Source organism: Ipomoea nil, unplaced genomic scaffold, assembly GCF_001879475.1.
Source record: "Ipomoea nil cultivar Tokyo-kokei standard unplaced genomic scaffold, Asagao_1.1 scaffold2735, whole genome shotgun sequence".
NCBI lineage: Eukaryota > Viridiplantae > Streptophyta > Magnoliopsida > Solanales > Convolvulaceae > Ipomoea > Ipomoea nil.
In genome coordinates this window covers 336476-408564 of record NW_017619163.1, presented here as the reverse complement: position 1 = coordinate 408564, position 72089 = coordinate 336476, and the positions used below count along the sequence as shown (strand labels likewise).

Here is a 72089-nt window from a genome sequence, read left to right as displayed (position 1 = left end):
TTGTCTTATATTAAAAAAAAACGCACATAGACAACGGTTTTTAAAAACCGTTGTCGTTGTAGTGTTGTCTTTTCACAAAATGCACAAAGACAACACACTTATAACAACGGTTAAGTAAAAACCGTTGTCTTTGACAAAAGTGTTGCATCAAAGACAACGGTTTTGGACCAAACTGTTGTCTTTTATACAAAAGACAACACTTTTCTTAAAAACTGTTGTCTTTCTAGTGTTGTCTATGTGCATTTTTCTTGTAGTGTAGGTGTACTTTATCAATGTCTAATGCATTATTTTAATTAATTGACCAAAATTCACGCTTAATTTTATATTGTAATTTTTTTAAAACAATTATCAAAGTGAATTATTATTACGAAATCAAATCATGAATACAATAAGGCATATTTACTACGTTCCACACCTCCCGACCAATATACGAGCAATAAACTGCAAGAAGCTACAAGAAGCTATGGCCAGAGAATCAGTAATTACATTGACTGTTATATTATACTACAGAGTATTTTTTTAATAATTATAACATATTTATAATATATATGTTTAACAATTATGTCAATTTTGATTGAGATGGTATGTCTGAATATGTCAAGTTTTTACCTCAAAAGCATCAGCAAAATCTCAAATTTCCGCGAAATATCGCGAAAAGATCGCCACCATGTTATTGCCCACGCGCAATTTTCGACCATGCAAAGTATTATGAACAGTCCAATAGTAGTGGGGGCAACGGCATGACTTTGTGACAAAGGTTTTGAAGGAAAATCCCTCCCAAGTAGAAATCAAATATAAAGTTAGGGATAAATTACTAAGAGTAAAGGGGGAGGAGAGAAGAAGGATGACCTTTTAGCAAAAGGCCAATATTTTTGTTAGTAAAGTGAGTCCCACCAAAAAAAGAGAGTTGCTAGCGTGAGGTTAAACTCTCGCGCCCGTCAGGCATGTGCATTGTGTCGAACGCGTAAATATTTATTTATTTATTTGTTTTTTCAAATTTTAATTTCATTTATTTTTCTTCTCACCTTTTTTTTTTTTTTTTCCTTTCCTAGTCACAGCAAAAACTTTTTAAAAACTACAACCAAAATTTATTGACGAGGATGCTCTTACTTTGAAGGAAAAAAATGACTTGTAGAAACTAGAAAAAAAAAAGTTTGATACTAGGAGGTTAAATTTGAAGGCGTTTTTGAAGAAAAGTCAGGAGGAAGACGGTTATCAAGGGAAGCATGAGGAGGTGTATTTGAAGGACATTTTTAGGGATCGGAGCATAAGGGGAATGGAAGTTGTACGTTCCAGAACAGATTTTCAGGTCTAACTTATCGGAAGAAGAGGAAGAATGTGGAGGAGTTACCCACAATGGAGTTCGATCCGAGGATTTTCAGAAGTACTTAAAGACTGATAAGGTTAAACTGTAAACATTCAAGGAGGATAATACTGCGAATTATGGATTTGTTATTATCTACCGTATATGCAATACTACAGTATCCTTAGCACTCATCCAAACACCTACCTTGTTAGACATTTTGAAAGTGTGTCGTCAATCTTGAATACAAGACGTTACTAAAATTCTACTTGATTTTATTTTAAGCACCAATCATATCCATTAATTAGGTTATTTATAAATAATAAATAACAAAAAGTAAATGCAGAAAATAAACCAAGAACACAATAATTGTTTACGCAGTTCGGAGCGCTTCTCCTATGTCTGCGGGGCAACCCACGTCGGCCCAATCCACTATAGATGTTCACCAAGGAATTTTGTAACACCCCGTAATTTTATCCTTCAGACCCGAATTAATTATACAATTAATTCTTAAGTTGCCCCATCATTATTTTAATGATGTACGTAGTTAAGTATGGGTAAAAGGATTTAATCTGGGCCAAAATTTCTTAATTTATTTGGTCCATGGTGGAGCGTGGACCCTTGTCCATATTAAAGCCTTTAAACCTGTTAAGATAAAGAAGTTGGACCCAATACTATTCAGATTCTCATTAGGAATCCTAAATCTATTTAAAGGGAATTAGAAAGCATTTAGAACCCTTTTTCCACCCATCTCTCTCTCACACTCGAAGATCTCCCCCAAAATCCAGCCAAAGAATTCCCCATCACCAAGCTTAGGAAGGATCGATTGGAAGGAGACCTTGAGGAAAGACCTTAGGAAGGTGTGAGAAGTTTAATTAAGCTAAAAGGTAACCCATGTCTTACAAAACCTATTTTCCTTGCTATGTTATGATTTATTGGAATCCTTGAATGGGAATGTGTTATCTTGTAATTATGCCTTGATAGAGCTTGTATTTAGGGTTTATATTGTGGATTCTTGATATTCTTGAACAATTATATGTGTACTCTTGTGTTTGGGCATGTCTAGAGCTTGTGTCTAGGGTTCGATAATGTTGTTTGTTGTGTTATTCTGTGTATTCGAGTCCATATAATTGTTGATGTGAGTTTGGGTGGGTTTGGAGTTGAAATTGGGCAGAATTGGTGAATTCCCGAAGGGGGAAAATGCCATGAAGGGTTGTTCCAGCGGGTAGTCGGTGGGGGGACGAACCCCCACCCAACCACCCGCCGGAACGGCGGTACTGTTCCAGCGGGCGGCTGGCGGGTTGACGACCACCCGCCGTACCGCCCGCTGGTACGGACGGTGTGGGTTTCCGTTGGTCTCCGTTTGGTCGATCCCCGTGCCCCGAAGTTTCTTCTTTGATGTTTGTGAGTCTAGAATAATGTTCTAAGCACCGTAATTAGGAGTGATTATGCATGTGGTCTAAACTTGTATTGTGTTGGTTCAAAGTAAAGTCTATATATGATGTTTCCCCGTGAGTCTTATGTCTGTCTTGATGTCACTTGTCGTTGAGAGTCGGTACGTATGATGTTCCCTTTCCCTGATTATCCCTTGATGAAGTCGTTGTTGAGTCTTGAATGTGGTGTGGATGTCCATGTATGATGAAAAGATATGAGATTGGCGGTAAAAAAAAAATAGATTGGTGTTATATTGCACTGCGTGTGCTTACGATATTGCGCTACGGCGCATTTATCTTATGTTATGGTGCTGTGTTACCTATGTTAATGGCACTGCTTGTGCTGAGAGATCGGTGGTTAAGTTGGCGGAAAAGCAAGCGGGGAGCATTGCTCCGGAGGGATAAGGCTGATGGAGTACAGGGTGGCCTGGAGGTACAGGTTGGAACTGATATAAGGTTGGAGCGGTGTAAAAGTTGAAATTTGGTATAAGGTTGGATCATGGACGTGTCGTATGGTCATGGTCTGTTATTGTTGTCTCTTGTCGTTATCTCGTCTTGTGGTCATGGTTTGCATGCTTGTGTTTGAGGTTGTCTTATCGTGTCAATGTTAACGGTTTGTCATGAGTCCTTATCTTGATTTGAAAGCTAGAGTTATTTAGGACTATATTTATGTATTCCCAAGTCTCAAAATGGTTTTCTTATATATATATATATATATATATATATATATATATATATATATATATATATATATATATATATATATATATATATATTGTACTCAACGCGTGGGAGTGGGTTACTTAGCATTATTTGCTAACGGTTGCTACACGGCATGTTTTTCAGGTACAAATTAGTTGGCTCGTGAGCGCGCTAGACGGAGCTGTGGTTCCTAGCTTAGTTTGACGGCCTGTGAGCCATTTTGTATTCGAATGATATTTATGGATTATGATTAGTTAGTTGGTAGCCTGTGCATCTAGCTTCTCTAGCTTAGATGTGGCATAGCACCCCTAAACTATTATGCTTAGCTTCCGCTTAATTGGGTATTAATGATAGACTTATTCTTATTTCTGATGCGTAGTATATTTGCAAACAAATAATACTCGGAGTACGAGTTATCGATCCACAGGGAAGTGGTTAGTTGTATCAAGCACTAGTTACTAATTTATTCATTAGAGCTAATCCTAACAATTGTTTAGATGATTAATTTGCATAAAATAAATAAAATAAAGCAGAGATTCGGGATTTTGAAAACAATTAGAGAGAAGATGAGATTCCTGAGATTCAAGTATTTAATCACCTAGTGCCAAATCTTAAGGACAATATTAAAATCTGGGTTTAACAAGTGTGAGGATGCAAGGTGGTATAGAGCTACTCTCGTAGTCACTAACACTAGTGAATTTCCACTCTCGTGGCTTAAACACCCAATAAAACAAGATCAAGCATCATAAATTCCTAACTACTACCATCTCTCGATGCGCAATAATCAAGAATTAAACTCCCTAACAAAATTACCCTTTCTCAAGGTGCAATAGTTAGGTGCAATTGTGTGTGCCCTAAATTATGCCAAACTCTCGTTGTGACACAAAGATAGCAAACGAAACAAGTAACTGTGGCCACTAATTACAAGCATCAAACAATATAATCACAATTGCAACACAAGCATTAAATCCAAATAATAATAATATATTAACGAATCTAAGAGCTCAGGCACATAGGTTCATAAACACTTTTACCCAAGAATCTCTAAAGAATTTAGCCAAGCATGGCTAAATTATACATAGCAAATATTAATAAAGAAAATACAAATTATCAAAAGAGTACAAGAATGAACCAGACGATTTTCTCAAATCTCCCTAGTCTTCTTCTTGCTACCCAAGCAACTTATGGCTCTTGATTTCTCCCTGTCTTGTCTCCAAAGATCTCTGAATTCTCTGAATTTTTATGTTTGGGGTTGAGGAAATGGGGATTTTATAGTGGGTACAAAGCTGGGGTCAACCCTGGAGAAATTAAGAATATTTCATATTTAATTTTCTTGGAAAATCATTGCCCTAATTTCACTTTCCATCTTGAAAATTATTTCTTTGATTTGGTATGGGAATCAGCACCAATTATAGCCTTGAAATCCGTGCTTTGACTTTAGGAAAGAAAAAATTATGAAATCCCGCGCCTGTGTTGAATTTTGCCCAGCCGCACCACTTTAGGCGTCTGTTTTTGTTGAAAAATAGACGCGTTTCGATGCGTTGAGAAATTTCTCGACGCGTCGAAACCTCCTGTGCGCGAAATTAATTGGTTCGGGAAAATTTCGACGCGTCGAGCCCCATGGCCCCGAACTCGTCCAAAATTGCTCCAAACTCATCCTTGAACTCCCCTTGCTCATACCTTTGACCTAAAATGGTTCAAAAACACTAACAAACACCGTAAAACATTCAAAATAACTGTGAACCATAAATAAATAATAAAATAAAGGATTATGCAATTAAATTACCAAAACTATGAACTTAAGCCTAACAAATGTAATTAAATCAATACTAAAAAATGTGCACAATTGGATGCACATCAATCACCCCACACTTAAGCATTTGTTTGTCATCAAACAAAACCAAGGAATAAATCACAAGTTAAAACATACAAATTACTCATGCTCTCTATTGCACAACCTTTCAAACCACCAACCAACTTGCTACAAGACAACAAGTTTCAAGAATCAAATTAGCTTGGCACATAAGACCCATTCTCAAGCCAATAACCAAGCACCAAGAATTTAAAGTATGTGAGGATCAAGTGTGCACAAGTACTCAGTTGAGATTATGCAAGACACGACTCATGAATGAGACCCCATAGGCTTGCCTTTCATACTCCCCTAGATCAAATCTAAGAATGCATGCTAAGATCAAATAGGACTTTATTAAGCTTGTAATGGGGTTAGGGGTGATGACTAACAAAGAAGTGGTATGGAAAAATTAATCAAAAAGAGAGAATGTCACAATTTATCTAAACTTTTCAAAATTTGGAAGAGATGAGATAATCATAATTTCAAGGAGCAAATTTCTTTTACGAACTTAGTAACTCTTTGGTAAAGTGGGAGTCTAAACTCACAAACTTTCAATCTTTTTTTTTTTTTTTTTTTTTTTTTTTTTTTTTTTTTCATTCTTTTCTTTTCTTTTCTCTTCTTTTCTTTGGATTTCTTTTCTTTGGACTTCTTTTGAATTCAGCAAGATAATTTTAATCCAAGCATTCATGATCCCCACACTTGAACATTTGTAATATTAGCTGCTTTTTGGCACAACTCCATAAAACTCTTCTTAAAAAAATAATAAAGATAAAAGTTTCATTCTCTCAAAGGGTGGAAGGGAAATATTTGGCCAAAGTCTAAGGGTTATAATAACGGGGGTAAATCAAAGAAAAACAATCACAATGAGGGGATAAGTGCTTAGCACTTATTTAAACCAACAAAAGGCACAATGGAGACACAAAGGATAAAAATATATATATGGACAGGTTTAAAGGCTATGGCTAAACAAAACATGATCTAAATCACTTCAAAACATGCAAAATCCTTAGACATCACTTAGGGAGTAATGAAGCAAGTTATAGCAAAACACTCATGACCGGAATCTCACATAAGCCTTCACTAGCAATGCATAACACACAAGATCAAGAATTAATCCAATTATAAGTGGTTAATAAAGCTATTGGCAAGGGAATAGATCAATTATGTGTTACACCTCAAATCATCAATCACAAATTGAGATGCAGCAAGCACCACTAAAACAAACCACAAACCAACAAGAGAGAGTAATTGCAATTGCATGCTAAGACAAGTAACTTATTCACCAAAAATAGCATATGAGTCATCCAAGCAAAATAAAAAAAAAAATTAAATTTTAAAAATTATCCCCAAATTAATGATTCCTCCCCCACACTTAAAAATTTGCATCATCCCTGATGCAACATAAAAGAAAAGGAGAACAAGAGAAAAGAGAAAAGAGAAAACTGAAAAGCAATAAAATAATCACGAACTAGAAAGCAATAAAACTAAATAAAACGAATCTAGAAAGCAATAAATAAATAGGGAAAGCAATAAAAGATGACATGGGGTGCCTCCCTTGAAGCGCTAAGTTTTACGTCGTTAGCTCGACGTTACCTCTCTAGCCATCAAGTGATTGGAGAAGAAAAATCCCCCTTTCTCTATCCACTTTGAATTCAAGATATTTCTCCAAGTGATAGCCATTGATAAATTCCTTCAAGCTCAAATCCTTCATGTCATTATGTAAGGAACCACATTCGCCCGAATCAAGAATTATGCCTCCATTCTCTTTTCCTTCTTTTTCAACATTCTCTTGCTCAATAAGTAATGCGAGTCTCGGATCATTCACATGAACCAGCAAGTATTGGGAGTCATTGGATATATAAATAGGCAAATGTGTGCCATCATTCTTAAGAACTCCAATGCATCCCAAATTCAAAACTTCTCTAAAGTTCTCTCCAAAGGAAGTGTTCTCCATTGGTGAGACATCTTCGTTCAAATCATGTACTCCATCAAAAACTTCCTCATCTATCGGGAAACTCTCCATGTGTTCCTTGCCACCATTCACCTCATCCTCTTCATTTTCCTCCCAACTTGGTATCTCCATCTTAATGCATTCATCCATAACCTCATCATCATCATTTTTAATTTTCTCACCATCCTTCTTATTCCTCTCAACCTCATGAACTTCATTTGGAAAAAGCAACTCTTCTAGAACCTCTCCATTAAATGAATCTTGAAGTGACTCTTGAATTTCAAATCTTGCCATTGAGCCATCTTGTGATCAATTTGAGCTCGTATCTCCAGAATTTGAGAGTACAATTGCATTAACTTGTTAGTCTGTATGGACTTCACCTCAATTGTTGGGTCAAGTGGTTGGTATTCTTGTTGAAACTCTTGGTATTGAGGCCCTTGAACTCGCCCTGGATATTTGTAATTGGGATCCATGATAAAGCAATTTTCTGCCTCATGAGGTCCACCACATATCATGCACCATAAGGGTTGTGGAGTAGGTGGTGTGCATCTTTGATAAGTGACTTGACTCATGTTGGCACAAAATCCTTGAGTATGGTTGGTGGGGTTGAGCATGTAAAAATTTTCCGCAAAGTGATTCCCACCACAAAATGAGCACCATTGAGGTTGTGATGTTTGATATGAACTTTCTTGAAAATATCTTTGTCTTGAGTTGGCAAAATTTGAGAAATTTAATCATTGTTCCATTCCTCCATATTCTTGATCCATATTCCAACTCATCTCATAACCCTGAGAAGGAGGGTAAAATGGTGGCATGGCTCCTTGAAATTCATATCCATCCATAAACTAAAAAAAATTGTTAATAAAAATAAAGACAAAAATAAAAATAAAACATAAAAAAAATGGATTAGACTCCTAGAATAAAACTTTCACTAATGTTAATACTAAACGCCACTTCCTCGGCAATGACGCCAATTTGGTGCGTAGTCTATTTGCAAACAAATAATACTCGAGTACGAGTTATCGATCCATAGGGAAGTGGTTATATCAAGCACTAGTAACTAATTTATTCATTAGAGCTAATCCTAACAATTGTTTAGATGATTAATTTGCATAAAATAAATAAAATAAAGCAAAGATTCGGGATTTTGAAAACAATTAGAGAGAAGATGAGATTCCTGAGATTCAAGTATTTAATCACCTAGTGCCAAATCTTAAGGACAATATTAAAATCTGAGTTTAACAAGTGTGAGGATGCAAGGTGGTATAGAGCTACTCTCGTAGTCACTAACACAAGTGAATTTCCACTCTCGTGGCTTAAACACCCAATAAAACAAGATCAAGCATCATAAATTCCTAACTACTACCATCCCTCGATGCGCAATAATCAAGAATTAAACTCCCTAACAAAATTACCCTTTCTCAAGGTGCAATAGTTAGGTGCAATTGTGTGTGCCCTAAATTATGCCAAACTCTCGTTGTGACACAAAGATAGCAAACGAAACAAGTAACTGTGGCCACTAATTACAAGCATCAAACAATATAATCACAATTGCAACACAAGCATTAAATCCAAATAATAATAATATATTAACGAATCTAAGAGCTCAGGCACATAGGTTCATAAACACTTTTACCCAAGAATCTCTAAAGAATTTAGCCAAGCATGACTAAATTATACAGAGCAAATATTAATAAAGAAAATACAAATTATCAAAAGAGTACAAGAATGAACCAGACGATTCTCTCAAATCTCCCTAGTCTTCTTCTTGCTTCCCAAGACCACTTGTGGCTCTTGATTTCTCCCTGTCTTGTCTCCAAAGATCTCTGAATTCTCTGAATTTTTATGTTTGGGGTTGAGGAAGGGGGGATTTTATAGTAGGTACAAAGCTGGGATCAACCCTGGAGAAATTAGGAATATTTCCTATTTAATTTGCTTGGAAAATCATTGCCCTAATTTTACTTTCCATCTTGAAAATTATTTCTTTGATTTGGTATGGCCTTGAAATACGTTCTTTGACTTTAAATACGTTGAAATACGTTCTTTGACTTTAAGAAAGAAAAAATTAAGAAATCCCGCGCCTGTGTTGAATTTTGCCCAGCAGCGCCACTTTAGGCGTCTGTTTTTATTGAAAAACAGACGCGTTTCGACACGTCGAAACCTCCTGTGCGCGAAATTAATTGTTTCGGTAAAATTTTGACGCGTCGAGCCCCCTGGCCCCGAACTCGTCTAAAATTGCTCCAAACTCATCCTTGAACTCCCCTTGCTCATACCTTTGACCTAAAATGGTTCAAAAACACTAACAAACATCATAAAACATTCAAAACAAGTGTGAACCATAATTCAATGATAAAATAAAGGATTATGTCAATAAATTACCAAAATCATGAACTCAAGCCTAACAAATATAATCAAATCAATTGTAAAAATGTGCACAATTGGATGCACATCAATTTCGTAATCTTTAATTGTTTTAAAATATGCTGAAAATCGGGGGTGTTACAAGTTTTACAAGAGGTACGTACATAAGGCTAACAACCGTTACTGGCACAACACCTTTCTAACATCTACTCAGGATTGACGTGCATGCCGTGACTATCTTCAAGAGATACTTCTGCTGACCCAGGTACATAATGTATAGCTCAGATGAAATCCCTCATAAAATAAGTGTAGTAAACTGATTATAAGTGCTACAATATATAGAAGTTCGTTCCTCTCAATTTAGCATATGAAAAACTGTAAGTTTCCATTATGAGCAGCCTCCCTTTTATAGCAACATTCCCTTCCCACCTTGATCCACGTTAATACCTCAAAAGAATCACAGCCACTTATAATTTTGAATTTCCCTTCTGATTAGCTCCAAGCAAATAAATCTTCTATTGACTTCTACTTCACAAATAGACTTTTAATTTGAGCCATTCAAAATAAGCGACTCATTAAGCACCGTCTCATCAAAGAGAGGAGTTACTGAGGAGCCTGACACTGAGGGGAGCCATTGCATTGATTGTGAGGCCATTAATCCGCACTATACTAGTTGTTACCGTTACTGTTGTACTATAAATGCTTAGCACATGTAACAAGTAGGGACACGTTCACTATACTGTACTGAAACACTTAGCAATACAACTATTGTTACTCATTACTCTCATATAATATTATCCGGTAGATATTTACCGTCAAAGGTGCTTTCATTGAGAGTCTGACATACATCAACTCTCAAGCAGACAACAACATACATCTTTCTATCTCGATCATCAACAAGCTTGCAGCAAGCTTCCATGGTTCTCGCACCCTGAATCGCAATAACAACAACAACTCTAGCACGAACGACATGGCCAACAACAAAAGTAGAGGAGGGCAGCAACGACTCGGGCACTGGTACCACATGTGGATCTCCGGGCGACTACCTAATCCATTCAGCAATGACAAGTGCCCCGGTGCCTATGCCGGAGGATGAAGTGATATCTCCACGACGAGAGAGGATCCAGTGTCACGGTGCTTACGCTCCAGGAAAAGGCAAGCAAGGGGCAGAGGAGCAGGCATTCAAGGGGACGACTCAGATATGAAGTGGCCACCATGGTCGAGGCCTATCCTCAACTGTTTCATCGAGGTATGTCCTCGACAAAAAAAAATAAAAAAAAAAATAAAAAAATCGAACTAGCCGAGGGCCGCCTCGACCAAACCTGGCTGAGGCGCCGCCTTAGCCAAAAGTCGGTCGAGGCTGCCTCGGCCACCTCAAAACAAAAAAAAAAAAAAGGGCTGAGGCAGCGCCTCGGCCAAACCTGGCTGAGGAGTCGGCCGAGGCTGCCTCGGCCGCCCCCCGAAAAAAAAAAAAAAAAAGAAACTGGCTGCACGGGATCCGATCCCAATAGCTACACAACAGAAGGGCGCTTTCTTAGCAAGCTCATAGTTTGGTTATGAAAATGCTATTTCTTAAGGGTTAGTACGAGGTCCGACCTCGCTGACTACCCTACACTTACTCCATTCCCTAAGGGCCAGCACGGGATCTGATCCTGCTAGCTACCCGATGGAAGGGCGCTTTCTTAGCAAGCTCATAGTTTGGTTATGAAAACGCTATTTCCTAAGGGTTAGTACGAGGTCTGACCTCGCTGACTACCCTACACGTACTACATTCCCTAAAGGCCAGCACGGGATCCGATCCCGCTAGCTACCCGACGGAAGGGCGCTTTCTTGGCCAAGCTCATAGTTTGGTTACGAAAACGTTATTCCCTAAGGGTTAGTACAGGGTCTGACCTCGCTGACTATCCTACGGAAGAGCTGACCTTTGGCCGAGCCTACGGCCGACTAAAGTAAGCTGTACATACAAAAAAAAATTAAAAAATATAATAATAATAATAATTATTATTATTATAAAATTATAAAAAAAAAGGAACAAAACAAAACAAGAAAAAAAAATCAAAAAAAAAAAAAGAACTGGCTGAGGCTCGCCGAGGCCACGGCAGCCGAGGCCGCCTCAGCCATGGCAGCTGAGGCGGTCCTCTGCCTCCACCATGGCCAAGGCTGTCCTCGGTCATGGTGGCCAAGGGCTCCTCAGCCATCAGCCGAGGCCACGTGTAATGACCCTTACAATTGAACAGAGAAAGAGAGAGAGGGAGAGAGGAAGAAACAGTAGATCATAAGGGAAAGGGAGATTGTAGAAGAAAATGGGAGATTTGCAAAGAAGAAAATGAGGGATTTGCAGAGAAGGAAACGGAAGAAAAGTTAGAGAGAGGGGAGAGGAACTAAAAATGACAATTCATATTCATTTCCAAGATGATATGCCATTCTACAATACTCATCCCTACATTCTAGCCATCCAACAAACTCCTAAATTAGTGGAAGGAATATCAGGGAAAGGAAACAGAAAAGATAACAATAAGAAAATTAACAAAAAGGAAACTAATATGACGTAATTATTAGCAGCAAATCCTTGGTTTGATGGCACCACGCCTCAGCTCTCCCATGGCCCCTTGGCCGTGACAGCCGAGACGATCCTCAGCTTCTCCCACCGCCAAGGCCACCTAGAAATTCATCAATTTTCCCTGAAACAATAATAATATCTTGGATTCATGAGGTTGTGATGATACTGTTCTCTTTCTCTCTGAGTGGATTCATTGGGCACGGGCTTTTTTCTATGAGTGTATTTTTGCTACCTGGCACTCTGTGTACTGCTATTGAAAGAACTATGAACCATTTCTGGTGGGATCATGGTGGTTCTAATGGAAGGGGTATTCATTGGATGGCTTGGGACCGACTTGCTAGACCCAAGACAATGGGTGGCTTAGGTTTTAAGGATCTCAGAGCTTTTAATTTAGCCATGTTGGGTAAGCAGGCTTGGTATTTTCTTACGAATCCGAGTCACTTGTAGCCAGGGTGTACAAGTCAAGGTATTTTCCCAAGTCCTCTTTTATTGATGCAACTGTAGGTAATAACCCAAGCTATTGTTGGAGGAGCATTATGGCAGCCGATAATATTATTTGTTCTGGCGTGAGAAAAAGAATTGGTAGGGGGTGGGGATGCTACGTTAATTGTGGGGTGGGGGGGGGGGGGGTCCGTGGCTATTGGATGGTTTTATTCCTATTATTCAGACGCCAATGCCCCAGTATTTGCGGGGCTCTAATGTGTCACGTTTGATTGACCAGAATACACAGACTTGGGACCTAGCTATCTTGAGAGACATCTTTTTGCCTGATGATGTGAACCAGTCTGAAAGTACCCGTTTGCCCATCTTATGAGGATTTGTGGTATTGGCATGGGGACCCAAGAGGATGTTACACTGTCAAGACTGGCTATAGACTCATTCTGGGGGAATATAATGGTGACCAAGGAGGCTTTGATAAATGGAATGCATTATGGAAATTGAAAGACCCCCCCCCCCCCCCCCCAGATGGAGGATTTTCTTGTGGAGAGCTATTAGGGGTATTCTTTCCACCACTTGTAATCTCCTTTTAAGGAGGGTGGAAGTGAGCCCGTCATGTCCTATGTGTGCAGCCTATCATGACGATGTTATGCATGCTTTAATTGGCTGTGATTTTGCGCAACGTGTATGGCAATCATTATTGCATGGACCATGGTCCACAAATTGTGTGGACCATAAATAAAAAGTACATTTTTAATATACTAAGGATACATTATTTTTGTACATAAAGTACATTTTTAATATACTAAGGGTATATTATTTTATATAATGTATATTGAATACAAAAATAATGTACCTTCAATACAAAAATAATGTACCCTTAGTATATTAAAAATGTACCTGATATTCATGGTCCATACAATTGTGTGGAGCATGGTCCATGCAATAATTTGCCCGTGTATGGCATGAGTCCCATCTCCCCATTTCTTGTGTGATAGGAGATTCTTTTGCTTCTTGGTTCCAGAATGCTTTAAGTGTGCTAACAGATGATGCTATTGTAAAGGTGGCAGCTGTTTTGTACCATCTTTGGAAGGCCCGTAATGGGGCGGTATGGGAGGCAAGTTTACGGCGTCCGATTGATGTATTGAGAGGGGCCCGTATTGCTGTCTCTGTGATGATCTCTTGCTTGTACATAATTTTCGTCAAAAAATATTTGTGGGATGACTCCCGGATTTTATCGTTCTCAAGGGATGACAAATCGGAGAAGCTTCGTGTTGTCAATAGTAGGAGGGAAATTTGCATATGATTGATGTTGAACTCACTAGAATCTCACAATGCTTTTTACAACGTGCGTTGTGAATGGCTCTGGAATTGCACAATGTTCACCACAACGTGCGTTGTGGCACACGTTGTGGCTTCCTCTTTTGCCTTTTCCTCATTTTTTGTTCTTCACTTCAATGTTTGCCTTTTTTGGTCCATTTTTAGCCATCATCAACTCTCAATCCCTACATGGTTAGTTTCCAAATTCCACACAAAGACAAAAACTATGGACATTTTTCACATTTGCATTCTTATTTCAACAAAATCAAAGTACAACAATAAAAACGAAAAGAAACCTTGGGTTGCCTCCCAAGAAGCACCACGTTTACCGTCATTGCCTAGACGACATTGTTTTCCATTCAAGACCCTTCAAAACCATGACTTTAGACACATAGGTACCCAAGATACCTTTTTGATCTCCCACCATGACTTGATTTTGGGCTTTGCCTTCACTTTGTTCTTTGCAACACAAACGCTCTCTTTTTGTACCTTTTTCATCTCACTCGGTTCTTCATCATTGATTCTCAAAGTTAACTTGCCCGTGCCCACATCAATGAGAGCACGGAAAGTTGCCAAGAAATGTGTTCAGAGGATCACAGGCACGTCTAAATCTCCTACATCAAGAATGACAAAGTCTACCGGCTTCACCAACCTTTACAAGTACGTCCTCTGCCACCCCTCGTGGGCACCTTACGGTCCCGTCGGCTAACTGAACCGTGAGCGGTGTGGGAGAAATATAGAGAAACTTGAGCCGATTGAACACATGAAAGGACTTGATGTTTATAGAGGCTCCGAGGTCGGCCAAAGCATTCCTAAAACCACAATCTTTGATAGCACAATTAGCACTAAAAGCTCTAGGATCCCCCATTTTCTTAGGGCATCCCTCGTGGATTAGGGTCGATGACTCTTCTCCTAAATAAACTTGAGGTACAACCTCCTCATCATCACTATCAAAATCTTCATTAACTAAGCAAGCACAATGAAGAGTGTTAAGAATAGAGGTTACCTCCTTCTCCTTTTCCAATGCCTCCTTGTTGATCCTTTTCGCTTTTGGAGCCGTTGCGGTTTTCTCCTTGGTGGTATGGATTCTTTCTCATTCTTCTTAAGGGCACAATAGGTGTCCTTTTTCCTTTCTTTTTTTTGGTGGATCACAATAGGTGATCTCTTTCTCGTTGACTTTCATGTTGCAAGAATTGTCTTCCTCGCAAATCCATACCATGGCATCTTTGCGCACTTCTTTCGGGCTTACAATCGTAACGGCATTGAGTCGCTCTTTGGGGTTGTTTTCGGTTGTGCTAGGCAAGTCTCCCCATGGTCGTTTCGACATCATTCGGAACATTTGAGCCACTTGAGTTTCAATGTTTTCACGGAAGTTGCATACTCTTACATAACCGTGGGAATCTTTTGTCTAATCTCTTTAGTGATTTCTTGCCTCAAGAGTCCTTGATCTCTTTTTAAATCATTGATTGCCTTTGTCAATCTTTCTTCCACGTCTTTCGCTTCACTTCTTTGCATTGGCATTTCACTTTGAGGATTCACCGGGGGGTCGGTAAAGAGAATTCGATGGTCCTTGGTTGTATTGAGGACCATAAGATAGTCTTCCTCTTTTCATTCCCGGGCCATATGTGGTCTTGCCTTGGGGTCTTCCTTGTTAATTCGTATTTTTCCATCCACTACCTTGTTTCTAATTCAAATTTCCCCAACCATTGTCTCTTGGAGGTTGTGGGTAATTCACCGCTTCTAATTCTTCAATATGGATGGAGGATTTGCAAATGTTTGTATCATGAGGACCGCCACAAATGTTGCAATACAAAGCCAATGCCATACAAGGTTGAGATTTGGCATCTAGCTTTTCAACAATGGCTTGCAACCTTTTGATCTCTTGCGCCATTGCTTCCACTTTAGCTTCTTGTGCCACACTTCCTTTCACTTCGTACATTCCCGATCTAGAATCTCGCTTGTTGTACCAAAATGAAGTGTTTGAAGAAATTCTTTCAATTAAAGCTTCGGCATCCGCTGGAGAAGATGATACGAAGGTTCCGCTAAATGATGAATCTAATAGCACCTTTCCCTCGTCCGTTAGGCTGCCATAGGACGAGCTTATGACGTCCCAAGAGTGAAGTAAATCCGGTGGGCATTGTCTTCTTAAAGACTAAAACCTTCGCCAAGCTTCTCCAAGGCTTTCCAATGAACCCTGTTTAAACTCTTGGACTTGCTTGCGAATTTTCATGCACTACAAGAAAAATGCACATAGACAACACTAGAAAGGCAACAGTTTTTAACAAAAGTGTTGTCTTTTGTATAAACGACAACAGTTTGGTCCAAAACCGTTGTCTTTGATGCAACACTTTTGTCAAAGACAATGGTTTTTACTTAACCGTTGTTATAAGTGTGTTGTCTTTGTGCAATTTGACAAAAGACAACACTTCAACGACAATGGTTTTTAAAAACCGTTGTCTATGTGCATTTTTTTTTAAAGAGTACGGTTTTATTGAACTGTTGTCTTTGATATGCTGTCTTTAACTGTACTTGAATAAACAACACTACAAAGACAACGTATTTTAAAACCGTTGTCTTTGCGCATTATTATTTTTTAGACAACAACGGTTTTATTTAACCGTTGTCTTTGATATGTTGTCTTTAAGTGTACTTGAATAAACAACACTACAAAGACAACGGTTTTTTAAAACCGTTGTCTTTGCGCATTATTATTTTTTAAACAACAACGGTTTTATTTAACCGTTGTCTTTGATATGTTGTTTTTAAGTGTACTTGAATAAACAACACTACAAAGACAACGGTTCTTTAAAATCATTGTCTCTGCGCATTATTGTTTTTTAAAAGACAACGGTTTTATTTAACCATTGTCATTTGTGTGTTGTCTTTAATAGCACTTGAATACACAACACTACAACGACAACGGTTTTATAAAACCGTTGTCGTTGTGTGTTCTTTATTTCTTTAAGACAACGGTTTTATTTAACTGTTGTCTTAGGTATGTTGTCTTTAAGTGTACTTGAATACATAACACTACAAAGACAACAATTATAAACAACCGTTGTCTTTGCGCAATATCATTTTATAAAAGAAAACGGTTTTATTTAACCGTTGTCATTTGTGTGTTGTCTTTAATAGCACTTGAATACACAACACTACAAGGACAATTGTTTAAACTCTTGGACTTGCTTGCGAATTTTCATGCGCTACAAGAAAAATGCACATAGATAACACTAGAAAGACAACATTTTTTAACAAAAGTGTTGTCTTTTGTATAAACGACAACAGTTTGGTCCAAAACCGTTGTCTTTGATGCAACACTTTTGTCAAAGACAACGGTTTTTACTTAACCGTTGTTATAAGTGTGTTGTCTTTGTGCAATTTGACAAAAGACAACACTTTAACGACAATGGTTTTTAAAAACCGTTGTCTATGTGCATATTTTTTAAAGACAACGGTTTTATTTAACCGTTGTCTTTGATATGTTGTATTTAACTGTACTTGCATAAACAACACTACAAAGACAACGGTTTTTTAAAACTGTTGTTTTTGCGCATTATTATTTTTTAAACAACAACGGTTTTATTTAACCGTTGTCTTTGATATGTTGTCTTTTAGTGTACTTGAATAAACAACACTACAAAGAAAACTGTTTTTTAAAACCGTTGTCTTTGCGCATTATTATTTTTTAAACGACCACGGTTTTATTTAACCGTTGTCTTTGATATGTTGTCTTTAAGTGTACTTGAATAAACAACACTACAAAGACAACGGTTTTTTAAAACTGTTGTCGTTGCGCATTATTATTTTTTAAAAGACAATGGTTTTATTTAACCGTTGTCATTTGTGTGTTGTCTTTAATAGCACTTGAATACACAACACTACAACGACAACGGTTTTATAAAACCGTTGTCGTTGCGCGTTCTTTATTTCTTTAAGACAACGGTTTTATTTAAGTGTTGTCTTTGGTATATTGTCTTTAAGCGTACTTGTATACACAACACTACAAAGACAACAGTTATAAAAAACCGTTGTCTTTGCGCAATATTATTTTATAAAAGACAACGGTTTTATTTAACCGTTGTCATTTGTGTGTTGTCTTTAATAGCACTTGAATACACAACACTACAAGGACAACGGTTTTATAAAACCGTTGTCGTTGCACAAACTATTTTTTATTTAAGACAACGGTTTTATTTAACCGTTGTCTTTGGTATGTTGTCTTTAAGCGTAATTGAATATACAACACTACAAAAAACCATTGTCAATGCGCATTATTATTTTATAAAAGATAAAAGTTGTATAAAATAAAAATAAGAATGTTACCAACAAGAGTCAAACCTATTCCCTCCAACATAGTAAACAAGGTTTAACCAACTAATTAACACCAATCCTTATGTTCTAAAGTGCAACATCTAGCATATAACCGAGTTGCTTCTGTGTTGTCTCTGAGAACAAAGATAACTATTTTATAAAATAGGTTAAAGATGCCACCAGGAAACGATTTTATAAAATAGGTTAAAGATACCACCAAGAAGGATAGAACTTAAAACCTTTAACATAACAAATAAGGCTAAACCCATCAAGCCACACCAACTTTTGTTTACTAAATTGTTACACCTTATTTGTTACTTATAATTTCGGGCTGGCAGCTTTGACCACCGTCATGACCGGCTGGCGACTGCCTGGCAGCGTGTCCAGCCGGCCACCTCAGTCCATGGCGTGGCCGGGCAGGGTGGTGCGCCCCCCAGGCACTTCAACCGCGCCTCTGGTCCTAAGGGGGTGCGACGCAGTGCGATGTGGTGTTTAGAATGGTGCGGTATGGTGTGGAGGGGTATGATAGGTGGTTGGTAATCGACCATTCCTGTTAGCGCATGACTAACAGGGTTAGCTATATGTTGGTAATCGACCCTTCCGGCATGCATGTGACACCTGGAGAATGGATATGAAAGAGTAGTTGATGTCGTACAGTTAGCTATAACCCATTTCTTTGGCCGCGATCTTTGTAATTGGGCCGCCAGCTGTCTGGGTAATAAAGAGAAATTGTGAATCTGCTGTCCAGATATTATGAATCTGCAGTGTAGAAATTATGAATCTACTGTATAGAAATTATGAATCTAATGTATTTAAATTATGAATCTACAGTTTAGAAATTATATGAATCTACAGTAAAGATTTTATGAATCTACAGTATAGAAATTATGAATCTATTGTATAGAAATTATGAATCTATAGTATAAAAATTATGAATCTATAGTATAGAAATTATGAACCTATAGTATAGAAATTCAGATTCTATAGTATGGAAATTATGAATATACTGTATTTAAATTATGAATTTATGATTTAGAAATTATATGAATCAACAATAAAGATTTTATGAATCTACAGTATAGAAATTATGAATCTATAGTATAGAAATTATGAATCTATAGTATAGAAATTATGAACCTATAGTATAGAAATTTAGAATCTATAGTACATAAATTATGAACTATTTTGGACCTAGCACCCCAGGTAGTAAAACTACTATTTTCTTACCTCCCGTTCTATACCTATATACCCGGAACACCCCGGGTAATAAAGCAACTATTTTCTTACCTCGTGTTCTGTACCTATATACCCGATACTATTTTGGGTCTAGCGCCCCGGGTAATAAAGCTAATATTTTCTTACCCCCGTTCTATATCTATATACCCGGTGTAACACCCCAGATTTTCAAGACATTTAAAACTTATAATAAGGGTAGAATCTTATTAAATCCCAAGATATAAATACAAGCGTTCGGGGTGCTATGCCACACCTGGGCAAGAGAACCCAAGTGCACAGGCTAACTAACTAATATCCTGAAAGCGTAAATACGTAAACGTGGCACGCAGGCCAAAAGGGAAACTATCTACTTCTAAGTTCTAGCGCACTCCAGTGACTTAATCTTCTGTGCCTGAAAGCCAAATATATCTGTTCAGCGAGAGATGCTGGTAACCCACTCCAACGCGTGGAAATACATTACATATAGAGATATATATAGATATACGAAAACCATTTTGAAGCATGAAGATAAATCCTACGAGACTCTAGCTTTTAAAACCGGGAATGACTCGACAGATAAGGCTAGACACAAGCAACAGTTATAATCAAGCGTATACAATCCACAACAGGCAAGACAGATAAAGCTGATCACGAATAATAATCATAACCCATCATACACAATCCCTAGCATAAACCTCATAGTCAAATCCCCCAATATACTCATAAACACGACTCATCCATATCTCATCAAATAGCACACTTTGTTGGCGCCACAGGACCAATCGCATGCCCATACATGAGGGTCAGCGCATATAGCTCTGACACGGCCCCGCAGCACCCTGCCCCGTCTCACATTACGGAGGAGCCGATCGCAACCGGCTGATGGACCTTTGTCCAACATAATATTTATATACCTGACCGGTCTTTACCAGCCTGGTTAACAGTTGAGATGGTTCTCAGCCCATTCAACTGCCCGTATAGTGGACCTTTGTCCTATATAATATTTATATACCTGACTGGTCTCTACCAGCCTGGTTAACAGCCGGTATGGTTCTCAGCCCATCCGACTGCCCGTATAGTGGAACTTAGTCCTATATAATATTTATATACCTGACCGGTCTCTACCAGCCTGGTTAACAGCCGGTATGGTTCTCAGCCCACCCGACTGCCCGTATAGCCCGATTGATCTTAACCAACTCGGGGTTACATGCACACATAACACATAGCAAGTACATGCATCCCACATTAACACATTGGGAAGGGGGAGAAAACGTATAACAAAACCTATGCGTGATCCATCACATACTAAGAATAGTCCTAAGGGGTTCATACTTCTTCCACCTAGGTCAACGGGATACCAATTCAACTAGCATGCAATGTAAATAGACTCATAAACCTACGAACGGTACCCGAAATATCAAACTAGACACAGGCACGATAAACGGAGTCCGTTGGGACACCACGGGGAATGGGGGAACATCAAACGGGGAAGCCGGAAACCCGAGATGGGGGAATTTCCAGCGGGTAGCCGGTGGGTGGGGGGCCACCCGCCGGCTGCCCGTCGGTAACACTGTTCCGGGCAGCGGGTCGCCGGCGGGTAGCTGCCCGCCCGCCGGCTGCCCGCTGCCGGAGATACACTTTCCGGCCGTGGGTAGGTGGCGGGTACCCTACCCCCCACTGACTCTTATCACACAAATTCACCCCGGGAACCATTGTGGAACCCGAAGCCATGCTTAGACACGCTACAACGCAATCAACGACAACACGTAGACAATTAACGGATCAATACGAGAACGAACGGCACATAACCTATCATGCTCTTCTAAACATAATCAACACCCAAACATGCGAATTCCCCACCCGATAATCCAAGAATAATATCATACAATACAACCTAGGGTTCTAATCACTTTTATATCAACAAGAATACGATTCGCCTTCTAATTGCAAGATTCGGTAAGAATAACACATAAGCATCACGGGCATCACACAATTATCAATAACAACACATAATCATCAAGAACTCCATATAATCATCAAGAACATCATAGTTATCAAGAATCTCCCAATATCAAGATTATCAAGATCCCCCATGGGATCACCACATCAATCATCAATAATAATCATCATAAGTCATTAATACACAACAATATGGGGAAACCCTAAGGGGGAATCATAACTATAAAAATAGGTTTTGTTGAGACATGGGTTACCTCTTAGCCTTAATTAATTCCTTGGCTATGAAGGATCTTTCTTTAAGCTTTCTTGATTTCTTGATTTCTCCTAAGGGGATTCTTGGAACTCTTTGGGTGGTGAGAGATTATTGTGGTGGGGATTCTAGGTGCCTCCTAAGTTCCCTATTTATATATTTAAGACTCCTAGTTAGGGCCTGAATGGTATGGGTTTACTAATTCTATTCCTTATAGGGCTAGGGCTTGTTTTAGGGATAAGGGTCCATGGTCCATAGTGGACCATATTAATTAAAGGGGATCCTAATCATAATCTGAATAGTAAAAGGCCTACTTCCTTTATTCCTAACAGGCTTAAGATTCTTATTCGGGCAAGGGTCCACGGTTCATGGTGGACCTTACTAATTAATTAAAGGTAAACCTAACATAATTAAATCATATTTAATTATTATTAACGGGATTTAATTAAATAATTAATCCGGGATTGAAGGCCGTAACACGGGGTGTTACACCCGGTTTATGGTGGACCCGGTCCCTAAAAAAACATGAATATACTTATTTAATTTGGAAAAAAATGAAGGCTTATTATAAAATTAAAAAAAAAAATTGTTATTTTCCTTATTACGGAGTATATTAGTACATAGTATATAGTATATAGTATATGTTATGTTATTTCCCTCTTTGCAAAATAAAATTAATTCCTTCAATTGTTTCCCTCTTTGCAAATTTTTACTTAGCGCCAATTTTCTAGAAAAACAGTTGGAAAGCAAGGCACGAGCTTTAGCAAACAGACTGATTGACAATCCAAGTAATGTAGCACTTTTGGTGCCATGTAATATAGGGTAAGAATGGTTACAAATATACTTTCAATTGCATATTATTTTGTGTTGATGTAATATAATTATGTTTTTGTGCATAGTTTCTGTAATCTTGCATTTCCTCAATTTAAGGATATTAATAGGGTTAAATGACTAATGGATTAGACTGACAGATTCAACGATGATGTCAGTCAGATAGATAGATCACTGATTTGTTTGCAGAAAGAGTAAACTAAGGCAGACAGCAAAAACAACACACAAGATGTTTACCCAGTTCGATACAGTGTGTATCTACATCTGTGGGACGATCACAGAGGCGTCCAATCCACTAATTCATAATCTAATGTACAAAGGTAGAGAAACAATAATCTCTCCCAAGTGCCCCACACAAGGTACGTACCCAGTCTACACATGTTTAGTGGATTGCTGAAGTTGGAGAGCCGTGCATACAGAAGTCCAATGAAGTCCCTTCACTTGGAGAGCTAACTCTGATGCAGTCCACTTCAGTGACGCAGTCCAATGTTGTTCTCACAACGGTGTGATCTTAGCGTCCTTTCGTTTAAGCAACGATATTTCTTCTCAAGTTCTTCATCATAATCACCAAGAACAAATTGTCTTGAGAAGAAACATGATAATCAAAGATGTGATCATCTGTATAGTTAGGAGTGTTTCTTTCTTCTAAAAAACGTAACCCCAATTCATGACCGAATGAATGTACTTATACTTCCATAGCAAGAACACTCTCCAAAAATATCTCTGATTGTAGATCGTAGGACGATATGTGAAGGATGTAATCTTAAAGATTCGGTCCATACCTTTCCAAGACAGATCCGCTGATATTCTTTCCAAAGCTGACTTCTTATACCGCGTTCAGTGAAAAGGAAACATCTTCCTAAAATAGATCTTCTGTGTTAGTATGCCTGTTGTTGTATCTGATCAATCAGTCTTCTGTAAAACAAACCGACGCCAAGCTAACCCTATCTTAGTTTGCCATAATAATATTTCCAATTATATGTTGGGGTTTTTTGGAGCAATTAAAACACTAACAAACTCCCCCTTTGGCTATTATTTGGCAAAACAACTCGACTAAGATAAAACACAACCTAGATAGGATGAAGATAACAATTGCATAAAAGTCAAGGATCGGAATTACAATTCATAACAAAAACACAGCACACAAATCATGCTGAACAAATGCGACAATCTTCATAAGGATGGTGTCATCACAATCAGACGCCGAGACAGGGCCAGAAGGTACGAAGTCCTACAAAAACATCAAAACACTCCCCCTGAGTTCCACACTCCTCCTTTCTGCCAATGATAGTCAAAGCACAGTCAAGTATTGGAGGGGCCCTCACTGTCGGATTTAGCAGCATCAGCAGTAGCAGATTCAGTCAAGCTCAAGCGGAGAAGAATGGTAGCCAATTCAGTACAGGCCGCAGTCAGCTGCTTTGCAATGATTCCATGAACAGTCTCTAGATCAGATACCCGGGCCTTTAAGCGAAGAGAGAGCTGAACATCCTTCGCATGTGGCGATTCATCAACCACATTGTCATCATCAGAAGAGCGAGGAGCATTCACCGGCGTAACATCTCGGATGTGATTTCCAGTCAGAAGGCGAGGATCAACAGTATACAGAAGAGTCGGATTGATAACCTCACTAGGCATTGGCACAAGGCCCTGCGATGTCAGAACCCCAAATATCATATTAGGAAAAGGTAACCTTACCTTCTGCTCTCGCGGATGAATCAATGTGAGGATATGATAAAAGATCCATGTCCCCAGATCAATAGACATTTTAGTTCCAATCCGAAACAGGAGAGCCGCCAATTGCTTGCCAACCGTATGAAAGTGAGCAGATGGTAGCCAGTTGTGAAGAGCAATACGGTGCAGAATGACATATTTGGAGGTGAGTCGCGAGATAGGCAGAGTATCACTTTCCCCCGTGGGCCATGCCGGAGTTTGTCCACCTGTGAGGGTCTTTGCCACCAAATCCCAGTCCGTGATTTCTTCTTCGTCAACAGCCTTCAAACCATAATATTCATTTATCGCATCTGGACCGAAGACATACCATTTTCCCCGGATGAAGATTTGCATGCACCGCGTCCCGGTCAAATTGTCAATCTCCTCATTAAGATTACAATAGAACTCGTAAGTCAGTAGCTTCGAATAAGAACATATGGAGGTGACAGTCTTCAATAGGCCTACATTACTCAGCAACGGCAAGATGTCGCAAACAGAGTTCAACTGGTGTTCATCAACGGACCTCTGAACTATAAGATCTCTCCGGATCATCGTGGACCATTTTCCTTGAGCAGAAGAGGAGACAAACTGAGGTTTATAGATGGTGGTGTCAGGATTTTCCGTAGCAGTTTGAACCTCAGGTGTGATACTTCGTCCTCTTGAGCGAGTAGTTGGTTTTCCCTTCCGGGTAGAGGTAGTAGGAACCACAGTAGGATCCTTTGTGACACCCCGAAATTCAAATTCAATTAAGGGATTAATTGAGTAATTAATCCTATTTCAATTTGTAATTTAATTCCTTAAATTCCTGAAATTTAATAGTTGGGGACTAGTAATTGACTAGTCAACCCCAAAGTCAAAGTTGTACATTGAGCTTTGTAAGGAGTTCCCTTGTTCCTTACACTTCCTTATGTTAGTAAGGGTATTCTTGACCTTTCACTTGTTGTTGGTATCGTAACCTAACCTAGTAGACCACCTTCATTCTCTCCTTACACTTTTCTAAAAATCTAGCTCCACCCTCTCTCTAAAAGGTGAGTAGCTTTTCTTCCAAGCCAAGTTGGAACCTTGCCAAAACTTCAAGAGTTGCTCCCAAGATCTAAGTTCATCTTGTGTTTTTGGTTTTATCTAAGGTGTCTTTTCTTAAAGATAGGATCTTTATGATCTTTTGGTATGTTCTTGAAGTGGGTTTGGAGGGTGAGCCTTGTGAGGAGCTTGTTGAGGTGTAAAGTGAAGTCTTTAGTCTACAAGACGTAACCCATGCTCTACAAAACCTATTTTGCTTACCTATATGTGAATATTTCTTGGATTGTACATGTGTTTTGCTATGAAATGTGAGTGTTGATGCATGATCTTGTGAAAATGCATATCTAGAGCTTGTGTTTAGGGTTCTTGTATGCCATTACTTGGCATTTCCTTTGATTCAAGTCATTTTGTTGTGTTTGGTGAGATTTGTTATGTTTTGGACTTAAATTTGAGTTTGGAGATGAAAATCCCCGAAGGGATTGTTTTGGTACAGGACGTGTACCCGCGGGCGGAACGGCGGGCGGGGCACCTCCCGTGGGGCCACCCACAGGAAACACTTTGGTGTTGGATCGGGACTTGTTCCCCGTGATTCTTTTGACTCGGTATTTGGTCTTTTGACTTCCCGTTGTTCTTTTGTGGAACTATTTGAATGTCTTCTTGATGTTTCGTATGTCTAGAACTATATGGTAGGATTCCATGTAGGCTTTGGTGTCGTGAATCGTGCTAAGTGTTCAACATTGTGTTTCGTTGAACCGTGATGAGTCTTGTGTGTTCTTCGGAACTATCTTTGGTTTACCCGTTTGATAAGCATGCTAGTTCGGTGTTTAAATGCTAGCGTGTGTGTTGTTTGTACCTTCTCATTGGTTGATGATAACTTGTGTTATTCATCGTTGTTGTTGTTGGGCCGTGACCCGTTCCTTGATTGAGTATGGTTTCATATCTTCCTTGTGATCCGTTGATTGATTCCTGTTGTGGTGTGATGTGTGTGTGGCTTTACCTGGATTGCACGATTAGTGGTATGGGACACTAGTCACCAAGGTATTGCAGCGGTCCTCGTGGTGGCCGTGACGTGATTATGGAGTTTGTGGCCTTTGTGTAAGGTTCACGTGTTTATTTCTGGGATAACATGTGTTATCCAGGGCATGTGTTGCCATGTGTGATCGGTACCTTGTGTACTATGAAATCGGTGGTTTTGTTGGAGGGACTATTGGAGGGGGAACGACGGTTCCCGGAGAAATAAGGTTGGACTTGGTGTACAGGGGTCCTGGAGGTAAAGGTTGGAACTAGATATAAGGTTGGGGGTAGCCATAAGGTTGGAACAGGGCATAAGGAAGGCCTATCAACTCGTGATGGGTGATGTCACGAGGGTTTGTGTAGCCGTTGTTGTGAGTTATCTTCTTGTGACGTGTGTAGTCACAAAGGCATGTGTTGCCATCAGTCTTGTCTTTATCTTTTTTGTTGTGGTTATCCTTTGTGGTGTTGGGATGTGTTCCCGTATCCTTGTTGAGAGTGTTGAGTCTTGTGTTGACTATTACTCTTGGTTTTGACTTATATATATGTATTCCGTTTCGAAAATGGCTTTACAAACTTATATCTTACCTATGTATGATATTTCACATGTATTGGTGGGTTACCAGCATTATTTGATGACCGGGCGTCGTCCTATGTTTTATTGTGTTCTTTCAGGTGATGTCTAGACGAGTGCGCGGTCTAGTGCTTGGTAGTGTAGCTTCTCCCTCTTGTTTTGTGGCCTGTGTGCCAGTTTAGTTATAGCCCTTTGAGACTATAGATTAGATGTAAACATTGCAGATGTTGCCGTAGCGTTCATCTTTTTGGTGAACGTGGCATAACACCCCGTTGTTTGGATTTATGTTTATCTAGTTACCTTTCAGTCTTCCGCTGTGTTTGTTGTTTAGCTCAGTTATCTGCATGTTTATGGCTTTTAAATAAATTGTTTTTAGGGGGTGTTATAGTTGGTATCAGAGCCTAGGTTTGAGCCTAGGAAGGAGTTAAGTCTAGACTTACTAAGTGGCTAAGTGTGGTTTGAGACCTTTAAGCGACCTTAAGAATCTAAGTGTTAGGCATAGGATTCTAGGTTGCGCGGTGAGCTGAGTGTTGCCTTCTGTTCTTTGCTTGTTTGCTATCTTATGGTAACCGTGTTGTTGTAGTAGAAGTTTGCGATGCCTCCTCGTCCTCGAGCCCGCACCCCGGAGACCCCAACAAACGAGCAACTCGCTCAGAATCTCCACCAGCTGACGCAGACGATGCAGATGCTCAGTGAAGCCTTGCTGAACAACAACCACGCTGTGCCGCCTCCTCAACCTGCTGGGCATCGCGATATGGGTCGCTTGGTGTCGGGACATAGGCCGCCAACCTTCGCGGGTGAGGAAGACCCGGTGGTTTTGGAAGAATGGATGAGGGTGTTCGACAAGATCTTCGCGGTTGTAGGTTGTCCCGATGAGAGAAGAGTAGAACTGGCAACGTTCTACTTCTGCCAAGAAGCTGATCTGTGGTGGGTCCATGAGGGTCCGACCTTCCTTGAAGAGCCTGAGTTTGGTTGGTCCGCGCTTAAGGATAGGATGCGCGAGAGGTTTTACCCAGCGCATGTGCGAGCCGCCATGTTTGATGAGTTCCTTCACCTGCAGCAAGGATCCCTGTCTGTGGTCGAGTACCACAAGAAAATTTTGGAGTTGGCGCGCTTTGCTCGGATGCTTGTGCCTACAGAGCTTGCTAAGGTTGAGAGATTCGTTGCCGGTCAGAATTATGAGGCACGAAAAGCGTTGACGGTGAGTAGGCCAAGTTCCCTTAAGGATGCGTATCTGAGCGCCGCGGATCTGTATCGCGCTCAGCAGCTTCAGAAAGGATCTTATGAGCTAGCTAGGAAGAGGGTTGAGAGCGGAGGTTCTTCCACCTTCAAGAAGCCCCGACCGGGTTTTCAAGCCAAGAACGTGTCATCCTCATCTCAAGGACCTAACCGGATGGAGCAAGGGAATCAAGTCAAGACACCTCCTTGTCATAGGTGTGGGAAGATGCATGTCAGTCAAAGTTGCAACGGCTTCGTGCTTTGGTGTTTCCGATGTGGAGATCGTGGTCACAAGGTCGCGGAGTGTCCCCAGCAAGCCGGTCAGAGAGCGTTGCCACCACCCCCGGGAGCCGGAGGAGCCCAGGGAGGTAGTTCGGGTCGTGGAGCAGTTGGAGCTAGGCTGCCAGGGAGAGTCTTCGTGATGGGGCGTTCGCAGGTGGAGTCTGAGGGTTTGGTGGAGGAGGAGCTGGCAGGTAATCCTATCCTAGCCTATCCTTGTTTTTCGCGAATGTCGTGTTCTTTGTTGTCTTGAAGTGTCATCTTGTGCTTCGTTGTTGTCTATATGAGTTACTTGGCAATCCTTGGTATGCTTTTCTTTGGTAGTGGTTCTTTTGGAGTTAAGTGTAAACTTTTCTTGTTAAGTGACTTATTTAGTTTGGCCTATAAGTTTCGTTGTGGAGCTAGCTATCCATCTTTGGAATGAGTTGTGCTTGGGTTAATTCTACAATCCCCATATTTGGTCATTCTTGCAACTATCCTTTTTGGAATCCTTTAAATTTTCCCAAGTATTCTTTGAAAGTTGAAATTAGTAAATCCCTACAAAAAAAAAAAAAAAAAAAAAATCCTTTCTTGTGTAGCTTAAAAGCCAAGCCAAAATGTTTAATTGTAACCTTTGAGTTTCAAACCTAGGCTTATTCTTTGCCAACCCAACTTCTAAACCACTTAAGTTAATTGTCTTCCTAAGAACTTACTCAATTTTAATTCCATTGAAACTGTAAATCCTCATCTTTACCTAAATCCCCAAATTAAATCATCTTTTCCCCCATTTTTCCCCAAAAATCCCTAAATTCCCAAATCTCTTTCTTTCCTTCTACCCTACCCGTGAGCAGCCAAGAACCCACCCTTCCCCGTCGCCTCATCTGCAACCCGCCACCACCACCTACCCGTCGACGCACCGCCGCCGCACCATCGCTATCCACCGGAGTCGCCATCGCCGGAGCTTCCCCCGCCGAGCTGTTCCGAACGCCGAAGCCGAGAGAGAGAGAGAGAGAGAGCAACGAGAGTGAGAGTGAGAGAGAGCGGACGAGAGAGAGAAGAAGATAAAGTTGTGGGCTTCTTTTGTTGAGCTTTGGGTCATCTCCTATCATGCCTAGAAGGTCAAGTTTAGCTAGAAAAGCGGAATGGGTGGATGCCCATTATCTCGTCCTTGAAGGTAAAGCTTTTGACCCGGAATCTTTTCCTAATTCCTTGTTGGATATGCATAGATTCCAAGGTTTGTTGGATGGGTTTCTCGCCATAAGGGCCAAGACTTACCCAAGTTTAGTAAAGGAATTTTATCGTCACATGGTCGTGACAAAGGAGGGTAATACGCTTGAGATCACTTCTAAAGTGAGAGGTGTGAAGGTTGTGCTTTCTGAGAAGAGGCTGGCTCAGCTTTTGAGTTTATCTGCTTCAGGAGTTGCTCAGTATAGTGGTCATTCATGGATTAGTACGGATACCATGGGGTACCGGGACTATTTAAGTTATCTGTTGGGCCGTACGAGTGGTTTCACTCAAGCTTCAAGGCCGGAGAAAAAGTGGTTGTCCGCGGAGCAACGGATTTTGGTTATGTTGGTGTCGGATTGTTTGTTGCCTAATAACAACAAAAGAAGTTTGTTGGGAAAGTTGGAGTGCACCTTTGCCTTTTGCCTCAAGAATATGGTTAAGTTCAACTTGCCAGCTTTGATGTTGCAACATATAGTTTTCTATCGGGATCATAACCGGAAAAGCCTACCGTATGGGATGGTGTTGAGCTGGATTTTGGTTAGGAAAGGTGTAAGCGTGGATGGTTGTCTCCCGAAGGCCGTGGGAAAGATGGTGTTGGATACCACCAATCTTCGGAGTTGTAATCTGTTTCAACTAGATGATGGTGATTACATCACATTGGAAGAAGTGGCAAGGAAAGCACCAGGAGAAAGGGCAGAGTTGGCAACGGAGCTTGGGATCCATGCCGGGAAGTTGAGCCTCGCAGTCCAGAGTTTGGGCGGTGATGAAGAAGTTGAGGAGGAAGCAGGCCAAGAAGAAGAAGTGGAAGCACCGGGAGCTGCCGAAGCCGAAGAAAGTGATTCGGATAGTGAGGAAAATCGGAGAAGGAAAGAAGCTCGCACCAAGAGGGAGCATGACGCCATGGCGCAAGAGGAGCGCGTTGTCACCTTGCTTCGCCAACTGAACAGTATGATCGCAGAAAGCTTCGCGTTTATGAAGGCGCAGTTTGTCACGGTGAATCAGAGGCTAGATCAGATTGAAGCCAGTTCAAGCCGCAGAGGAGAAGATGAAGAGGAGTCTAAGGAGGCCGAGGAGTCGGAGAGTGAGGAGTTCTAGCTTGTGTTGTGGTAATCCCGTTCGCCTTTTCCTTGTTGTTGTTTCCTTCTTAGCCGTTGTTAGTTTGGTAGTAGTTTGTTGCTTGCTTTGTGTGCTTGTTTGTTGCTTGTTGCTTTGTTGTTTAGTTAGCTTAGTAGTTGGTGTTGGTTGTCTAGTTCTTGGTTGTTGTCTAGAAGTCGGTGTTTGTTTTGAGGCTAGAGTTCTTGATGCTCAATCTATCCGTTTGTTAAACTCTTGCCAATCCTTGATTTGAAACGCCTTCTTTCTTGCTATGGAATACTTCATTGCCTTGAAATCTTGTGGTATCTTTTGGAGTCTTTGACCAAAAGAGTTTGTTCTTGAACCTCTTGTCACAATGTTGTTTCTTTTCACCGTTTGCCTTTAATTCGTCATATCCAAGCTTCGGGGACGAAGCTTCTTTGAAGGGGGAGAGGATGTGACACCCCGAAATCCAAATTCAATTAAGGGATTAATTGAGTAATTAATCCTATTTCAATTTGTAATTTAATTCCTTAAATTCCTGAAATTTAATAGTTGGGGACTAGTAATTGACTAGTCCACCCCAAAGTCAAAGTCGTACATTGAGCTTTGTAAGGAGTTCCCTTGTTCCTTACACTTCTTTATGTTAGTAAGGGTATTCTTGACCTTTCACTTGTTGTTGTTATTGTAACCTAACCTAGTAGACCACCTTCATTCTCTCCTTACACTTTTCTAAAAATCTAGCTCCACCCTCTCTCTAAAAGGTGAGTAGCTTTTCTTCCAAGCCAAATTGGAACCTTGCCAAAACTTCAAGAGTTGCTTCCAAGATTCAACCTTTCTTATATTTGGGCATCTAGGAGGGTAAGATCTAAGTTCATCTTGTGTTTTTGGTTTTATCTAAGGTGAGCCTTGTGAGGAGCTTGTTGAGGTGTAAAGTGAAGTCTTTAGTCTACAAGACGTAACTCATGCTCTACAAAACCTATTTTGCTTACCTATATGTGAATATTTCTTGGATTCTACATGTGTTTTGCTATGAAATGTGAGTGTTGATGCATGATCTTGTGAAAATGCATATCTAGAGCTTGTGTTTAGGGTTCTTGTGTGCTATTGCTTGGCATTTCCTTTGATTCAAGTCATTTTGTTGTGTTTAGTGAGATTTGGCATGTTTTGGACTTGAATTTGAGTTTTGAGATGAAAATCCCCGAAGGGATTGTTTTGGTACAGGACGTGTACCCGCCGGCGGAACGGCGGGCGGGGCACCACCCGTTGCCCCGCCCGCGGGTACAATGCTTGTGGGAGTGTGTTCCCGCGGGCGAAACCACGGGTGGGGCACTACCCGTGGGGCCACCCGCGGGGAACACTTTGGTGTTGGATCGGGACTTGTTCCTCGTGATTCTTTTGACTCGGTATTTGGTCTTTTGACTTCCCGTTGTTCTTTTGTGGAACTATTTGAGTGTCTTCTTGATGTTTCGTATGTCTAGAACTATATGGTAGGATTCCATGTAGGCTTTGGTGTTGTGAATTGTGCTAAGTGTTCAACATTGTGTTTCGTTGAACCGTGATGAGTCTTGTGTATTCTTCGGAACTATCTTTGGTTTACCCGTTTGATAAGCATGCTAGTTCGGTGTTTAAATGCTAGCGTGTGTGTTGTTTGTACCTTCTCATTGGTTGATGATAACTTGTGTTATTCATCGTTGTTGTTGTTGGGCCGTGACCCGTTCCTTGATTGAGTATGGTTTCATATCTTCGTTGTGATCCGTTGATTGATTCCTGTTGTGGTGTGATTTGTGTGTGGCTTTACCTAGATTGCACGATTAGTGGTATGGGACACTAGTCATCAAGGTATTGCAGCGGTCCTCGTGGTGGCCGTGACGTGATTATGGAGTTTGTGGCCTTTGTGTAAGGTTCACGTGTTCATTTCTGGGATAACATGTGTTATCCAGGGCATGTGTTGCCATGTGTGATCGGTACCTTGTGTACTATGAAATCGGTTGTTTTGTTAGAGGGACTGTTGGAGGGGGAACGACGGTTCCCGAAGGAATTAGGTTGGACTTGGGGTACAGGGGTCCTGGAGGTAAAGGTTGGAACTAGATATAAGGTTGGGGGTAGCCATAAGGTTGGAACAGGGCATAAGGAAGGCATATCAACTCGTGATGGGTGATGTCACGAGGGCTTGTGTAGCCGTTGTTGTGAGTTCTCTTCTTGTGGCGTGTGTAGTCACAAAGGCATGTGTTGCCTAGGCATGTGTTGCCATCGGTCTTGTCTTTATCTTTTTTGTTGTGGTTATCCTTTGTGGTGTTGGGATGTGTTCCCGTATCCTTGTTGAGAGTGTTGAGTCTTGTGTTGACTATTACTCTTGGTTTTGACTTATATATATGTATTCCTTTTCGAAAGTGGCTTTACAAACTTATATCTTACCTATGTATGATATTTCACATGTATTGGTGGGTTACCAGCATTATTCGCTGACCGGGCGTTGTCCCATGTTTTATTGTGTTCTTTCAGGTGATGTCTAGACGAGTGCGCGGTCTAGTGCTTGCTAGTGTAGCTTCTCCCTCTTGTTTTGTGGCCTGTGTGCCAGTTTAGTTGTAGCCCTTTGAGACTATGGATTAGATGTAAACATTGCAGATGTTGCCGTAGCGTTCATCCTTTTGGTGAACGTGGCATAACACCTTGTTGTTAGGATTTATGTTTATCTAGTTACCTTTCAGTCTTTCGCTGTGTTTGTTGTTTAGCTCAGTTATCTGCATGTTTAAGGCTTTTAAATAGCTTGTTTTTAGGGGGTGTTACATCCTTGTTCGACGGATGACCGCAGAGTTTTGAACACTTGTTGCACGGGAGGATCAGCTTCAATTTTCACTGATTCAACAGACTTTCTTCTTTTATCAGGTTGAGCCACATCAAGATTGTCATCACCTGATTCAACAACAACTCTTACAGGGACACTCTTGCGTTTGGATTTTCTCGTTTCCTTAGATGGAGAATGCTCAGAAGGGCTTGGTGATACTGAGTGGCTTGTGTCTGATACTGGGGCAGATGAGTTTCCCAGAAGATTGGTAATCTCTCGAATCTTGAAGGTGGTTGAATCTGGATGAGCTGTAGCTTCAACAGTAGGGGGTCTAGACAACTGGGCTTGTGAGCCATACACTTCAGCAAGAATCTTCTCCTCTTCACTAGAGGACTCAGTAGGATGAATAACTCGATACGGTTCTGGAATAGAGGCAGAAGGTAAACCTGCAAAATGCCGGACGTGTTCAAGGCTCTCGGCCAAAGATGAAGATGTATAGACAGGCACCCGATCTATTTGATCAAATGCATGAGGGCTTGAATTACTGGCAGCCTCAATCTCAGTGGGCAAATTGGAGGGATTAACAGATGGGCAGATCTCAATTGGGGACACAACAATTTCAGTAGAAGACAGAGCAGATTTCACAGTATCAGCAGAATACACAACCAAATTTAGATTGTTGACCAACTTAGATGTTTTATTTTTCTCATCGGACACATCATCAACAACATCTTTTGAAGGTTCAGACTTTTCAGAGAGGATACAAGGAGGATTATCAGTCACAGAAGTTTTCTCAGAAATTAACGCCTTCGCATTATCAGATTGAACAATAGGCATAGCAGACTTAATAGCATCAAAAATTAAATAATCAAGCTTGTCAAGGGAGATTTCAATAGGAGATTCAGAAGTATTGGACCTGTTACGAAGAAACTCAATCCGGTGTTTGGCTTCGTCCTGGGCAGCTTGTAGGTAGAGGGGTTGAGCTACTGCTCGACGACGTGAGACTTCTTCTGATTCAAGAGCCCTTTGAGCAAAATATTGAAGGAATGCCCCAGCACGATTACCATCTGCAGGCTCTGGAATAGATGCATGACTAACCTCATCACTCGCTTCTGAGGCCAGCATCAAAAGCTCACTGGTGTCATCCTCGGACCAGTCTGCATAGAACTCTGGATAATCTGAGAGCACAGTGACCATGATTTCATCGCGTAGAACAGAGTCAAGCTTCAACTTCTTCTTCATAGCTAACTGGAGCAGAGTTTTGACATGCTTAGTGGCTGTTTCTGGTGAATGGATCTTCCTCCCAAGCTTGATAATGATATTTGTTACGGCGTCCGCCATTGTTGTGCGATTTGGGTATGTGAGAGGGTAAACCCTAGGTAGAGGATCAGAGAGAAATTAATCAGAGAGCAAGGATATTTTGAACTCTTCTTCCTTTACACTTGACCCAAAAATCATATATAATCCCAACGGTGAATAACCCTATTCAATGCGGCTTGTCAGAATGCATGCATAGCTGATGTGATTGACGCAACGGTCTACCTCCTTTTTAGGGATGAAACGGAAGAGTTGAAGATTTGAATTTCGAAAAAGCGAATTAATTTATGGTAACTGAGGTTAAGATATTATCTTAACAAAAACAGAAGGTAGATTTAAAAGGAAGTCAAAGGCTGAAATTTGACCCGTAAATGTGACACCATTTATACTCTCCTTCTGTATATCTTACTGCCTTATTAGTCAATCCTGCAGATTCCCAGAGCAGATCTGAGAATCTCAAATCGATTTGCATCCAGGGGCTTAGTCAGAATGTCAGTCAGTTGCTTATCTGTTTGAATGTATTCCAACTCTATCTCCTTGGATACTACCAAGTCTCTGATGTAGTGATGTCTTATATCAATATGCTTCGTTCTGGAATGTTGAACTGGATTCTTTGAGATATTGATTGCACTGACATTGTCACAGTAGAGTGTCATAATTCTTTGAGTAAGACCATAGTCTAGAAGCATCTGTTTCATCCACACCAACTGAGTACAACAACCTCCAGCGGCTATATATTCTGCATCTACAGTACTTAAAGAAATCGAATTCTGTTTCTTGCTCAGCCATGATACCAAGTTCTTTCCAACAAAGAAGCATCCACCCGAAGTACTTTTTCTGTCATCAATCTTTCCTGCCCAATCAGCATCACAGTATGCAACCAGACTAAGTTCACTGTCCTTGGAGTACCATAGCCCATATTGAATTGTTCCTTTCATATATTTCAAAATCCGTTTAGCAGCTATCAGGTGTGACTCTTTTGGATCAGATTGATATCTTGCACATATTCCAACACTGAACATTATATCTGGTCGACTAGCGGTTAAGTAAAGCAGACTTCCTATCAGACTTCGATAAACTGTGTTATCAACTGATATACCAGTGTCATCTTTAGATACTTTTGTGGAGGTAGAAATAGGTGTCCTGGATGGTTTGCATGATTCCAGATCAAACTTCTTGACCAAATTCTTAGCATACTTTTCCTGTGAGATAAAGTACCCTTCAGGGCTTTGTTTAACTTGCAGCCCTAGAAAGTATGTCAGTTGCCCAACCATGGACATTTCAAATTCTTCCTTCATGACCTTCACTAAATCATTAGTGTACTTTTGTAAAGTAGAACCAAAGACAATGTCGTCCACATAAATCTGAGCAATGGTAGACTTCTAGTGGTTTTTACGAACAGGGTTTTGTCAACACTTCCTCGCTTATACCCATGGTGTAACAGATACTGTGTCAGTCGTTCGTACCATGCCCTTGGAGCTTGTTTAAGTCCATAGAGGGTTTTTCTAAGCTTGTAGACATGAGATGGATGATCTGGATCTTCAAACCCTTTCGGTTGAGCCACATAAATATTTACATGCAGGTACCCATTCAAAAACGCTGTATTAACATCCATCTGAAACAGTGTGAATCCCAGAATACATGCGACTGCCAACAAAATTCTAATCGACTCTAGTCTTGCCACAGGAGCAAACGTTTCATCATAGCCAATTCCCTCTATCTGAGTGTATCCTTGATCAACCAACCGAGCCTTGTTCCTTGCAGTATTTCCAGCTTCATCAGTTTTGTTTTTGAAGATCCACTTTGTTCCGATTATGTTAACACGATCAGGTCTTGGTACCAGATCCCAAACATGATTCCGGTCAAATTGGTGTAGCTCCTCTTGCATAGCCTTGATCCATAGATCATCCTGTAAAGCTTCTTTTACACTTTTTGGTTCAATTTTTGAGGTATAGCATGTTGCTTTGGATATTCCTATCAGATTGTTTCTCATCCAGCTCCTGGTATTCATCCCATCTGTTGGATCGCCAATAATGTTGCCTGATGGATGATTTTTCTGAGTTCTGGTGGGCTTGTTCTTACCCACATCATCAGCGAGAGGGATATCCTGTTCAGAACTTTCTTTATCTTCATCTGATGAATCTTGTGTTTTGGGCAGTTTGGTGTCCTCAGCTGTGTTTAACTTACTGAGAGGAGGTTCTGTCTCTGGATCAGTTACTGATGTTTCTACAGATTCTTCAGGACTGTCATCTATAACAACATTTACTGATTCCATAACAGATTGAGTTCTTTTGTTGTAGACTCGATAAGCTCGACTGTTTGGAGAATACCCCAGGAAGACGCTCTCATCACTCTTAGGTTCAAACTTCCCTCTTTGTTCCCTATCGATTAGCACATAACACTTTGTTCCAAACACATGAAAATACTTCAAGTTCGGCTTCTTCCCCTTCCAGATCTCATATGGTGTTTTGGACGTTCCTGGTCTGAGATAGACTCTATTTACAGTATGACATGCTGTGTGTACTGCTTCAGCCTAGAAATGCTGTGGCAGATGCGATGCATGTAGGATAACTCTAGCCATTTCCTGCAAGGTTCGATTCTTTCTTTCCACCACACCATTCTGTTGGGCTGTTCTGGGAGCTGAGAATTCATGGGCTATACCATTCTCGGAGCAGAAATATGAATATAAAGAGTTTTCAAACTCTTTTCCATGATCACTTCTCAGTCTTTGAATTTTTATTATAGGCTCGTTCTTTTCTTTTTGAACCCTTATGCACAAGGTTCTAAAGGCATTGAAGGCTTCAGATTTTTCTCTTAGAAAATATACCCAGCTGAACCGAGAGAAGTCATCTACACACACAAATATGTATTTCTTTCCGCCAATGCTTTCAGTCTGTGTTGGTCCCATGAGATCTATATGAACCAGTTCTAGGCATCTCTCAGTAGTGATAACTTTTACTGCTTTGTGAGGAGTTCTTATTTGTTTCCCAATGCCACATGCACCACAAACTCCTTCCTGTTATATTCTGATCTTAGGTATCCCTCGCACAGCATCTAATTTGATCATTTATCCATATCTCTGTAGTTTATGTGACCCAGTCGTCTATGCCATAGTTTTGATTCATCTGATTTAGATAGGCGACAAACATTTTCGTTAGTCAGAACATAACAGCTGTCAAAGGATCGTGTTCCTTCCATTACCAGTTGATCTGCTTTGTCACTGACTCTGCAACAGTTACGATTGAAGCACACATTCCAGTTTTGATCACACAACTGACTGATGCTAATAAGATTTGCTTTCAGACCACTAACTAATAGAACTTCTTCTAGATGAGGTAAGCCTGGTACATTTAGGGTACCTTTTCCAACTATTTTTCCTTTTTGTCCGTCTCCATATGTAACTGATCCACTGCTAGGTTGAACAACCATAAGACACTTGACATTTCCCGTCATATGTCTGGAATAACCACTGTCGAAATACCATCTTGCTTCAGTTGTAGAAGCGGTTAGAACTATAGTGGGATAGCATATTACTTCTGACTTTCTGACCCAAACCTGTCTAGTGAACGGTGTAATAGTCTTGTTCTGATATTTCTCCTTCCTTTGATCTCTGTAAAAAGAATAACACTTAGGTCGAGTGTGACATTTTGTTTGACAGTAGTGACAGATGGGTGTATATTGTCTGACTCTGGCAAATTTTGTTTTGAACTTTGAGTACTGAGATTGAAACGCCACTCTGCCAAAATCAGTTTCTGCAGTTCGAGCATGTATCTTTCCTTTTTGATTTATCTGGACTGACCGGGATGACTGACCTAGTTCATACCTGCGAGATGGTGTACCAACTGTCGTACCCTCTTTGACAAACACAGGAATAGTCTTTGAAGGTTCTCCTCGTTCAAACCAAGACCCTTTTTATCATTTGGATTTCGGCCAAAATCCAGAATTTTGTCTAGAGTTCATGTGGTGTCCATCATCTTGATGTTCTTCTTCAGATCCTCCAACTCTTTTATCAATTTTCCCTCTCGAGATCTTATATGAGTTATAAGATCTTCTTTTGTGACAAGTTCTGTGTTTAGTTTCTTCAGAAGATCATCCCGTTGCTTCAGTTCTTCATTCAGATTTTTATTAACTTTCACCACTTGTTCCCAGCTTGCAACAAGTTTAGCAAATTCCATTTCAAGTTGGGTATGCCTCTCTTCAAAATCATCTGTCGATATATAAGACTCTTCATCAGATTCATTTTCTTCTGACTGATTCTCTGTAGCTGAAAAGAAGGCCACAAAGTTTGCCACATTGTTATCTGACGGATCATTAGATTTCCTCATCATCATCACTTAGCGTAGCCACAGACATAGCCTTCTTCCTTTTGAGGTAAGTTGCACATTCAGCCTGTATGTGTCCAAATCCTTCACACTCTCGACACTGCACTGACCGATTGAGAGGTCTACCTGTGTCAGTCGAACTGCTTCTGGTTTGTCTTGTTCGGCCAGTCTGGGACTGATTGTTCTGTGTGAAAGAGGGTGTTTCTGTTTTCTGATATGAGGAATTACTGCCTTTGTATTGTGTCTTATTAATTTGTCCTTGACTCCTTCTGTTAAAGGCTTTCAAGATCTTCTTAAAATTCTTGGTTAGGAGGGCCAAGGCTTCATCATCTATGTCATCTGTGTCAGATTCTCGATCAGCTTTAGCAGCAAAAGCCACTGACTTGCCTTTTCTGTTGACAGCAAGATCATCATCAGCCAGTACTTCAAGTTCATACGTGTGTAAGCTTCCCATAAGTTCTCCCACACTCTTCTTTTCCCAGCATGTGTGTTCCTGAATTGCGGTTACTTTAATTCGGAAGCGTTTTGGCAAAGATCGAAGGATCTTTTTGATGACTCTCTCATCAGTGAATGGTTCGCCGAGTATTGAGGCTCTGTTCATCAGATTCTGAACACGACTGTGAAAGACTGAGATTGTTTCCTCTTCGCCCATTCTAAGAGCTTCAAAATCTGACAGTACCATTTGAAGCTTTGATTGCTTGACATCACTTGTACCCTCAAATCTGGTTTCAAGAATTTCCCGTACTCATTTTGCTTCTTTTACCCCAGTGACTAAGGTAAAGACAGATTCATGCAGAGATCCTACGATAGAGTTCAGTGCCTTATTGTTCAGATCAGAGGCATTCATTTCATCTTCAGTCCAAGTCTCAATGGGCTTTGCCTCAGTGGTCCCATCAGGATTCTTAATAGTTGGGCGACTCCATCCAGAGAGAACAGTACGATAAACCCTGGTACCTTGTGCCTGGAGATAGATCTCCATACGAGCCTTCCAGAATGAATAGTTGTGACCATCTAATTCTGGTGGTTTCATACTTACATCCATCCTGAATCAAGAAAAACAACCAGCCAAAAACACACAAGCAGGCAAACTGCCAACCGACAACCAGAGACACTTTCAATAAAAAGAGAGCAATGCAAAAAAAAAAAAAAAAAAAAAAAAAAAAAAAAAAAATTCCCGTACGGATCAAGTCACTATGTAGACTTAAAAGCTCTGATACCACATGTAATTTTGCATTTCCTCAATTTAAGGATATTAATAGGGTTAAATGACTGATGGATTATACTGACAGATTCAACGATGATGTCAGTCAGTCAGATAGATAGATCATTGATTTGTTTGCAGAAAGAGTAAACTAAGGTAGACAGTAAAAACAACACACAAGATGTTTACCCAGTTCGATACAGTGTGTATCTCCATCTGGGAGACGACCATAGAGGCGTCTAATCCACTAATTCATAATCCAATGTACAATGGTAGAGAAACAATAATCTCACCCAAGTGCCCCACACAAGGTACGTACCCAATCTACACAGGTTTAGTGGATTGTTGAAGTTGGAGAGCCGTGCATACAGAAGTCTAATGAAGTCCCTTCACTTGGAGAGCTAACTCTGATGCAGTCCACTTCAGTGACGCAGTCCAATGTTGTTCCCACAACGGTGTGATCTTAGCGTCCTTTCGTTTAAGCAACGATATTTCTTCTCAAGTTCTTAATCATAATCACCAAGAACAAATTGTCTTGAGAAGAGGCATGATAATCAAAGATGTGATCTTCTGTATAGTTAGGAGTGTTTCTTTCTTCTAAAAAATGTAACCCCAATTTATGACCGAATGAGGGTACTTATACTTCCATAGCAAGAACAATCTCCAAAAATATCTCTAATTGTAGATGGTAGGACGATATGTGAAGGATGTAATCTTAAAGATTCAGTCCATACCTTTCCAAGACAGATCCGCTGATATTCTTTCCAAAGCTGACTTCTTATACCGCGTTAAGTGAAAAGGAAATATCTTCCTAAAACAGATCTTCAGTGTAAGTACGCCTGTTGTTGTATCTGATCAATCAGTTTTCTGTAAAACAAACCGACACCAAGCTAACCCTATCTTAGTTTGCCATAATAATATTGCCAATTATATGTTGGGGTTTTTTGGAGCAATTAAAACACTAACAGTTTCCATTGGATTTTGACAGTTATCAACATCACTAAGGATATTGTTTATTTGTGGGACCCTCTTAGTCATCGCATTCGCGATGATGATTGGAAACATGTTGTAGAAATGTAGGTTTTTTTTTTAATTTCTTTCAATTTATATCAGTATGATTATTACATTATCTGAATAATCAACAATATACATGAAGGGCTATTAAAATGGTTCATGCGGCCTCTAGGAATGGAAAGAAAGGACGAAGTAAAACTGTTTGGAAAATTGTCAAGGTAATTTAATATTGTTAACTAATTAGATATAAGTGTTTGTATATGTAAGATAAATTGTAATGCACATGCAAATATTATTTAACATTTGTAGGCTCCTCGTCATCCGGATAGTAACCAATGCGGTTTCTATGTCATGGCTTACCTGAAAACTTTAATTGAGAATATGCCAGACATTGATGATAAGGATTCTATTCAAGCACTGGTAATACATTCCATTTCTATTTTGCGTTTAAAATTATTCTGATTTGAATGTTTCAAAGTGGAAATATGATGCATTTGAATTGCTTTACTTCACTGTCTGCACATCCACTTTGAGCTTTTTGGGTATTGGTATTTATTTATGTGGATAGGGATCCAAATTTGGTGTTAGAACATGAATAATGACCTATAGGAATTGTGTTTTTGTCTACATAAAATTTTAATTTCTAGTACTGATAATTGTTATCCGAGAAATAAGATGAGATTGGAATCATGAATATGCACTAATTATTAGTACTATATTCTGTATGTCTCACCTTATCCTTTCGATCAAATTTATCTTAATGTTGGGGGGTTTGTATTTTGTGCTTGTTTTTCTCACTCAAGACATCTTATGTACAGTAGTCAACTGCTTTGCTCATTACCTCAGCTAAAAAAAAAAAAGATAAAAAAAAAGATAATAAATCTTAGTTCATCTGATCTGCTTAGTTTATTGTCATGAGACCTAGCCTAAGTGCCTAACATACCATTGCATGTGATGAACACTAGTAGAGCTGTCCAAATCCAAGTTGTACCTGTTGGGCATATATTAGAGTTGTCCAAATCCAAGCAAATGCAAAATGAATGACCAGTGCATATTGCATTATGCAAGTAGTTTCTGTAGTCTCACTATCTATCTAGCTAGCTATCTCTTATAATGTTATGTTGACTACGTACTAATTTATTTACTCACTTTTTACATGTAATTCCAACAAGTTGATTATGATAAAGCGGTTATTGATCTGGTGCGTTTTGAATGGGCCGATATTTTATCAAGTTATATAGAGTAGCTATGATTTGATGATTAGAACGTTGTTATCATTTAGACTTGATTCGTGGAATTGTTTTTTGTAATATTATGACTTGGATGGTGATTCAATTTGAATTGGTCATGGAAGTATTTAGACTTGTTAATTAGTTCTTTTGTATTTTGAACCTTAGCTTCTGCAAATTTATGTAACTACACTTGGCGATGGTGAATGGATAAATTGATTTTTTATATGATTAAAATTTAAGCAGGTTAAAACCCGTTGAGACAACGGTTAAAAACCGTTGTCTATTTCACAATAGACAACAGTTTATGGGCGTGACTTTTAACAATAGCGGTTTCAACAACACACAATAGAAAACAATTTATAACTGTTGTCTTTTAAAGAAAAGACAATGGTTAAAAACCGTTGTCTGTGTGCATCAGTTTTAACAACAGCGGTTTCAACAACAGTAAATATACAACGGTTCAAAAACTGTTGTGTTTTAGAGAAAAGACAACGGGTAAAAACCGTTGTCTATGTGCATGACTTTTAACAACACTGATTTCAACAACACTGAATAGACAACGGGTCAAAAATCGTTGTCTTTGAAAGAAACGACAACAGTTTAAAACCGTTGTCTATGTGCGTGACTTTTAACAACACCGGTTTCAACAACACTCAATAGACAACGGTTCCAAAACCGTTGTCTTTTATAGAAAAGACAACGGTTAAAAACTATTGTCTATGTTCGTGACTTTTAACAACACCGGTTTCAACAACACTCAATAGACAACGGATACAAAACCGTTGTCTTTTGTAGAAACGACAACGGTTAAAAACCGTTGTCTATGGGTGTGACTTTTAACAACACCGGTTTCAACAACACTTAATAGACAACGGTTAAAAAACCATTGTCGTTTCTAGAAAAGACAACGGTTTAAAATCGTTGTCTATGCGCGGGACTTACAACAACACCGACTTCAACAACAGAAATTTTACCCTTACGACAACGGTGAAAACCCGTTGTCTATGTGCATTTTTCTTGTAGTGATTGTCTTTGTCAATGGAAAGAATTCACTCATGAACTCTTTGTGTAATTGTGCCCATGACCTAAAATGGTCATCATCTTGTGCGTCCAACCATCGCAATGCTTCTCCTGCAATTGAAAATGGAAACAACTTTAGTCTAACAATTTCATCGGGCACGCCCTCTTACCTAAAGATCCCACATGCTCGTACGAAACGAGTAATATGGGTGTGTGGGTCTTCCATAATAGATCCTCCAAATGGATTGTTTTGGACAAGACTTAGGACCGCGGGGTGGATGTGAAAATTGATGCTCTCAAGAGGGGGCACGCAAATTGAATTGTGCATAGAAAATTCTGGTGTAATGTAGTCAGTAATCAATCTTCCTCTCCCTTCATGACGAACACCATAGTAGTCATCTTCCCAACAATGTCCAGTTGGTTTTGTCCTCCGTTTGCATTTTGTTCTTGAAGTGGTGGTTCTTGTGGTCTTTGGGCTTCCCCAAAGGCATTTCCTCCTTGGTGATTCATAAGTGCAGTGTGCAAAGGAATCTCCCTTCCTAATGTCTCTCCTTGATTGCGACCGCTTGAAGAGGCCATGTCATTCAATGGTATAGATTCACGTGGTAGTTCTTCTCCAGATTGCTCTATTGATTTCGGGCTCCAAAGGCACAAGTCCTAAGTTTCCCTTCGATCTTGTGTGCATCCAATCCTAGAATAGTAGTCCACAAATATTCCTCCTCACAACTAAAAGTAGTTGGTGAGGGTTAGAACAAGCAATATGAAAAAAACAAAAAAAAAACTCAATCAAAGACAAACAATTTTTCACATCAACAACACTTAGCTAGCACCTATTGTTATCCCCGGCAACGACTTCATTTTTTTTTTTTATGATCTCTTGCTTGTACACAATTTTCGTCAAAAAAAAAAAAAGATTTGTGGGATGACTCCCGGATTTTATCGTTCTCAAGGGATGACAAATCGGAGAAGCTTCGTGTTGTTAATAGTAGGAGGGAAATTTGCATATGATTGAGGGAATGTCACGCATTAATGTGTAGAGTCGTGTAGGTTTCAAACAACAAACAATAAGAATTGAAATAACAAATAAAGGAAATAGGGATTGAATTGCTAGTGATGATTATGATGCACCTAGGATCATTTGACATAGGGTGAGAACATTGCATATGCTTAGTCTAGGGAGAGAGCTATACTCCTTTCGTCTTTCAACTACTCGGATTTGCCTAAGAGACACTAGAATTCCCTACTTTGGGTTCTTGGAGTCTCCTAGACCATTCCTCGAACACCTTGCCTACACTACCTTTCCAACCTAACCCTATTGGGTTATTTAGACTAGAAAATATCAAGGATAGAAGCTTCAAGCAAGTGATCTAGCAATCTCTTGCCTAGATCACTTGCTTAGCACAACCTTAGGAGGAGGCCTAGATCCATAGGATGCTTACAAACCCAACCCTAACAATAAGACTTACAAGCATAACAAATATTCAATCCTCAATTTAAGAATTAAGTCGCATATGTATCATAAACAATAACTTCACAATTCAATTCCTAACTAATCTATTCAAACAAAGCTATTAAAATCAACATTGGAAACATAAAATCAAAATCTAATTAAGCAATTGAAATGTAAGAAATAGAAATATACCAAATGAAGATTACAATTGATGAAGCTTGCTAGGATATCTTGATTAGGAGGTTGTCAATCTCCTTCTTCAATAGATCTTCACAAGGAACTAGAGAACAATCTACAATCTAGAGTGTTTTTTATGTTTCTCTCACTAAACTACTCTTTAAAATCTGAAAAATCTAAAACTCTCTCTAATTCTTTACCTTCTCCCCTTTAGAAATGAATCTAAAAATGTCCTAAATAGCCTTCCCCTTCATTAATTCTGCAGGGAAGCCGCAACGCGTTCCACAACGCACCGGACAACGTGTGTTGTCCGATTTCTTTCGTGATCCACGCATTCGTGCAACGCGCATCGTTATGCTGTGCATGGACCTTTTTGTTTTTCACAACGCACGTCACAACGTGTGTTGCCTCCTCTCGGTTTGGCCTTGGCTTGTCTTCTTGTCCCGCTTTGTTTCGGGTTGTGCCACTTTGCCTCGTTTTAATCCAAAACTTCCTACAAAAACACAAAATACAAAGTGTGGTGATATTTTATAGCATAATGCACAATCATAGCTTAAATGACCTAGAAATGGTGCACAAAGGATCATAATTAGCTCAAAATACACCCTAACGAGACCTTAACACTAGTTGTCTTTGACACTTATCACTCAGCATGGGATGCAACAGCTGGTATTGCTGTTGAGGAGATGCTAGCGCCGAAACTTCATGAAGTCGTGGTTGCGCCTACTGCCACACACTACTTCTTTGAAGTAGGCTGCGGACCAGTAGGGAGGCCACCTACGGTGTGGTTCTGCTCACAACTGATGGTGCCTTTGTGGCTGCCATGAATGGCCGCCTTCCATTTTGCACCGATGGTCTAATGGCGGAATCTCTTGCGTGCAAAGAAGCCCTGTCTTGGTTGAAGGATAGTGGAGTTGAGAACGTCGTCTTGCATACGGATTGTTTGAACCCGCACCATTATGTTACACGTTCACGGACTAGACCCAGGAGCTACATTGGAGTGGTAGTTGATGATTGTTTGAGCCTGATGTCTTCTTTATCTTTTGTGTCTTTTTTTTTAGTAGCTAGACGTTTTAATTCAGTGGCTCATGCTTTGGCCGCAAGAGCCTCTCATCAGGCTAGCTCATTGTACTAGGACTCTGTCTGTAATACCCCGTGTTACGCCCTTTAAGCTCGGATTAATTATTTAATTAATTCCGTTAAAGAATAGTTGAAAAGGATTTAATTTAGTCAGAGTCCTTTAATTAATTGGTGTGGTCCATGAAGGATTGTAGACCCTTGTCTATATTAAAGCCTTAAAGCCCGTTAGATAAAGAAGTTGGGCCCAGTATTAATTAGATTCTAATTAGAAGTCCTAAACCTATATAAAAGGAATTAGAAAGCCTTAGAACCCTTTCCCTCTCCATTACTCGAAAATCTCCTCCCAGAATTCAGACAAAGAATTCCCCGTCACCAAGCCTAGGAAAGATTGATAGGAAGAGGACCTAGAGGAAAGATCCTAGAAGTTGTAAGAAGTTTAATTAAAGCTACGAGGTAACCCATGTCTTACAAAACCTATTTTCCTTACTATCTTTTATTGATTGGCTCCTTTGAATGATTGTATGTGTGATCTGGTAATTATGCCTTGTTAGTTTGTCCTTAGGGTTTTTATATGATGGTTTCTTGATGTTCTTGATGCTCTTGAACCGTTATGTGTTTATCCTTGAATCTTGGTATGTTTAGAGTTTGTGTTTAGGGTTCGATTGTGTTGTTTCTTGGCTTATTCTATGTGTTTGAGTCCCTATTGTTGTTGATATGTGTTCGGGAGTGTTTGGACATGATTTTGGGTAAAATTGGTGAATTCCCAGGGTGGGAAAATGCCAAGAAACTTATGTTCCAGCGGGTAGTCGGTTGGGGGGGGGGGGGGGGGGACGAACCCCACTCAACCACCCGCCGGAAAAGGGCCACGGTTCCAGCAGGTGGACGACCACCCGCCGGAATGCCCACTGGAACAGGGCAGTCCGGCGGGAGGATGTCCTCCCGTCGTACCGCCCGCTAGTACGGGCAATGGATTGTGTCGTGGGTCTCCGTTGGTCGTTTCCCCGTGTCCCGATGTACCCCGTTTGATGTTATGAGTCTAGTACGATGTCTTAAGTACCGTAATGTGAATTGTGAGTCGTGTCCTGACATGTGGCCCACACTTGCATCGTGTGGTGTCAGAGTATGGTTTATAATGATCTTTATGTGTCTTGTGGTCTTGTTGTTGAGAGTCAATATGCTTGATGTGCCCTTTGTAACACCCCACTTTTCTAACTCCTAATTATAACTCTAAACAAACATTAACATAAACTAAGCAGCGGAAATAACTAATAAATAAATAGTGGGAGTGTCACCGCCACAACCACCACTCCGTGGTGATTGCACAGGCTAAGAGGTAAAACTAGAAATAAAGTAAAAGTCTGGCATCCATCATAAAAACCGAAAACATAAGGGGGAAAAATAACGTCACCCCAATAGTCTACAGCATCCTCAAATCCATAAAACTAATATGTCTAGTCATCGAAACATAATCATCAAAAAAAAAAAAAAAAAAAAAAAAAAAAAAAAAAAAAAAAAAAACTAGAGTTTAGATATCTCTATCTACGAGACTAATCTAACTCGACTTCTTCACACTGCTGGGTCCAACTGAAAGGGGTTTTGCAAGCAACACATAGACAAATAGGAAAACACCCGTTAGCACGAAGCTAAGTATAACCACACTCAACCCTGTAAAATACTATAGAGTATACTTTTAAAACATTTGATTTCACATGTATACAACAAACTCATCTCATATACATCTTTAGATCTATCACATACTTTCTAGATGCTTGCATCTTATAATATCAGATAGCATGCTCATATATACATAAGACTATACACTTAGATTCAACAACATTATATTTCCTCAAATAACTTATCAAAAAATTCATACTTACAGATAGGATCATGCTAATAAACCATATAACGGGTATGCTCATGCTTTCATAATCATATCTCATAATTCGATAAACAATACTTCTAATACAACAAACGATTATAAATCAACATTCACATTATGTACTCTCATGCGATACTTTACTCGAATGCAATCTTGTGCAATAATATACTCATACATATATGCAATCTCATGCAAATCAACATTCACATTATGTACTCTTTCATGCGATACTTTACTCGAATGCAATCTTGTGCTATAATATACTCATACATATATGCAATCTCATGCAACAATATACTCATACTCATATGCAATCTCGTGCAATAATATACTCATACATATATGCAATCTCATGCAACAATATACTCATACTCATATGCAATCTCGTGCAATAATATACTCATACTTATATGCAATCTCATGCAACAATATACTCATACTTATATGCAATCTCATGCAACAATATACTCATACTTATATGCAATCTCATGCAACAATATACTCATACTTATATGCAATCTCATTCAACAATATACATATATATACTCATATACACTCGTTGTAAAAATAGAGTACTTTCTGTTGAGGTCTATTGAGTCTCTCTTGACTCACTTTCTTTCTCTTGAGTCTCTCTTGACTCGCTTTCTTTCTCTTGAGTCTCTCTTGACTCGCTTTCTTTCTCTTGAGTCTCTCTTGACTCGCTTTCTTTCTCTTGAGTCTCTCTTGACTCGCTTTCTTTCTCTTGAGTCTCTCTTGACTCGCTTTCTTTCTCTTGAGTCTCTATTGACTCTATTTCTTTCTCTTTTCGCTCGTAGACGGCTTAGGGTTTCACCGTACCGTGAATTGCCCCATCGAGAACGGCGTAAGTCCGACCCAATATCTTCTACCGTCTACGGAACCAATCTCGTGGTCACGCGATGTGGAATCAGGTATCGAACTTTCAGTGTGCACACCCCCTGACCAGGATTCCAAGCCTAGCGGGCAGTTTCCAACCTCATAACGTGGGAATACGTCGCGTTACATGTACTGGGACCGCAAGGTCCATAAATATCTCCCGAGATAACATAGTCCAAACGGTATCCTCCAAAACCTCACCAATATAGGTAATACATAAATATATCTCTCATGCATCAATCTTATGCATGCAACAACTTTACTACTTCTTAAATGCATCAAAGAATGCTATACACATGCTCATGGTTTTCGAAAATAATACTTGGGCTCACGTTGGCCCCTTATGCATTTTTGAAATATGACATATGTGAAATGCCAAAATGCTCTATAACATGCTTCTAAACCATGTATGATATAACATGAAATACTTAAGAATATAACGCCATGCTCGGTTTGTAACATAGCAAATTCTATTCATTCTATCAACAACATGAGCTTCATTTCACATTGATTCAAATATCAGAATTTAGTTATGCTTTCATAATAAATCATATTCTCAATTGATCATGCCTCTTTACTCAATAAAAAAAAACATCATAGATCACTTAGTTAAATAATTCTTCATACACAGTGAACTTGCAAATATATACTCTGTGTAGCAAATCATCACTAAAACCTTCATAACATGCTCATTTTATATCCAAATTCAACGAAATCAAAGCCAAAACGTGCGTCAAGACGGTCCCGAAGAGCCGAGCCACAAGGGCCCGTAACACTCAGCCCGAAACGACACGTAGATGAGCCACAAGGGCCCGGCCACTGCACAGATTCTTCTCAAAATCAAAGTCAGGGACCTGGGGCGGGACTCCTCATGGTCCGCCCCTTGTATCCCGTCACTTCACCGGGACTAGGCGGCGGCCCTCCTCTAGGGCCGTGCCCTAGTCCCGTGCAAGCAGGGCTTTAGCCGGCGGCCCTCCTGATGGGCCGCGGCTAGGGCCGTGACTCTGATCTGGTGTACACTGTGTTGTGCACCAGAAGGTTTTTCATCTGCAAAATCCAATCCAAACAAGTCCAAAACAAACTCAACAACTCACAAATCACTTCTAAGCATAAACACAACAAAATCTCATAATTTCTAATCATTTCTACTCAAAGCTAAGGCTTCGCAGAGCTAAATTTTAAAGAGGAAACCATGGGGTTATACCTCTTGTAGACTTTCTTCTAGCTTGGATCTCTTCTTCCTCCCTATCTAGCTTGTGCCTCATTCACCACCTATACTTCCCAAACACCATACAACCTTAGCCTAGAGCCTCAAAGATTAAAAGGAACTAGAAGAGAAATGAAGGCTACGTTTGAAGAGGGAAAAGAACTTACTGTGATGTTGTTTTCTCTTGGCTTGGCAGACAAATTGTGTGGAGAGGCAAAGAAAGAGATCAGGGAATCAAGATGGAATAATGGAGTTTATATAGAGTCCAAAACCCTAGGTAGAAGGCCAATGATTGGTTGAGGGCAAAATGGTAATTTGGAGTGGTTCTAGCAAAGATCAGACAAGGATACAGTTCTTTGTGGTCCACCTTGCAACATGAACCATAGACTAGAAATGCTATTTTAAATACTTTGGGGTTGAAAATGAATTTTCTGAAAAAGCTTTTTCGATGAATCCTTGTTTAAAATCTTTTTGGATACTCCCGGTCTCACTCAAAAAATTTCTCGATTAAAATCTTGGTACGCAAAGTACCCGAAATTTAGGAATTTTTGAAATAGAATCAATTTTGGTATCGAATTAATTTAAAATGTGACGAAAATAATTTATTCAAACACCAATTAATAACAAAAAATAAATTAATGGAGTGAAAATGACTATTTTGGAATTTCTTAATACCGGATTTATAAAATGAAATTTTGGGTTGTTACACCCTTCCCCTGATTATCCACTTATGAAGTCGTTGTCGAGTCTTGTTTATTGTGTTGTGGTCCATGATGAGAAAAAGATATGAGATTGGCGGAAAAGATATGTTGGTGGTTTGATGCACCACGCGTGCTTGTGTGTGATGGTACTGCGGTACTGGTGTGTGATTTAATGGCATCACGAATGCTAAGAGAACGGTGGTTTTGTTGGCGGTTATGTAGGCGGGGAGCATGCGGTGCTCCGGAGGGTTAAGGATGTGGTGTGTAGGGTGGCCTGAAGGTACAGGTTGGAACTGTTATAGGGTTGGAGAGGCGTAAAGGTTGGAACTTGGTATAAGGTTGGAACATGGACATGTTTGTTGTTGTTTGTTATTGTTGAGTCTTATTGTTGTCTTGTCTTGTGGTCTTAGTTTGCATGCTTATGTCGTTATGTGTCTTGTCGTGTCAAGTCTGTTGATGTGTCTTGTGTCTTATTCCTGGTTTTGAAGCTAGAGTCGTTTATTAGGGCTATATCTATGTATTCCCAAGTCTCAAAATGGTTTCTTATATCTATATGTATTGTACTCAACGCGTGGGAGTAGGTTGTGATACTGCATGTTTTTCAGGTACTGATTAGTTGGCCGAGAGCGCGCTAGAGGGAGCTGCGGTTCCTAGCTTAGTTAGACGGCCTGTGAGCCATGCTTGTATTTGGATAATGACTATGGTTTATGCTTTGTTTAGTTAGTTTTAGCATGTGCATCTAGGTTCTCAAGCTTAGATGTGGCATAGCACCCCAACACTTATGTTTAGCTTCCGCTCTGTTTTGGGTATTAATGATAGCTTTATCTTTATTTCGTAAGCTTTAATGGTTTTAAATTATGTTGAAAATTAGGGGTGTTACACTATCCTTCCTAACTTTATTACCGGTTTGCTATAGTAATATATTTCCGGTTGTTTTTTGCTTTCAAAAAAAATCTTTAAAATCCTTATAATCGAGCTTACTATTCATATTTCTCTTCATTTAAGAATTGTACGATGAGAAAAACCAACTACTTGTTCAATGAAGACATCGATATGGAGATCTGAGACTAATAATATAAACAAAGACATGTAAGATTATTATAGATCATCTTACACTTAATCTATATACTTGAATTTGTATACTTTCAATCGCTCTTCTCACTTCGTTAGTGTGTAGAGAAAGAGGCATAAAATGAGAGATAAAGAAAGATAAGTAATAGTTAGGCACTTTATTGATAAATTTGCTTACTAAGCTCCACGTGCTAACTAAATCAAGATTGTTCATATGTGTTTACAAAACGTAACCTTTTTTTAATTTTCAACCTCCGATAGTAAGAAAATTAAGGCTCAGACCAACTGTGTAACTGTTTGGATCATTAGAAAATTAAGAGAAAAAATACGTGACCAAATTATTTGGATTATCATAATTGTGCAACACTCGTGCGATATGAAAGTCACTTATATAGTGTAAGGTGATTATAGGTGTAATTTATTGATCACTACAAGGCTCTAGCATCATCTTCATCCATCTTCGATCTCATCATCCTCTTCTAGATTGTCTTTCTATGTCGACGCCGAAAAAAAAAAAAAAAAAAAAAAAAAAAAAAAAACCTAGTTCTCGGCATCCTCATCCAAGCTTCACCATTAGTAACATCATCCTTCACGCCAAGGCCGCCGGTGGGAGAAGAGGTCGACGCTAGGAAAAAAAAGAAAAAAAAAAAGGAAACCTAGTCACCACCGAAAAAAAAAAAAAGAAACTCAATCGCTGGAGTTGTTGGGCCGCTGCTCACACCATCACCGCTGGAGGTTGTCGAAGCTTCGCTACTCAAGGTCGCCGGCGTTGCTGCTCCGTCAGAGAAGAACTAGCCACCGGAAAATGAAGTTGTTGCCTTTGTCGATCCGTGGCCTAACCACCATCACCGGAAATAATGGAGTTGGCGAACGGTTTGTGTCATTCTTAAGTTGCAAACAAACCGGGATGGAATGACTGAAATTCTTGTGTGACATTCCTCGCCGATTTCTGTTCCCCCAGATCCAGGTGAGAAAGGAGAGGAGTGAGGGAGGAAGGTAGTAAAAAGACGAATTTGCCCCTCAGATTAAACATTAATTGGTTAATTATGTTTTTTCGATAAAATTTGACCGACAATTTGGCCAGATTGATTAAAATTGATAAAAATTACCTAGTCAATATACTAAATTAACAATTTTAAAAGTCATAAACTGCAATTAACATGATCCCTATAGTCATAGAACCAAAATTGAAATTTACTCTAAAAGAATATTACTTTGCGAATTTAATCTGTCCTTTTTCAAAAGTGCGTTAATCGGATGTCCAATGATTACAAGAATTAATAACATATTACATATTACACCAATAGCAATGATAACTACTTTAATAAAGTTAAATTCAATTCAGTGAGTAAAGTATTAAATGTTATGAAAGATTTGTCTTTTAAAGATTTGATAGCGGATCAAGTTGTACGTGCCATAAATGTTATGAAATTTTTGTCTTTCAAAGATTTTAACCCAGTTATTATGCTTTGCCAAATTATATCTTGGATCCGCGAACGTATCCCAATTATGTCATACGTTAACATATATAATAAAAAAAATATAAATATAATAAGACTCATTTTAGCAAATAAACTCAAACTTAAATATTTTTAATACTGGAAAAATTATTAATTAAAAACAATTAAAGAAACAACCCAACTTAAGTAGTAGGGATAGCAAATCCAATTTGATATATGATTTTCCATATGAACTTTCCCCATATGGATTAAGGATTTTTTGGAGTGATATAGTGTGTGGTGGGCAAATTATGCTGAGAAACCATGTCTACCTGGCAAGGTGAACACGGTTATAAAACTGTTCATAATTATTAGGAATAAGGATCAAATTGGCCACTGAATGTAACCTGAAAATGCAATTAGGCCACTGAACGAAAAAAATGTGCAATTAGACCACTGAACACTTCAAATGTATGCAATTTCACCTGATAGCAGGTTACCATCAACTTTAGCAGGTTACCTGCTTACGTGGCAGCTGAGTTTGCATTTTTAATAATTTTTAATAAAGTTTAATAATAAAGTTTTTTTAAAAAATAATTAGTTAAAACAAATTTATTTTTGTAAAAATTTTGTATTTATTTTTTTTCAATTTTTTTAAAAAATTTATTATTAAAAGTTATTAAAAATTATTTACAAATTATTAAAAATGCCAACTAAGCTGCCACGTAAGCAGGTAACCTGCTATCCGGTGAAATTGCATACATTTGGAGTGTTCAGTGGCCTAATTGCACATTTTTGGGTGTTCAGTGGTCTAATTGCATCTTTTTTTTCGTTCAGTGGCCTAATTGAATTTTCAGGTAACGTTCAGTGGCCAATTTGAACCTTATTCCTAATTATTAATATATAATTTAAATATTATGAACATATAGTTCTACAATTATGAACATAGAGTTGTGAACATAATTATGAACATATCTCTCCTATACTTATATTTGGGAGTTGTCATTTGCCCCTCAAAATTGGCACCCCTTGCTTACCATTGATTTCAAATCTAATGGATGAAATTTTTTGATCTAATTTTTTATTTATTTTTTCATTTTAATTACCCTCAATTTTTAAAGAAATAACAACTTTACCATTACTTTTTTGTCTTCTTCTTCTTTGCCTTGATGTGATCTTTGTTTTTTTTTCTCCATCATTCCAACACTCCATTCTTTTTTTAAGATTTTTTTTTTAAAAAAACACCACTACATTATTCTAGCTAACATCTTCATTCTCTCCCTCAAAACCAAATCTAATGTCCTCCCGCATGTTCCTAATTCAATTCTTGTATATCATGTTGGTATCTAAATAACTTATTTATGTATTTATATTTATTTTGTCCTATAACAATTATTAAAAATTATATATATTATTATTTAAAAATTAGAACATACTCGTTTTAAAAATAAAAAAATAAAAAATAGGAACATAATAATTGATTGTTGGGCATGACGTTTCGCGCAAAGCGCGTGCCCTTGACTAGTAGTTCTATAATTATAAATATTGAGATTTAATAATTGTGAATATGAAGTTCAAAAATTATGAATATATAGCTTTATAATTATGAACATATAGTTCAGTAATTATAAACATAGAGTTCTGTAATTGTGAATATAGAGTTCAATAATTATGAATATGAAGTTCAAAAGTTATGAATATATAACTTTATAATATGAACGTATAATTCAGTAATTATATATGAACATAGAACTGTGTCCACTTTGCAAGGTGGACACGGTTCCACAGGATAATGATTGGGGTGTGGTGGGTTAAAGTGTATTTTAAAAAACAAAATGAATTTAAACTCGTTGCAGATTGGGTTTTATATATGAAATTTGAATAGAAATCCACTTGACCCGTTATTATTATTTTTTTTGTATATAATGTTTATTTATAAAATTAATTTTTCTTTTTTGAATGCTACTGACTCTATTACTAATAGTTATGCTGTGCAACCGAATGCACCATGCGCATGGTGCATACGATGCAAAACGACATCGTTTTGACTAAAAACGCGCGTCCCACTTTAAAAAAAAAAAAATTCATGTTCGATTCTCGGTAATAGTATTATTGTGGATATATAGTTATGAATTTCTGGATATATAGTTATGAATTTATGGATATTTAGTTCATTCATTGTGGATATTTAGTTCATTCATTATAGATATTTACTTCATTCATTCACTGTGGATATATAGTTATGAATTTATGGATATATAGTTATGAATTTCTGGATATATAGTTATGAATTTCTGGATATATAGTTATGAATTTATGGATATTTAGTTCATTCATTGTGAATATTTAGTTCAATCATTGTGGATATTTAGTTCATTCATTGTGGATTTTTACTTCATTCATTCACTATGGATATATAGTTGTGGATTTTTACTTCATTCATTCACTGTGGATATATAGTTACGAATTTGTGGATATATAGTTATGAATTTATGGATATATAAAAATGCTATTGCCGGGAATCGAACCTGATCTCTTCTTTAAGTGGGACGCACGTTTTTTTAACTAAAACGACGTCGTTTTGGACCGAATGCACCATGCGTATGGTGCATTCGGTTGCACAGCATAATTTGCGCTCTATTACAATGTAGTATCTGTTCATAACTACTTTCTCAACCTACTGAAGGTCAAAGAACCAATAGCACCTTCGCTGAGACTCAAACTCAGAACCTCCCATATGGGAGTCCAACCCGGGTGTCATCTGAGCATAAGGTGCTTGGCTTATAAAATTAATTAATCCATCGTAAAATAAGCACTAATAGTTATTTCTAAAAGTCTTCATGAATTATAATTCACATTAAATTTTATTTTTAAAAATTCTAAATAAATAATATTTTTGGAAAATAAATTAGTTACAATATTTGAATATTTTTATTATTTTATATTATAAAATAACCAATAAATTTCATTAAGTGTAAATAATTGTGTAAATAATTTAAGTATTAGTATTTAAAAAATAATAAGATAAAAAGTTGTGTACCCCGACGGGGTTGAGATGGATGTGACAGGGTGAGGTCGGTAGAGAAAATATAGGGGTTGAAGATGTTGGGAACATTTAAGAGTTAGGCTTTGTCCCACATTGCTTAGCTATCTCAATATCTCTCACTATTTAAACTACCACTCATTTTAGAAGGCTTGAAGTGTTATGAAGAGGAAACAAGGGGAGATCTCGCGCCGCTGTCGCCGCCCGCCCGCCCGCTCAGCTTGATTCGCAGGTGCGGTGGGGTCAGGAACATTTTGTTCCGCACATCTATTTTAACCCCTATTTTTAAGGAGTTTTGACCACCTTCTCCGCACACTAATGAACATCTGTGAACGTGCGTGGAATATGTGTGGTACTCCTTCCCTTGCTCTCCCTCTTTGTAGCGTTTCACTGGATGGGGTGCTCATACTCTAAGGAGTTTTGACCACCTTGTCCGCACACTAATGATCATCTGTGAACGTGCGTGGAATATGTGTGGTACTCCTTCCCTTGCTCTCCCTCATTGTAGCGTTTCACTGGTAGGGTGTTCATACTCTTAGTATATAAACACACTCCATCTCTGCTCAAAGCACACGCTGAAACCTTCATTCCTGCCTGAGCAAATCTGAACATCTTTGTTCTTCGTAAATCTGTGTTTTCCTGTCGAGAGCATGCGATACCCTGATCGCAAATGCTTTTAAGGGAGTGTTAATACACACGCCACAGATATAAAACTTCCTGCTATATTTTCAGTCCACTTTCATTCGTTTGTTTGCAGATTTCGACACTGTTGCTGTGTTACTGCTTCACACGTACGGGTACAACAGTTAAAAGCATTTGTGATCCAACAATGTCGAATACTCATTCTGATATTACTCCGGTTGAACCTCTCACGGGGGGTTTGAACTACAAGCGATGGGCTGGAAAGGTGATGATGATTCTGGAATCCAAAGATGTAGATTATGTCATCTTTGAGGATTCTGAGAAGAATACAGAGATAGTGGTGCAGGCTCCTGCTCAAACTGACAAAACTGCTACAACAGAGAAGCAGGCATCCTCTGCGGACTCAACAGCTGAAAAAACGACTCAGGTTCAGGCCTCTACAACTTTACAGACAACTCGAACAAAATTTGAGAAAGATAATAAAACTGCACGGGCAGAAATTCTTCAACGAGTAAGTAATCCTCTTTTCAACATATACTCGCCATACCGGTCTGCCAAAGTGATATTGGAGCTAATGAAAGCCAAGTTTGGCGTTGATGATGTTGGAAGGCGAAAATATGCTGTGAATAGATGGCTGCACTTCGTGATGACGGACAACAAACCAATTACGGAACAGGTACACGACTTTGAAAACCTAGTAGCTGACATGAAATCTGAAGGAGTTGTGGTGAATGATGCCTTTCTGACTGACGCATTGGTTGATAAGCTGCCCGATTCGTGGCTAGACTTCAAGAACAAAACGAAGCACGAAATGAAGAATCAGACTCTGCAGCATCTAATCAACACTATCAATATAGAAGAAGAGAACCGATTGGTTCAAAAATCTGGTAATTTTTATGATAGTATTAAAGCTAATGTAGTTGAAACGGGTGGGGGTTTTGACAGGTCTAAATCTGGGGAAGGTGCCAGAAACCAAAAGAAGAGTTCAAAACCAAACAATAATAACCGTGTGAAAAATGGGAGAGTTCAGAAAAAAGGGAAAAACAACAAAGAATGTTATGTTTGTGGGAAACGTGGCCACAAAGCTGCACAATGTTATCACCGAAAGGGCTCAACGAACCAGATAGGTCCAAAACCAAGTGGTGAAGGGCAAAAGAATCAAGTGAACGTAGTGGAAAATTCAGAAGATACCGAAATGGTAGCAGCAGTGATAACTGAAGCAAACATGGTAGGAGATCCAGATGAGTGGGTTGTGGACACGGGAGTGTCTCGTCATTTCTACAACAACAAAGACCTGTTCAAGGTGCTCAAGCTCAACACCGGAGATGAACAAGTCTTTATGGGGAACTCCAGCATCTCTAAGGTAAGTGGTAGAGGAAAAATTGAGTTAATGCTTTATTCCGGAAAGCTTCTGTTATTGCAAAATGTGCTTTATGTTCCTTCCCTGCGTAGAAACCTAATTTCCGGAGGCCTATTGAATAAGGCTGGAATAAAAATGGTTTTTGAGTCTGACCGCTTGGTTCTGACTCACTGTGGAAAATACCTGGGAAAGGGATATTTTCGTGCTGGCCTTTTTGTGTTAGATGCTTCTGTAGCTAGAAATCAGGTTGCTCAAGTAGGCTCAACTAAATGTGATTTCATTTCAGACAATGTTGCTAATAATAAAGCTTCCTCTTCTACGTATATGGTTGTTTCTTTAAATCTTTGGCATGATAGATTAGGACACGTTGGCACTAAATGCCTAAACAGACTGAAGAGCATGAATTTGTTGTCAAAATTGTCAAGTGAAGCATGCACACAATGTGAAATTTGCGTTGAATCTAAATTTGCTAGAAGTTCGTTTTCTACAGTATGTAACAGAAAAACATCTGTTTTAGAACTAATTCACATGGACTTAGTTGATTTCAAAACCACTGAAAGTAGAGGTGGAAAACGTTATTACATTATGTTTATTGATGATTTTTTGCGTTTCACAAAACTTTATCTATTGAGATCAAAAGACGAAGTTGAACAAAAGTTTGTGGTTTTTAAAAATAAAGTTGAAAACCAGTTAGACAAAAAGATAAAAAGACTTCGATCTGATAGAGGCGGAGAATATGAATCTAATTCTCATAAAACTCTGTGTGAAAATTCTGGAATTATTCATGAAGTAACAGCACCATACACTCCTCAACAAAATGGCATTGCTGAGAGGAAAAATCGAACTCTCAAGGAGATGATTAATGCAATGTTAATCAGCTCAGGTGCACCGGACTCTTTGTGGGGGGAAGCTGCTATAACAGCAAACCACATTCTAAATAGAGTACCGCACAAAGGGTTTGATAAAACTCCCTATGAACTGTGGAAGGGGCATGCCCCAAACCTTAATTACCTGAGAGTATGGGGCTGCTTAGCAAAAGTAGGACTGCCGTCCTTCAAAAGGCCCAACTTGGGAGCTAAAACTATAGATGCCATCTTTGTTGGGTATGCTGAGAACAGTGCTGCATATAGATTCATGTATTTAGAAAATCGTACAATGTGTGAAGCAAGAGATGCCGTTTTCTTTGAAACAGTCTTTCCTATGAAAACACCTTATCCCTCATCTGAGGTTAGTCTTCAACAAAATTCTACTTACTCTTTTCTGAGTTTCTCAAACACTTCGGAGGAACCAAGAAGGAGTAAAAGAGCTAGAATAGAGAAAAGTTTTGGTTCTAAGTTCATAACATACTTGACAGAATTGAAAGACATAAATGAAATTTGTGATCAATTCATCTGCCAATTGGTCCTAGAAGAATAACCAAAAACCTTTCAAGAGGCTATGCGCTCGGTAGATTCCACATTGTGGAAAGAGGCTGTTAAAAATGAATTAGCCTCTATACAGTCAAATCACACTTGGGAGTTGGTTAATCTACCAAGAGGTTGCAAACCTATCGGTTGCAAATGGATCTTTAAAAGGAAATTGAGACCAGATGGCTCAATTGAAAGGTTCAAAGCCAGACTAGTGGCAAAATGCTACACTCAGAAATTCGGTGAGGACTATTTCTTTACTTACTCACCGGTAACAAAAATAGCAACCATTCGTGTTCTATTTGCTTTGGCATCTTTACACAGGTTGTTAGTTCACCAGATGGATGTGAAGACTGCGTTTCTCAATGGTGAACTAGAAGAAGAAATCTATATGGAACAACCTCTCAGATGCGTAGATCCTGGTCAAGAAGGGAAAGTATGCAGACTTAAGAGATCTCTGTATGGCTTGAAACAAGCCCCCAAGCAGTGGTATGAAAAATTTCATAAAACTTTATTAGACCTGGGTTATACTACTAACCGGTCAGATGCCTGCTTATATACTAAAGAGATAAAGTCTAGCATTGTAATCATCTGTCTCTATGTAGATGACATGTTGATTTTTAGCCCTAATATTGAGGCTATAAAAGACACGAAAAGAAATCTATGTGACAAATTTGACATGAAAGATCTAGGGGAGACCGATGTGATACTTGGGATAAAAGTCACAAAAACCAAAGAGGGTTACCTCTTATCTCAAGGTCATTATACAGAGAAACTTCTAAAGAAGTTTGGGAGTTATGATGTAACTCCAGCCAAGACCCCTTACGATCCCAGTGTAAAATTATCAAAGAACATGGAGAATAGTGTGTCACAAGAAGAGTATGCAAAAATAATCGGTAGTCTGATGTTTCTCATGAACTATACTAGACCCGACATTGCATACGCAGTAAACAAACTCAGTCGCTATACCCACAACCCGAGTGTCTCACATTGGGATGCACTAAAACGGGTACTAAGATACCTGAGAGGCACAGTAGACTGGGGCCTAGATTACAAAGGGTCTCCAGCTGTGCTAGAAGGGTATTGTGATGCGAACTGGGTAAACGGTGGCGATGATGCAAGCTCAACAAGTGGATATGTATTCACTATGTGGAGCTGCTGTCTCATGGAAGTCGTCAAAACAATCTTGCATTGCCAGATCAACGATTGAAGCTGAATTTATAGCTTTAGATCTAGCAAGCCAGGAAGCAGAGTGGCTGAGAAACCTACTGGCAGACGTGCCGTTGTGGGGTGTCCAGCACCTGCAGTCCCGATACACTGTGACTCACAAACTGCTATCAATGTTGCGCAAAACAGTGTCTACAATGGCAAAAGAAGACACATAAGAGTCAGACATGATTCTGTGAGGCAATTAATGTTGAATGGGGTAATCACAATGGAGTTTGTGAGATCTGAAAAGAATATAGCAGACCCCTTCACGAAAGGTCTATATGTAAGACCGTCCTTGATACTTCAAGGGAGATGGGTTTGAAACCCAATGAGGTAAGAAATTCGTGATGCACCACATCTGTTGGGCATATGAGATCACGGAAAGACTTACAAAACTGTAAAAAAAAATAGTGACAAATCTGTAGCCTATTACAGGTAGTCTATGCAGAGATAGACTTGACAGATTGAAATGTCTATATGTAGAGATAGACGAAACAGGGATTATTACAAAGTTAATGAGTGCAACTAAGTTCAAAACTCGACTGACCGATGAGTTCAAGATCAAATTCACTCTCGGGAAAGGGTTATGAAATTGCACCGTGAGACTTGAAAACAAAAAGCAATGTATTTTTAATTGTTATTTAAGTTATGCACCAGTTATGTTCATTAATTAAACTTGTTTAAGCAAGCGTAAATAATAAAAGCAGAAAGCATAAAGGAACGTAAAAACACAAAGAAATTGTTACGCAGTTCGTTGCTCCTTCTCCTACGCCTGCGGGGCAACCCACGTCTGCCCAATCCACTATAGATGTTCACCAAAAGGAGTATTACAAGAGGTAAATATAGATGGCCTCCAGCCTTTTTACCGCTCTTTCTAACACCTATCCAGGACTGACACACGAATACCCGAACAATCTTCACAGGATGCTTCAGCAGTACCACGTACTGATCATGTAGTACAGATTAAATATTCTTAAGAATTAGATAATAAAACTCATTAAAATAGGAAGCTTTGTAAATCAGATGTGTGCTCAGTATATTAATCTCCAAAATTCGCAATCTTCATCTTTCGAACAACTTCCTTAAATAGTAGATGTTAAGCCTCATTTGTGATCCTTAATCATAGCCCCTTACTTTGTTCAAATTAAATCACAGCCACAACACTTTGTCTCTTTGAAAGCTTCATGCGCTGCTGTCTTTCTCTTCATTCACCAATGCATACCATCCACACATTTAGATATCACATGGTCCAAAATAGACTAAATTCTAACAACTCTAATTAATTTCTTAATTAAAAACAAATAAAGCTATTACTAAATAAAATAGCCAATTAGCTTTAACGTGTAGAATAATTTTACACTTACAATCTCCCCCTTTGGCATTTTATATGGTAAAACTCAAGTATCAGATACCTTGGGCAAAAGATTGAGAATCAATTTAATTTTTATTAATAGCCCTTAGTATAAGTACTGAATATGACAAGATAAAACAAAAAATAGACTTAATTTCTTTTTGGACCATTTGTGAATAGTGTACCTGATTAAACAGAACTTCAAGCCGTGGATTGCACACAGTGGGATCGAATTCACCTTGTTCATGTGAGTAGTAGTAACATCCCATACATAATGTCATTAAGAGCACAAAAAGGACTACTACTCCCCCTAACATAATAATCCTATGTATTCCATAAACGATAAAACAAAGCTTCCAATATGGGATAAAAACTTCCAATAATATATCACTTCATAATGATCCAAAATATACCACTCCATAATAATCCCAATTATTTCCAAAAATAATCCCAAAGATAACACGAAAACTTTCAAAGGAACCATTAACAAAAAATTCGAATATACTCCCCCTTACTCCAAAAACTCCCCCTTTTTGCCAAATAAATGACAAAGGAAGGTGAACATCATAATAGTGGATTAGATTTACCGTGCAGACGGGGTACCCGAGTCAGAAGCATCATCAGTTTCATTTGTAGTAGTGCCAGTATCAGCCCTCATATTTACTTGCTGGTTTACAACCCATGTATAATTTTTTTCATATCCAATCTTGCATCATATTGATCAGAATCGAATATCAAACACCAAGAAGATAAAGCCTTATAAGCAATTCTATCCAAAATAATCTCATCAAGTAGATAATTCAAGAATAATCCAAATAAGGTGATGATTATAAAATGAGACCCCAGAGTTTATGATGAGCCAAATAAAACTATAACCAAACGAGATAATCCAAAATCTGAGAAATTCCAGTAAGAGAATCCAATGCATCATATAGCCAAATAAAGGCTTTATATTTGGCGAGAGATTAATAACCATAAACTTCATAATTGGAGACTGATATAATAGCAAGAGATTTACCAAAAGAAGATTACCATAAGAGTAGTAGTACCAAAAAGAATACCATATGCAGCAGTCATAGTCAAGCCAATACCTAAACCATATTAACTACTACTCCCCCTTTCTTACTTACCCCTTTATTCCAACAAAAGCAACCAGAACATATCAAACAAAAATTCGAACAATTATCTCAAAGCAATTTTAACAAATAACATATACGCATAAGTCAAGTTGGAGCAGATTAAGTAGATAAAACATACCAAGTAACAAACGTATTCAAGCACAAATTCGTAGCAAATAACACAAAAAGCACACAATTGGGACACTCAAAAAGGACAGATTGGTAAATAAGACAGTAAGCACATTTATGCACAGATTCATATAAAGCAAAGTCAAGCACAGATTCATACCAAAAAGCACAGTAAAACACACAAACAAAACAAGCACGGTTATGAAAAGCATATTCAGCCAGAGATTCAAATAGATCAAAATCAAGCACAGATTCATATAAATCAACTTCAGGCAAGAATTCATAACAGTTTAGCACAATTAAGTACACAAGAACGCACAGATACGGTCATGACCGGACCAACAAAACACAATCACATATTGGGCAAATATTAAAAATGCATCAAATTTTCATTCAAATAACCATAGAGAATTCAAAAGATGCATCACAAGGAACGCCAATAAAGTAACCTCAGTAAAAATAGGTTTAAAAGCACTCACAGCAACACAAGTAGAACATTTAGTTACACATAGAAAATAGTCAAGAACAAAACGCAAAGAATCAATTTGCAATTTTGAGTAGTAGGTAATGAAAAGAACTAATTGCGAGAAAATTAAAAAAAATGGAATAGAGGACAAATCAATTATAGAGAGACACACCCACAAAAAAACGACATAGATGCAATGTAAGAACATGTAGGAACAGACCCATTAATTCAAAAGATAAATTCCCTTATCCTGAAACAGATTCTATCACAGATGCAGAATATTACACTGGCAAAGATGAAGAATTTCAAGATTTTGATGAAGGCAAGGATATTGAAGTAGAGGGCACCAAATTAAGTAAAAGAACACATAAAAACTCAGTTTTAGATATAGGAAAATTTGCAGGTAATTCACAAGACACATTAGACTAAGACACCCTAAAAACATTCAAGGAATTAACAAAGTAATTAGAGAGTGATGAACCTGTAAACTTTATCACCAACGATGATGGCAAAATTAATTTTGAAGATGGGTGATCTATTGCGAATGCGTGTTGGAATGTCAATGTCATCTCGATCGTTATCTGATTCTGACTCTGGTTCAGGTTCTGGTTGATTAGATATGGGCGATGAGGTAGATGACTCAGGATCTGGTTCCTGAGTACCAGCGTCAAGGGATTTAGGGCGGTTAGCTTCAGGATCTGTCACTGAGTCAGGTTGAGTAACTTCGATAATCTCATGTGGTTGATCATCGATTACGACATTTGTGGACACCATGATGGTTTTGATCACCTTATTGTATACCCTGTAGGCTCTGCTATTTGTTGAATAGTCGAGAAAGATTCCTTCGTAGCTTTTTGGTTCAATTTTTTAGACTGGATTCCTATCTTTCAATATAAAACATCGTGAGCCGAAAATGTGAAAATATGTAATGTTCGGCTTCTTACCTTTCCATAATTCATATGCTGTTTGTGCTGTGCCTGGACGAAGGTAGACTCGGTTGATGATGTGACATGCTGTGTTTACAGCCTCTGCCCAGAACTTCTGTGGTAATCCTTTGGCGTTTAATAAAACCCTTCCCATTTGCTGAGGAGTCTTTGGAGCTGAATACTCATGAGTGATTCCTGATTGGTTATAGAAGTCATCGAACAACTTGTTTTCGAAATCTCTGCCGTGATCACTTCGGATTCGAACAATGGATTCATTTCTTTCCTTTTGGAGTTTTTAATCCCAGTGTTTTGAATGCTTCAGGTGCTTCGGATTTTTCCCTGAGAAAGATTACCCACGAAAAACGTGAAAAGTCATCGACACATACCAGTATGTATTTCTTACCTCCGAAGCTTTCTGAGTTGGACCAACGAGATCCATGTGGATCAATTCTAGGCACCGACTTGTGTTTATGGTATGTTGAGCTGGATGAGATTATTTGGTTTGCTTCCCAGCTTGACAGGCACCGCAAATAGTTGACTCGACTTTCATCTTGGGTAAACCACGAACACCTTCTACTTTTACAAGTTTATCAAGGAGTCTATAACTTAGATGACCCTTTTTTTTATGCCATAGCTCGGCTTCATTCATACTGGTCCTGCAACAGAAGATATGTTAGTTAGAATATAGCAATTGTCAGTTGACCTTTTACCTTCCATAACGCATTGATTTGTTTTGTCCAGGACACTGTAGTTATTTTTGGTGAAGCACACATTCAAGTTTTGGTCACATAGTTGACTTATACTAATGAGATTAGCGTGAAGTCCACTGACTAGCAATACTTTGTCCAGCTTTGGCAAGCCAGCTACATTTAGTGTGCCTATGCCAGTAACCTGACCTTTAATACCATCGCCAAAGGTAACTTCACCTTTACTAGCATTTACGTTACTTAGGAATTTGTCATTTCCTGTCATGTGACGGGAACACCCGCTGTCAAAGAACCATTTCTCTTCTCTTCCTACACTTTTAGAATGAAAAGAAACAAATGAAATATAGTCAGTCTTTTTAACCCATATTTGTTTTGTGAATGGTTGTATGTTCTTGTGCCTGAACTTCTCGATCCTTTGATCCTTGTAGAAGTAGTAGCATTCAGGTCTGGTATGACCTCGTAACCTGCAATAGTGGCAAACAGGGTTATAGAGTTTATAATGGAGCTTATTTGTGTTTACTTTACCATAGGAGCATTTCATTGTGCTGGATTCAGGGATGTCTTCTGGATCAGGTCCAGATGCTTTGACAAATACTGTATTATCTTTGGAGTTACTTCCAGTGAAGCCCAAACCAAATTTTGTAGAAGATTTCCTGCCGGAATCAAGTATCTTATCAAGTGTTGAAGTGGTATCCATCATTTGGATTTGTCGCTTGTAGGTGCTAAGCTCCTGTTTCAAAGTCTGTACTTCTTGCTGGAGTTTTTCTTCTCGGTCGGCTGTCTCCTTCAGTAGTACATTGCCAGTTTGTACTTTGTTTTGTAGTTTTTCTTCTCGATCAGCTGCTTCTTTAAGTAAGACATTCCTATCAGCTACTTGAGTTTGATATACTTTATTGGCATTGGTTACAATCTCTATCTCACTAGCTAGTTTGCAGTTCATTTTTCGTAAGGCTTCCCATTTGGGATACAACTTATTAAACTCAGCTTCAAAAGATAAAGTATTTAGTTCCACATCTTCTGCAGAGACATATTCACCACCTTCTGAGTCTTCAATGGGTTCTGAACAGCCAGTGACTCGTGCCGTAAATGCAACAAAGTTACCCGAGATTTCTTCGACATCCGATCCAGTTGTATCAACATCAGGCTCGTCATCACTCCAGGTAATGGCTGACATAGAATTTTTGCGTCGAAGATAGGAAGCACACTCAGCTTGTACATGTCCAAAGCCCTCGCACTCATAACACTTGATTCCTTTATTGTTGGGTCTTTCTTTGGACTGTCCTGGACGTGAGACAGACTGTTTGAAGTTTGACGCCCCTGTCCTAGGCGCAGTTTTGGACGACGTTGCTCCCCTTTGTGAATTTCTGTTGCGTGTGTTTTTGGATACCTGTTTCAAAATTTTGGAAAATTGTTTAGTCAGGAATACAACTGTATCATCACTAGTTTCATCTGAATCGGATACAACATTATTTTCTTCAGCGGCAAATGCAACATTTTTTTGTTTTTTCGTATGATCAGTTTCCATTTCATATGTTTTAAGATTTCCCATTAACTGAGTGACCGATTTATTCTCCCAGCCATCATGCTCTTGGATGGCTGTGACTTTCATTCGAAACCTGGGAGGTAGAGATCTCAGTATTTTCTTAACAAGCTTTGCTTGCGAGAATGGTTCACCAAGGACCATTGCGCGATTCGCCAGATCCTGTACGCGTGTGTGAAAGTCGATGATTGACTCATCCTCATTCATGCGAAGCTCTTCGAATTCCGACTGGACCAGTTGCAGTTTTGACTGTTTTACCGATGTCGTTCCTTCGTAAATAGACTCAAGAGCCTCCCAAGCACCTTTAGCTGAAGGAATACCTGCAGCAATTGAGAACTGGCCTTCATGCATAAGAGAATAAATTGTGTCTAAAGCCTTATCATTGTTTCCAGCGTTAGTTATCTTTGTTTGAGTCCACTCAATCTCAGGTTTCGCTACTTCTGTTCCGTCAGTGCTGGAACGAGGTTTGGTGGGATGTGTCCAACCTGACACCACAGACCGCCACACAGCTTCACCTTGAGCTTTTAGATGCGTACGAGTGCGAGCCTTCCAATAGGCGTAGTTGTCGCCGATCAACTAGGGAAGGACTTTAGTTCGATCCATTCTGTAACACTTAACACCCCGTGAGATCAAACAAATAAATGATAAACAGATAAATAATAAAAGCCGCTAAAGAGATGAATTCAAGGGGCACATAATCGCCAGATCGATAAACTAATAAATTAAGTTTACAGGCTCTGATACCAATTGAAATTGCACCGTGAGACTTGAAAACAAAAAGCAATGTATTTTTACTTGTTATTTAAGTTATGCACCAGTTACGTTCATTAATTAAACTTGTTTAAGCAAGCGTAAATAATAAAAGCAGAAAGCATAAAGGAACGTAAAAACACAAAGAAATTGTTACGCAGTTCGGAGCTCCTTCTCCTACGTCTGCGGGGCAACCCACGTCTGCCCAATCCACTATAGATGTTCACCAAAAGGAGTATTACAAGAGGTAAATATAGATGGCCTCCAGCCTTTACCACTACCACTCTTTCTAACACCTATCCAGGACTGACACACGAATACCCGAACAATCTTCACAGGATGCTTCAGCAGTACCACGTACTGATCATGTAGTACAAATTAAATATTCTTAAGAATTAGATAATAAAACTCATTACAATAGGAAGCTTTGTAAATCAGATGTGTGCTCAGTATATTAATCTCCAAAATTCGCAATCTTCATCTTTCGAACAGCTTCCTTAAATAGTAGATGTTAAGCCTCATTTGTGATCCTTAATCATAGCCCCTTATTTTGTTCAAATTAAATCACAGCCACAACACTTTGTCTCTTTGAAAGCTTCATGCGCTGCTGTCTTTCTCTTCATTCACCAATGCATACCATCCACACATTTAGATATCACATGATCCAAAATAGACTAAATTCTAACAACTCTAATTAATTTCTTAATTAAAAACAAATAAAGCTATTACTAAATAAAATAGCCAATTAGGTTTAACGTGTAGAATAATTTTACACTTACAGGTTACTTGGTTCCACTAAATGTCAGTTCAAGTTTTATACACTGATATGGAAATTAATTCTGGTGTACACTCAGGTTGGTATGGTATAACATTGCCACTTTAAATGTGTGGGGGATTGTTGGGATCATTTAAGAGTTAGGCTTTGTCCCACATTGCTTAGCTATCTCAATATCTCTCACTATTTAAACTACCACTCATTTTAGAAGGCTTGAAGTGTTATGAAGTGGAAACAAGGGGAGATCCCGCACGCGTGGTGTGGTGGGGTCAACATTTTGTTCCGCACATCTATTTTAACCCCTATTTTTAAGGAATTTTGACCACCTTGTCCGCACACTAATGAACATCTGTGAACGTGCGTGGAATATGTGTGGTACTCCTTCCCTTGCTCTCCCTCTTTGTAGCGTTTCACTGGATGGGGTGTTCATACTCTTAGTATATAAACACACTCCATCTCTGCTCAAAGCACATGCTGAAACCTTCATTCCTGCCTGAGCAAATCTGAACATCTTTGTTCTTCGTAAATCTGTGTTTTCCTGTCGAGAGCATGCGATACCCTAGTCGCAAATGCTTTTAAGGGAGTGTTAATACACACACCACAGATATAAAACTTCCTGCTATATTTCCAGTCCACTTCCATTCGTTTGTTTGCAGATTTCGACACTGTTGCTGCGTTACTGCTTCAGACGTACGGGTACAACAGAAGACACAAAATTGATACACTTTTGTCACATGTTTATTGATGCATTTTGGGCTTATCCTAATATCTTTTGTGCTTAAGTTATTAAAAATTCTAGCATTTTATTAATAGATGGCTTATTGAATTATGGAATGAATTCGATATTTTTAAAGATATTTTCTAGCCATTTAAAGATGAATAAATTATGCAAGGATGATATTTGAGTTTGAAAACCTTTTCAATTTGCTTAAAATTCGATGCTTTGGGTCTTGATTGATGTCGGCAAACCAATTCAAGTATTTTATTTGAAAAAAAAAAGAAAAAAAAAAGGGAGCAATGTTACATTCTAGCCCGAAACCGATATCTTTTCAGTGGTTTAACTTGAAGTTTGAGTCATATGTTATGCCTTTTTAGTCAACTTTTTCATATACTTTGTTTTTAATTTTATTTTTTTGTTTACTAAATGTTTAATACTTTAATATAGTTTCATTTTTTGTTTGAGAATAATAATTTCATTCATTTTAGTAATTTGTTGAGTGACTAGGAATTTCTGAAAGTGTGTATTGGGCAAATTTTATCTTATGATTTTAATCCGTAAATAATCACAATGAGGTAAATTAGTCTAAATTGTCTTGGATTGTTTGTTAAATTATCGTCTTTTTGTTTTGTCTTGATATGAGCAATCGTTATATCATACACCATGTTGCACATAGGACTATGCGCCTATCTGTGAAACGGTGTCGTTTTGAAATTTCGCCGTTAGTGGCATTTAACGGGACGGACGCCTCTCCGTCCGTCCAATCACCTTTTTTTTTATTAAATATATATCAGGCCTTTCTTCTTCACAAAGTCTCCATTGCCACTCTCAAGCATTCAAAAAATCAAAACCACATAGCACTATTTTCCACGAAAGACAGCAAAACCCACAAAGTCTGAATCCTTCATCACATTCCTCTGCAAGAGCAATACACCAGCGCGAAGAAAGGTGAGCATAACTAGGATTGCATAACACTATGAGCATGAAATCCAGACATTCATGATATTACTACATTATGTTAATACAGCAATGTCAACTAGGGTTACATATTACTTAGACTTGTGTTTATTCTGATATAAGATTATGTACATTAGTGTTTTCAGTTGCTATACCTCATCATAGATAACCGCTATTCTTATACTCAAAATTATGTGTATCCTGGTTATATATTATGTGTATTACTTCATAACATTATGTACATTACACATTTGCATCCCTGTAAACTTCTTAATCCCAATCTATTGTCTGTCTGGTGTTAATATTAGTGTTACCTATTACTTAGAACTATGTTTATGTGTATTATGTTATTACAGCAATGTCAACTAGGGTTACATATTACTTAGACTTGTGTTTATTCTGATATAAGATTATGTACATTAGTGTTTTCAGTTGCTATACCTCATCATATATAACCACTATTCTTATACTCAAAATTATGTGTATCCTGGTTATATATTATGTGTATTACTTCATAGAATTATGTACATTATACATTTGCACCCCTGTAAAATTCTCAATCCCAATCTATTGTCTGTCTGGTGTTAATATTAGTGTTACATATTACTTAGACTTGTGTTTACATGTATTATGTTATTACAGAAATGTCAACCACCTCATCATGGAGAAGCAAGCGTGAGGTGACCTTCACTGGGCCTGCCACTTTCCTAATGGTATGAACTTTGTATGTTGTCCTACAACTTTATGTGTATTCTGGATATATATTATGTATATTATAGTTTATAATTATGTACATTTTTTAATGAAGTTATGTGTAGTCTACTATGTCATCCTGAACATTATTAATCTGAACTGATATTAATTTTGAGTGGTTTATCTCTTTTTTTTCTTTTTGTTTTGTTTCTCTATTTGAAGATATCATATCTAGACAAGGTGCAGGTTAGAGGAGAGATAGTCAGAAAGAGGATTCCTACAATCACTTCATGGACTTCAAGCGATTTGAGAGCAAGGGTCAAGGTTGATAGAAACATAGGCGGCTTTGGAAGGGGGAAAGTTGTTGAATACATCCCAGTTGCACAGCAGCCACCACCTCAGGAACTGCCACAAGGTCAAGAAGTTGAAAAGGTCACCAAAGCCTTGAAGAAAATGACCACAAGCATTATGGAGTTTGGTGAGGTCATGGCAGGGGTTGGGGCAAACACCTCTGTCATTGATATTATAAAGAATGCATTCAGCAACTTATCCACCAATGCAAACCTCACGCCAAGCCCGAATCCAACCCCACCAGAAAGCCTACTACGTGATGATGATATATACAACCATCCAAGTTTCTTGGATGCAATTGCTGAACTTGAAGCAACATTCATGGCTACATTGAAGAACATGTCGACTCCTGACATCCCTGCACCCACATTTCATCTGTTAGCGCCAACTGGCCCTGATGCTACTACACCAAACATACCTGAAGAAGCAACAACAAATGCAACTCCACCCGAAACAACACCACCTCCACACGCACCGAAATCAGAACCACAAGCAGCATTTGCACCAACATCAGCAGCAACACCATCAGCAGCACCCAACACATCACCACCACAAGCAATGGAAGAAAATACAACACC

The 72089-nt window shown here is 38.9% G+C and overlaps 1 long non-coding RNA gene across 1 annotated transcript; it reads left to right on the top strand.

Annotated features, from left to right (window-relative positions):
- The first annotated feature begins 22444 nt into the window (after positions 1-22444).
- Positions 22445-41407, top strand: LOC109156557. Its single transcript, XR_002050050.1, has 3 exons — positions 22445-22477; positions 41175-41282; positions 41363-41407. It is a non-coding gene; the product is annotated as an uncharacterized LOC109156557 (long non-coding RNA).
- Positions 41408-72089: the final 30682 nt, after the last annotated feature.